At 51.7% G+C, this 69,545-nt stretch overlaps 3 protein-coding genes and 2 non-coding genes across 8 annotated transcripts; 2 read left to right on the plus strand and 3 right to left on the minus strand.

The window, feature by feature from the left end:
• Nucleotides 1–2,849: 2,849 nt before the first annotated feature.
• On the minus strand, nucleotides 2,850–21,078 carry GPR152 (G protein-coupled receptor 152). 3 transcript variants are annotated; one of them, XM_038408079.2, is made up of 2 exons: nucleotides 20,851–21,078; nucleotides 2,850–4,057 (listed from the first exon to the last, which is right to left on the minus strand). In XM_038408079.2, exon 2 carries the CDS (start codon nucleotides 4,008–4,010, stop codon nucleotides 3,054–3,056), a length of 957 nt encoding a protein of 318 aa, XP_038264007.1. In that variant the 5' UTR covers nucleotides 4,011–4,057; nucleotides 20,851–21,078; the 3' UTR covers nucleotides 2,850–3,053. The 3 variants fall into 3 exon arrangements, with proteins under 3 accessions (XP_038264007.1, XP_038264008.1, XP_038264006.1); XM_038408080.2 differs by lacking the exon at nucleotides 20,851–21,078 and adding an exon at nucleotides 12,563–12,699; XM_038408078.2 differs by lacking the exon at nucleotides 20,851–21,078 and adding an exon at nucleotides 10,172–10,312.
• Nucleotides 21,079–22,816: 1,738 nt separating this feature from the next.
• Nucleotides 22,817–32,457, plus strand: LOC119858108 (calcium-binding protein 2). Of its 2 annotated transcripts, XM_038408082.2 has the most exons (7): nucleotides 22,817–23,262; nucleotides 23,962–24,292; nucleotides 26,650–26,680; nucleotides 27,279–27,422; nucleotides 28,173–28,282; nucleotides 28,410–28,557; nucleotides 29,395–32,457. In XM_038408082.2, exons 2-7 carry the CDS (start codon nucleotides 24,047–24,049, stop codon nucleotides 29,421–29,423), a joined length of 708 nt encoding a protein of 235 aa, XP_038264010.1. In that variant the 5' UTR covers nucleotides 22,817–23,262; nucleotides 23,962–24,046; the 3' UTR covers nucleotides 29,424–32,457. The 2 variants fall into 2 exon arrangements, with proteins under 2 accessions (XP_038264010.1, XP_038264011.1); XM_038408083.2 differs by lacking the exon at nucleotides 22,817–23,262 and having other exon boundaries at nucleotides 23,916–24,292.
• A 9,972-nt stretch (nucleotides 32,458–42,429) lies between these two features.
• ACY3 (aminoacylase 3) lies at nucleotides 42,430–48,348 on the minus strand. Its single transcript, XM_038406874.2, is given in 8 exon segments — nucleotides 42,430–42,592; nucleotides 42,595–42,667; nucleotides 43,543–43,652; nucleotides 43,977–44,084; nucleotides 46,126–46,219; nucleotides 46,301–46,496; nucleotides 47,143–47,394; nucleotides 48,051–48,348. Coding segments are annotated over 7 exon segments (930 nt in total). The 5' UTR covers nucleotides 47,376–47,394; nucleotides 48,051–48,348; the 3' UTR covers nucleotides 42,430–42,476.
• A 12,268-nt stretch (nucleotides 48,349–60,616) lies between these two features.
• On the minus strand, nucleotides 60,617–60,699 carry TRNAL-UAA. The gene has a single exon. It is a non-coding gene; the product is annotated as a tRNA-Leu (tRNA).
• Nucleotides 60,700–64,196: 3,497 nt separating this feature from the next.
• TRNAL-UAA lies at nucleotides 64,197–64,279 on the plus strand. Its single transcript has one exon. It is a non-coding gene; the product is annotated as a tRNA-Leu (tRNA).
• Nucleotides 64,280–69,545: the final 5,266 nt, after the last annotated feature.

A 69,545-nucleotide genomic window follows, 5' to 3' on the forward strand; every position in this document is an offset into this window, starting at 1 on the left:
GAAACAATGGGTTTTATCATACACACTGTAAGGAGAGTGATCACTTAAGATAAGCCATCACCAGCAGCAGGGGGGGCGGAAAAGAGGAAAACCTTTCATGGTGACAAGCAAGGTAGGCTATTTCCAGCAGTTAACAAGAACATCTGAGGAACAGTGGGGGGTGGGGGAGAAATAACATGGGGAAATAGTTTTACTTTGTGTAATGACTCATCCATTCCCAGTCTCTATTCAAGCCTAAGTTAATTGTATCCAGTTTGCAAATTAATTCCAATTCAGCTGTCTCTCTTTGGAGTCGGTTTTTGAAGTTTTTTTGTTGAAGGATAGCCACCCTCAGGTCTGTAATCGAGTGACCGGAGAGATTGAAGTGTTCTCCAACTGGTTTTTGAATGTTATAATTCTTGATGTCTGGATTTGTGTCCATTTATTATTTTACGTAGAGACTGTCCAGTTTGACCAATGTACATGGCAGAGGGGCATTGCTGGCACATATCACATTGGTAGATGCGCAGGTGAACGAGCCTCTGATAGTGTGGCTGATGTGATTAGGCCCTATGATGGTGTCCCCTGAATAGATATGTGGACAGAGTTGGCAACGGCTTTGTTACAAGGTTAGGTTCCTGGGTTAGTAGTTCTGTTGTGTGGTTGCTGGTGAGTATTTGCTTCAGGTTGGGGGGCTGTCTGTAAGCAAGGACTGGCCTGTCTCCCAAGATCTGTGAGAGTGATGGGTCATCCTTCAGGATAGGTTGTAAATCCTTGATGATGCGTTGGAGAGGTTTTAGTTGGGGGCTGAAGGTGATGGCTAGTGGCGTTCTGTTATTTTCTTTCTTGGGCCTGTCCTGAAGTAGGTGACTTCTGGGTACTCTTCTGGCTCTGTCAGTCTGTTTCTTCACTTCAGCAGGTGGGTATTGTAGTTGTAGGAATGCATGATAGAGATCTTGTAGGTGTTTGTCTCTATCTGAGGGGTTGGAGCAAATGCGGTTATATCGTAGAGCTTGGCTGTAGACAATGGATCGTGTGGTATTACCTGGATGAAAGCTAGAGGCATGTAGGTAGGAATAGTGGTCAGTAGGTTTCCGATATAGGGTGGTGTTTATGTGACCATGGCTTATTAGCACTGTAGTGTCCAGGAAGTGGATCTCTTGTGTGGACTGGTCCAGGCAGAGGTTGATGGTGGGATGGAAATTGTTGAAATCATGGTGGAATTCCTCAAGGGCTTCTTTTCCATGGGTCCAGATGATGAAGATGTCATCAATGTAGCGCAAGTAGAGTAGGGGTATTAGGAGATGAGAGCTGAGGAAGCGTTGTTCTAAGTCAGCCATAAAAATGTTGGCCTACTGTGGGGCCATGCGGGTACCCATCGCAGTGCCGCTGATTTGAAGATATACATTCTCCCCAAATGTGAAATAGTTATGGGTGAGGACAAAGTCAAAGTTCAGCCATGACATTATTGGGGATACTGTTCCTGATGGCTTGTAGTCCATCTTTGTGTGGCATGCTGGTGTAGAGGGCTTCTACATCCATAGTGGCCAGGATGGTGTTTTTAGGAAGATCACCGATGGATTGTAGTTTCCTCAGGAAGTCAGTGGTGTCTTGAAGATAGCTGGGAGGGCTGGTAGCGTAGGGCCTGAGGAGGGAGTCTACATAGCCAGACAATCCTGCTGTCAGGGTGCCAATGCCTGAGATGATGGGGCATCCAGGATTTCCAGGTTTATGGATCTTGGGTAGCAGATAGAATACCCCAGGTCGGGGTTCTAGGGGTGTGTCTGTGCGGATTTGTTCTTGTGCTTTTTCAGGGAGTTTCTTGAACAAATGCTGTAGTTTCTTTTGGTAACTCTCAGTGGGATCAGAGGGTAATGGCTTGTAGAAAGGAGTGTTGGAGAGCTGCCTAGTAGCCTCTTGTTCATACTCCGACCTATTCATGATGATGACAGCACCTCCTTTGTCAGCCTTTATGATTATGATGTCAGGATGGTTTCTGAGGCGTGGATGGCATTGTGTTCTGCACGGCTGAGGTTATGGGGCAAGTGATGCTGCTTTTCCACAATTTCAGCTCATGCACGTCGGTGGAAGCACTCTATGTAGAAGTCCAGTCTGCTGTTTCGACCTTCAGGAGGAGTCCACCCAGAGTCCTTCTTTTTGTAATGTGTGGGGTGTGGCCCTCTATGGGGTGTCCTGCCCCCATGAAGCGGTAGGGGGGGAGCAGTACCTGCCCCCTGGTGGGTTTGGGAAGGTGGGGATCCCCAGGACAGCCCCATGGCCTTAATTCTGACCATTCAGGTGTGTGGTTCTGATTCCACCCCCCACATACACCTGGACTGCAGCTTCTGTGTCATAGTCATGTGTGCGAAGAGGAGACTGGGCCTGCTTTCTTCAGATCAGAATGGTCAGGCTGCCGGGGCCCAAGGGGAGAGAGTTAGGGGGGCACCTGTACCCTCAGTGCTAGGTACCTAGCTGTAGTGTGCAGAACAGCCACTGTATTAAAACACAGTGATCTGGGAGCCACACCTGAAGGCAAGATTGCCAGGCACAAACAGGCACAAAGGGGCAGAGTCCCCTTCCCCGCAGCGTCTCCTGGCATCTGTGGGTTGGCAGCTGCAGCCACGTCAGTGTTTACATTGCCTTGCCTAGGGCCTGGTGTTCTCAAGTCATTGATTTGTGCGTGGAGCTGGGCCTGGTTTTCATCTGCTGAGGATCTGTCCCCACTGGAGCTTGTCTAGGCTGGGAAAATATGGGGGCAAAGTGGGTCTTAGCACTGGTGTGACTTCCCCTGGTGGCTTCCTGGAGCTGGTTGTGCCTGACCAAGCCCCACCTTGTACCCATTTACACAAAAAGAAAAGGAGGACTTGTGGCACCTTAGAGACTAACAAATTTATTTGAGCATAAGCTTTCGTGAGCTACAGCTCACTTCATTGGATGCAGTAAACCTACAATTGTGCACAGAGCCCCCTCCTTGTGGCCAGGCCCTGTCAGGGGAGCCAGTGACCACTCAACTGATGACTGGAGCTGTGCCAGAGCAGGGGCTGGGCCATGGAGGGAGAGTCTTGCTGACAAGGCTAAGCTGAGAAGGACTTGCTGGGTGTGTCCCCAGCACTCTTCCCTTCCTCCTTGGTGAGGGTCGTGGCAAGGGAGGAGGCTGTGTGGCAGCTGCAGCCCATGCAGACGTTGGAGCCGAAGAAGATGTAGATGAGAGGGTTGATGCTGCTGTTGAGGTTGATCAGGTAGCTGAAGTAGACCATGAAGGGGAAGATGCGATTGTTGAACTCCTTGTGCTCCAAGGAGGCCAAGAAGAGCAGCTGGATGATCTGGAAAGGGAGGTTGAGCAGCACATAGGCTGACAGGGTGGCGGCCACGATGCGGTAGAACTGGCTGGGGGGCCGAGTGTGGCGCCGGAAGGTGCGGGCCAAGGTGGCAGCATGGGTGATCACCATGATGATGAAGGGGAAGAGTCCCTCTAGCAGCACCTCCAGCAGGCGCAGGGGCCACTCGTATTTGCCTCGGATGTTGGTGCAGATGAGCGTGCCGTCCGACCACAGGATGACGTCGGCAAAGATAAAGCCCTTGATGCTGAGCAGGGCGGCCACCAGCCAGGCACCAAGGCAGATGTAGCTGGAGAGACGCAGGGGGCGGTGGCAGCGGTACCAGAGGGGCAGCAGCACCAGCAGGCAGCGGTCCACACTGAGGGTGGCCAGCAGGAAGAGGCTGCAGTGGTAGCTCAAGTCATAGAGGAAGTGGCGCAGGCGGCACATGGGGGCGCCCAGCACCCAGCTGTCGTCCAGCAGGGTCTCCATGATCTGCATGACTGTGATGGAGAGGAAGAGGAAGTCAGAGGTGGCAAGGCTTAGGATGAAGACGGACAGGCCCTGGCGCTGCAGCCGCCACCCTGTCAGCCAGATGATGAAGGCGTTGGCTGGCAGCCCGATGCCCAGCGTGCCGATCAGGAAGGCTGCCCGCCATGATTCCGGTATAAAGAGTTCCGTCCCATTGGAGTGTGAGGTGTTAAACGGCTCCATCCACCTCTCCAAGCAGTCTCAGCATGGGCAGCACCAGGCGGGCCAGCCTGCCAATGGAAAGGACATGGAAGGAATCAGGGCAGGGCCTCCCACCCAGCCATTGCCCCTAGGACATGGGCACTGCCAGCTTCCTCTCCTGCAGGGGAAGCATGGTACAGTGGCTAGAGCACCAGGTGGAGATCTAGTTCTGCCACTGGTCTGGGCGACCTTAAGCAAGTAACTTCCCCCCGGTGCCTCAGTTTTCCCTTCATCACTCCGAGTCTATATACCTTGTCAGCTCTTTGCAGGAGGGCCTGTCTCTCACAGGCTCTCCAAGTGCTAGGAATAGTAATCACACTCTTGTCTCTGGGGGGAATTTTCCTCAACTCACTGTCTTGGAGAGGCTGGCACATGTCCTGAGAAGGGAGTGTTGGGGGTGGGGGAGGTCAGGACTCCTGGGTCCTATTCCTGGCTGCTTCATTGCTGCTAGCTGCTCCTGTCATGGATCCTGTATAGCTTTGGCACCACAGGGGTTTCTGTCCAACAGTGCCACTCTTGTTGCTCTGATGCCTGTGGGATTAGCCGGTTTTCCAGTCCCTTTGGGGTCCCTACAGAGTGGCAGTCGGGATTAGGAATGCTTGTCAATGGCATTGTGCTAGCACTCCAGCTGAGATCTGCACCCCACTGAACCAGGCACTGTGCAGATGGCCAGTCCCTGCCCTTAAAAACTCTCAATCTAAACAACGGAGATAGACACAGTTGGAGAGGGGAAACTGAGGCACAGAGAGGTGGGAAATGACTTACCCGAGATCACCCACTGATTTGGTGGCAGAGATGGGAATGGAGCCCTGCCCTCTTGAGTCCCAATCCACTGTGCTGCGTTGCCAACCCACAGCCCTCTCATTGTGGTACTCAAATAGCCATGTTGGCCCAAATTGCTCCCTGGCCAGCAGAGGTTGCCCTATCCTAGGGACGTTGCGGCCTGTCTTATTTTGGCTGGGGGCTGATGTGAAAAGGTTCCAGCTAGAGCATAGCTGCCTGGCTGTACAGCTGCACAGATAGCTGCAAATGCATCACCCATGGGATATGTCCCCCTGGGGATCTCAGGGAGATGCCCACACATACCGGCCATGCTCCCACAGGATGATGGCACTGTGAATGGGTCCTGTGGAACTCCCTGCCACTTGACATATGGAACCCTGGGCCTCACTGTGTGCAGAGCCTAGTTTGGAGACTCAGTTTCTCCTCAGTGCCTCCTTCCATGCATAGACAGACTCATGCCTGCCTGCCTGCCTGGCAGCTGATTGAGGCATTTCTCCCCAAGGCAGTAACTGTTCTGTCTAATCTGAACCCCTCGGAGGCCCTGTATCCCAGCAGTGGGGATAAATAAGAAGAAAACTAAGAAAGAAGAAGTGAGGCCGCTAAACACTGAGGATGGAGTGGAGGTTAAAGATAATCTAGGCATGGCCCAATATCTAAACAAATACTTTGCCTCAGTCTTTAATAAGGCTAAAGAGGATCTTAGGGATAATGGTAGCATGACAAATGGGAATGAGGATATGGAGGTAGATATTACCATATCTGAGGTAGAAGCGAAACTGAAACAGCTTAATGGGACTAAATCGGGGGGCCCAGATAATCTTCATCCAAGAATATTAAAGGAATTGGCACCTGAAATTGCAAGCCCATTAGCAAGAAGTTTTAATGAATCTGTAAACTCAGGGGTTGTACCGTATGACTGGATAATTGCTAATATAGTTCCTATTTTTAAGAAAGGGAAAAAAAGTGATCCGGGTAACTACAGGCCTGTTAGTTTGACATCTGTAGTATGCAAGGTCCTGGAGAAAATTTTGAAGGAGAAATTAGTTAAGGACATTGAAGTCAATGGTAAATGGGACAAAATACAACATGGTTTTACAAAAGGTAGATCGTGCCAAACCAATCTAATCTCCTTTTTTGAAAAAGTAACAGATTTTTTAGATAAAGGAAATGCAGTGGATCTAATTTACCTAGATTTCAGTAAGGCATTTGATACCGTGCCACATGGGGAATTATTAGTTAAATTGGAGAAGATGGGGATCAATATGAACATCAAAAGGTGGATAAGGAATTGGTTAAAGGGGAGACTGCAACGGGTCCTACTGTAAGGAGAACTGTCAGGTTGGAGGTTACCAGTGGAGTTCCTCAGGGATCCGTTTTGGGACCAATCTTATTTAATCTTTTTATTACTGACCTTGGCACAAAAAGTGGGAGTGTGCTAATAAAGTTTGCAGATGATACAAAGCTGGGAGGTATTGCCAATTCGGAGAAGGATCAGGATATTATACAGGAGGATCTGGATGACCTTGTAAACTGGAGTAATAATAATAGGATGAATTTAATAGTGAGAAGTGTAAGGTTATGCATTTAGGGATTAATAACAAGAATTTTAGTTATAAGTTGGGGACGCATCAATTAGAAGTAACGGAAGAGGAGAAGGACCTTGGAGTATTGGTTGATCATAGGATGACTATGAGCTGCCAATGTGATATGGCTGTGAAAAAAGCTAATGCGATTTTGGGATGCATCAGGAGAGGCATTTCCAGTAGGGATAAGGAGGTTTTAGTACCGTTATACAAGGCACTGGTGAGACCTCACCTAGAATACTGTGTGCAGTTCTGGTCTCCCATGTTTAAAAAGGATGAATTCAAACTGGAGCAGGTACAGAGAAGGGCTACTAGGATGATCCGAGGAATGGAAAACTTGTCTTATGAAAGGAGACTTAAGGAGCTTGGCTTGTTTAGCCTAACTAAAAGAAGGTTGAGGGGAGATGTGATTGCTCTCTATAAATATATCAGAGGGATAAATACAGGAGAGGGAGAGGAATTATTTCAGCTCAGCACCAATGTGGACACAAGAACAAATGGGTATAAACTGGCCACCAGGAAGTTTAGACTTGAAATTAGACAAAGGTTTCTAACCATCAGAGGAGTAAAGTTTTGGAATAGCCTTCCAAGGGAAGCAGTGGGGGCAAAAGACCTATCTGGCTTTAAGATTCTACTCGATAAGTTTATGGAGGAGATGGTATGATGGGATAATGTGATTTTGGTAAGTAATTGATCTTTAAATATTCAGGGTAAATAGGACTAATCCCCTGAGATGGGATATTAGATGGATGGGATCTGAGTTACCCAGGAAAGAATTTTCTGTAGTATCTGGCTGGTGAATCTTGCCCATATGTTCAGGGTTTAGCTGATTCCTTCCCGACCGCAAATATGGCAATTTTCCTCCAGGCAGATTGGAGAGGCCCTGGGGGTTTTTTGCCTTCCTCTGTAGCATGGGGCATGGGTGACTTGAGGGAGGCTTCTCTGCTCCTTGAAGTCTTTAAACCCTGATTTGAGGACTTCAATAGCTCAGACATAGGTGAAGTTTTTCGTAGGAATGGGTGGGTGAGATTCTGTGACCTGTGCTGTGCTGTGCAGGAGGTCGGACTAGATGATCAGAATGGTCCCTTCTGACCTTAGTATCTATGAATCTATGACCCCTCTGGATCTCTCTAGCTCGCGGTGGCGGCGGAAAGGGGTGCGATTGTACATGCTGGATTCTGGTTAAGGGTTGTAGAAATCATTTGTCCTTGTTTCTCTCCATGGTATGATAAAAGAGCTGATTTAGAGAGTCTTATTACAGGCTGCAGAGCTGAAATCACTGATACCTAGGTTTAAGTATTAGACCAGGGTTGGCCAGCCTCCATCGGGGTATGCCAGGTACAGTTCTGCTGCCCTCCGTTCACACAACAAGGATAACAACCCTTTATTACTCATGCCCAATAACAAGGAGACTGGGGATCCAACACTGGCCCCAAATGATCATTTGCACAAGCAATCCCATCATGCTGAGCACCTAGGCAGGGTGGGTGTGTCCATGCAAATGAGATCCACTTCTGAAGTCTTTTTTCACAGTTCACCACTAGATGTCAGGGGAGAGCTCATTCAGACTCTGCTTACATCTGCTTTGCTTGAACCTGTAAATAACTCCCTTTTTTCTCTTTCCTAGTTGATAAACCTTTAGATAGTTTATTACAGGGCATTGTCTTTGGTGTAAGACCTAGGGTACCAATTGATCTGGGGTAAGTGACCAGTCTCTTGGGACTGGGAGCAACCTGTGATTTTTGGTGTGATTTTTGGTGACCATTTATCAATCACCAAGTCCAGCTTGTCTGGGTGGCAAGATAGAGTGGAGCGTCTGAGGGACTGTCTGTGGCTCCGAGGTAAGACTGGTGTAGTGATCCATAAGATTATGTTTGGAACTTGGTTGGTGAAATCTAATGATAGACACTCCCCCAGTTTGGGGTGTCTGCCCTGTCTTTGACAGCCTGCCCTGAGGTTGGCACTCAAAGTCTCATGAGCCATTCCAGACAGCGTGATGGGGAAGCTGGGCTTGTAGCTGATACACTGGGACCCAGGAGATCTGGCTTCAATGTCTGCCTCTCCCACAGGCAACCACAGGGAATGATGAGCCATCCTTTGTCTAGTTAAGCCATGAACTCTTTGGGGCAGGGAGTGTCTCTCACCCTGTGCAGCCCCTGATCTGAGACCTGCCCTAGGTGTGCCAGGCTGTGGAGCCTCAGGGCTGCTCTAATTATCTCAAAGCTGGACAGTACAGAATGGTTCTGACCCCTCCCTCCCTCCTACTGGGGGGGCAGCATAGACCTACCCCAATCAGGGATTGGCCCAGTGTGAGGGTGCCCAGGGTATGGAGAACAGAGAGACCTTGCTACTAACAGTGAGCGAACAGTGGTGTTAGGAGTGGGGGGAGGGTGTGGTCAGGACTCTTGGGTCCTATCCCCAGCGCTGCTGCTTACGTGCTGGATGAGCACTGTGCATCAGTTTCCCCCTCTGGACAGCAGGGGCTGCCCTGCCCCCATGCTGAGTGAGGTCTCCTGTGCCCGCAGTGGGAGGTCTGCAGCAGCAGGAGGCACAAGCTTCTGGGTGGGGAGGGTGCCAAAGGGTGGCTTGCAGGGGTTCCTCATCTCAGGGCGGGGGCCACCTTCCTGAGCCAGAGCAGGAGGGATTGGGATGGGGATTCCCCTCCCACATCTCACCCTCTCCATCCAGCCACTGTCCCTTTCCCTCGTTCTGTGGCTGGGTCTGCTCTCCCCGCACTCACTCTCAGCCCATCCTGCTTCTCCCAGAGAGGGGGTGGGGCAGGTCTGATTGGCATTGCAGCTGCTGCTGAGGGCACCAGCCCCAGCTACCCAGTGCCCGCTCATTCCTCACTGCATCTGGGTGGAGGGCCCATCTGTGCCAGGCATGGGGACCGCTTCTTGCTATCTGCCCACCACCCCCAGCTCACAGAACATGGCCCTGGAGGCCTCACCCTACACCCCACCAGAGCCACCCCATGGAAGCTACTGGGGTTAATGACCCCTAGCACCTCCCCGATATCCCTGCAGGGGGGCAATCAGGAACCCAGACCCTACTGCTCCCCTCCTCTGGGAAAGGGGGCCAGCTCAGCAGAGGGTCTGCCCAGGAGGGTGGCTGCTATCCATCCCCACCAGTCATTGTCCCCCCCCGTGCTGCCTGCCTGCCCTATTCCAGGGTCACCCCGTTGGGAATCAGGCCCCATAACTGCCCCTGGGGAAACGGACAGGACTGGAGGGGGTAGGGATGTAGTGGCAGGGAGAGAGACTCTGCCTAGAGCCAGGGAAGGAAAGGATGGCTTCCTCTGACCGCCACAGCACACAGCCACAGCCTGGTGGGCATGGACATTGCCATGACATTGCAGCTCATGGCACTGGGGCTTGGGCTCTGCTCCCAGTGCCCCTCTTCCAGACTGGCACCAATGGGCTGAGACCCAGAAGAACTTGTCTCCTGGGTCAGGGCTCTCCCCAAGATCTGACTCTGAGGCTGGGAGAAGATATTTTCCCCCGTGATGCTGGCACAGAACCAAGTGCCCACTGATGCTAAGATGCACCGTCCAGCCTAGAGATGGAGACCATGGGCCAGGGCCACTTGGGCATCAGTCACACAGTCTCTGGTCATGGCCAGCCCATCAGAGCAGGACCAGGCTGCAGAGCCAGCCAGGCAGAGTATGGTGCCAGCTAATTAGTGCCATTCATGAAGCGTTAGTCTCAATGCCCCCCTGCAAGCTGCCACCAAAGGCTTGGAGGTCACACATGGGAAGGGGGGATAAAATAGACCTACCCGAATTGTCTGCAGCAAGAGTCAGGCAGGAGTTAGGATAGAGCAAGCCCCCACCTGGTGTCCAATCGCTGTCCTGTCTCTGGAGACAGATAAGAGCCAGCAGGAGCAGGAAGCTGATTTATACTGGTGGCAAGGGAGGAAGCAGCAGGGGAGGGGTGGAGGCACATGATGTGACCCAGTGGGGTGGGGAGGCAGATATCATTCAACTGGGGGCAATCCAGCTAGCGCTTGCTGCAGCCCACCTCCAGGCCCCACCCCCAAGCCTCAGACTCCTTGGGACCAGTTGGGTTGGGAAGAGCTGACATCTGGCCTGGGAGCCTGCCCACCTGCCCTCACCTGTCCAGCTAGCTTCACCCATGGCTGCAGACTCCATCAAGTGAAAGCCCAAGGATGACCCCTGTGGACCAGGACAGGCACCTGCCAGCCCGGGGTGGGGAATTCACGGGGTTAGGAGTGCATGTCAGCAGGGACAGGCTGTTGGGACCAAGTGCCTAGGCTGGGAGAGTTGGGGAACAACATGAGTTAAGAGGCAGTGTGGCCTAGTGGATAGAGCACTGGTCTGGGAGCCAGGAGACCTGCTCTGCCCATGGCCTATTGGGTATGACGCAGCAGGGAGGGGGGAGTGTTGACCTGGAAATGTGGCAGGGGAGTTTAACTAGGGATGGGATATCTGAGAGCCTGTAACCTGAGCCAGGAGGGGCAGGGGGAGGTAACACCTCTGCCCTGGGAACGTGGACAAAGGCTGCAGGAGAGAGCCGGCTGGGGGGGTTTGGTTTCAGTTTGGTGCTGGGTAGTAGAATGCAGGGAACCCAAGGGCTGGGGTCTAAGCTCCCTGCTCCCCCAGAAGGACTTGACTGAGGGTTGTACCCACAAGCTCTGTTTTAAACTGTGTTCCTATTGTCCAATAAACCTTCCATTTTACTGGCTGGCTGAGAGTCACTGTGAATCCCAGGAAGAGGGGTGCAGGCCCCGGACTCTCCCACACTCCATGACACTGGGTAACGATGATCAAGTCACTTCCCTGCCCTGCACCTCAGTTTCCTCTCCTGCCCTGTTTCTGTCTGGTCTGTTCAGACTATAAGCTCTTGGGACAGTGGCTGTCTCACAGGATGGCTGTACAGCACCCAGCACGGGGGTGAGGACTAATCTCAGATGGGTCCTGGAGGTGCTGCTGGTCTGCTACCCCCTCCTCTCCTCTCCTCTCCTCATCCTGAAGGAGGTGAGTTAAGATTTGCCACCTAGCTCTGTCTGTATCATGCAGCAGGCATGTGGTTAGACAAAACTGGTGACCAGCGAGAGTGGGGAAACCACAGCTGCAAATGCTGTCTGGCTACAAAGCCTAGGACAAAATCAGGGCAGAAGGTTTTTATCAGCTGCCAGGGGTTGACTCCAGGTGATCAGTGTGGGGTTAAACAAAGGAGCCGGCCCTGGCCCAGGGAGCACAGTGATCTGAACTGCGGGCTGAAAGCAGAGGGAGAAAAGGAGAAGAAAAAACGTGTTGCTCAGCAACTAGTGATGGAGAGAGGCCGGCCGAATTGAGGTGTTTTGGGAGGGGGGAATGTGGGTTTGGGTTAAAGGAAGAGGGAGCATTTCTGAGAATCAGATCCCGGTGGGAAGCAGGTGGGTTTGTTAACTGAGCAATCAAAGGGCAGCTCAGCCCACAGAACCCTCGATTAGTGCCTGTTAGAAACCGCAGCTGCAGGTGGGGGGACAGCAGTCCAACGAGACCAGGTTTGTCCCAGAGTTTGTTCCACCCCCCAGTATTTGGGGCCTTGTTGGGTTATTTCCAACTGCATTTCCGTGGTGCAGTCCTGTTTATCTACTGAATACTCCCATGCAATCCTGTGCCCCTGCACCAACAGGAACAATCAGCTGCTGACCGTTTCCTTGCTCAGAAATCCTGAAGCCTGCCTCTCTAGCCGGTCCTGTGCCCCAAGGAGCTCAGCCCTTCTAGGCTATGCTCACAACTCCTTGCAGGGCCATGAATGTAGGGCTGGGGCAGGAGGTTGGGGTGCGGGAGGGGGTGCAGGGTGTGAGAGGGGGTGTAGTGTGTAGGAAGGGGCTCAGGGCAAGGGGTTGGGGCAGACGAGGGGTGTGGAGTGTATGAGGGGGCTCAGGAAAGGATGCTGGGGTACAGGAGGGGCTGCACAGTGCGGGAGGGGGCTCAGGGCAGTGGTGCAGGGAGGGGTACAGAGTGTGGGAGGGGGCTCAGGGCAGGGGCTTGGGGTGCAGGAGGGATGCAGGGTGCGGCAGGGGGCTCAGGGCAGGAGGTTGGAGTGCAGGAGTGGTGTGGGGTGTGACTGGGGGTTGGGGTGCAGGTGGGGGGCTCAGGACAGGGGGTTGGGGTGCGGGGTGTAGGAGGGGTTCAGGCTCTGGCCTGGTGTCACTTACCTGGAGCGGCTCCAGGGTGGCAGTGGCGTGCACCGGGGCCAGGGCAGGCTCCCTGCCTGCGTGCCCTGTCCCCGGGCCTGTGCCACTCCGGGAAGCGGACAGCGCCACGTCCCTGCAGCCCCTGGGGGAAGGAGGACAGCAGGCTCTGCGTGCTGCCCTCGCCTGTGGGTACCTCCCCTGAAGCTCCCAATGGCCGCAGTTCCCCATTCCCGGCCAATGGGAGCTGTGCGGGGAGGTAACCACAGGCAAGGGCAGCGTTTGGAGTCCACTGCCCCCCTTCTCCCAGGGGCATTAGGGACATGGTGCCGGCCACTTCCGGGAGCAGTGCGAGGCCTGCGGTGCCACAGGAATGGCAATCCCGCGGACCAGATCCAAAGCCCTGAGTGGCCGGATCCAGCCCGCGGGCCATAGTTTGCCCACTCCTGCCCTAGCCCCTGCATTTGCTATCAATCCCAGCCAGGGAAACTCTTTCAACCACACAGCTTAACTCAGTTCAGGCTCTTTCTGGCAGCTGATTGCCTTGGGCGGTGGCTTCTATTGTCTCCAGCTATCATGACATAAAAGGGTAAGTGACAATCAGGGTCAAGAAACCCCAGCGGGGATCTAAACCTCAAAGAATAAGCAATTGAATCAACTGGTTGTCTACGATATTACTGTACTTATAAAAGTGTAGTGAGTAAGGTTTTTTAGGAAAGCCGGGGACACCCTGGTGACTAATATAACTGTGAGATGTCTGTGTGAGACTGTATGGAATATGGGTAACCATTTATAATATTATCAATACCAGTATCACAAAATTGCAATGAATCTTATCCCGGATAGGCGATGTAAGTGATCAGAGGAAAAGATACAATTTGTTAAATATGATAAGCTTGTTTATATGTATGTATCATCTTTGTATCGTGCCAGTTTCTCCTCACACAGGTTTTCCAGCCAGGGTCGTGTGTTAGTGAAGCTCAACCTGATCGCCTCTTCAATTTTCAGCATTGTTTGGTCACCTTTTTGATAGCTGCTGGTGCTGAAAATCCAGCTTCACAAAGACATGTTGTTGCACCAGGAAGGAGAACAGGCTAAGGATGCCCCACCCTGGTGAGAGATGGATGGCTGGTGAGGGAACCCTGTAATGGAGGGGGTGGATGGCTCCTAGCATGGACAGCGGAGATGGGAGGGGGGAAGAAGACAGGTCAGTGCGCTGGGGAAGGGGATACCTGACCCCCCCACACTGCAAAACATCACACCCACATCCTGACACTGGCAACCGAGATGGAGGAGACAGCTTGGTGCATGAGTAGGGGGATCTCCGATTCACCCCACTGCAAAATAGCCACTCCCCACTCCTGCTACCTGTCAGACAGATGATGAGGAAGGGAGGAGGAAACCTTCCAGCTGCACCTCTGCTGCTCCCCCGACCCCAGCTTCCCACACCGAAAAATCCCTTTCTTCCAGGCCGTCCCCCTCAAACTCCCCACACACATGGTCTCCAGGCAGCCTTTGTCAGGCAGGGCAGGTGGACGGAGCTGTGTGCCCTGGAGCTGCGCTGAAGGGCCAGGGTATTTGGAGGGGGGGAATGCCCCTACATGCCCCATCCCCCATCTCCACCCTTGCTGGCAGACCTCCCAGGACTGTGTCGCATCCCACAGAGTAGGAACCCTGATTTAACCCTCTGTTCTTTAACTTAATCTTTGTTTTCCCATAAACCATCTCAGGGCTATTGTACCAATGTAGATGTGAGTCATAGAATCACAGAAGATTAGGGTAGGAAGAGACCTCAGGAAGTCATCTAGTCCAATCCCCTGCTCAAAGCAGGACCAACCCCAACTAAATCATCCCAGCCAAGGCTTTGTCAAGCTGGGCCTTAAAAACCTCTAAGGATGGAGATTCCACCACCTCCCATTTCAGTGCTTCACCACCCTCCTAGTGAAATAGTGTTTCCTAATATCTAACCTAGACCTCCCCCACTGCAACTTGAGACCATTGCTCCTTGTTCTGTCATCTGCCACCACTGAGAACAGCCAAGCTCCATCCTCTTTGGAATCCCCCTTCAGGTAGTTGAAGGCTGCTATCAAATCGCCCCTCACTCTTCTCTTCTGCAGACTAAACAAGCCCAGTTCCCTCAGCCTCTCCTTGTAAGTCATGTGCCCCAGCCTCCTGATCATTTTTGTTGCCCTCCGCTGGACTATCTCCAATTTGTCCACATCCTTTCTGTAGTGGGGGGCCCAGAACTGGATGCAATACTCCAGATGTGGCCTCATCAGTGCTGAATAGAGGGGAATAATCCCTTCCCTCAATCTTCTGGCAATGCTCATACTAATGCAGCCCAATATGCCATTAGCCTTCTTGGCAACAAGGGCACACTGTTGACTCATATCCAGCTTCTCTTCCACTGTAATCCCCAGGTCCTTTTCTGAAGAACTGCTGTTTAGCCAGTCGGTCCGCATCCTGTAGCAGTGCATGTGATTCTTCCATCCTAAGTGCAGGACTCTGCACTTGTCCTTGTTGAACTTCATCAGATTTCTTTTGGCCCAATCTTCTAATTTGTCTAGGGCCCTCTGTATCCTATCCCTACCCTCCAGCATATCTACCTCTCCTCCCAGTTTAGTGTCATCCTCGAACTTACTGAGGGTGCAATTCATCCCATCATCCAGATCATTAATGAAGATGTTGAACAAAACTGGCCCCAGGACCGACCCTTGGGGCACTCGGTTTGATACTGGCTGCCAACTAAATATTGAGCGGTTGATCACTACCTGTTGAGCCTGACAATCTAGCCAGCTTTCTATCCACCTTATAGTCCATTCATCCAGTCCATACTTCTTTAACTTGCTGGCAAGTATACTGTGGGAGACCATATCAAAAGCTTTGCTAAAGTCAAGATATATCACATCCAACGCTTTCCCCATATCCACAGAGCCAGTTGTCTCATCATAGAAGGCAATCAGGTTGGTCAGGCATGACTTGCCCTTGGTTAATCCATGTTGACTGTTCCTGATCACCTTCCTCTCCTCCAAGTGCTTCAAAATGGTTTCTTTGAGGACCTGCTCCTTGATTTTATAGTCCCCAGCTAACCTATCCATGATTTTATAGTTTTATAGCTGTTGCACTGATTGTTACCAGCAAGGCAAGATTTGGACTGGCAGCCTCTCGACGAGTTTGCTGGTAGAGCAGACAGGCTGGGAGCTGACACATGGTCTCATTGCCAGCAAAGCTCACTGTTTCTGAGGAAGAGGGGTAACACAATGACTCTCAGTTCTGAGTGTATTTAAATACTCCTGCCATTAAGCCACTCGGCAGCAATAGAAAAATCTAACAGAATGTTAGGAACTATTAAAAAAGGATAATGAGACAGAACTAAGTCAAATATGATGGGGATTACTGAAAATCTTATTCGTCATATAAAAAAGTTGTATCGATCCCAAGGACTGAGATCCCAGTCCTGACTGGACCACCTTAAATATAAAAACTGGACTATAACCTATGGACTAATTCTTAAAGAACTCTTTGCAACTACAAAGCTCACCATCTCTGCTATGAATTGGAATCTCAAGAATTGTACTCATGTCTGTATGTATACTGATCTTTTAACCATACTCTCTCTCTCTTTTTCTTTTTTTAATAAATTTTAGTTTAGTTAATAAGATTTGGCTGTAGCATGTATTTGGGTAAGAGCTGGAATATACATTAACCTGGGAGGTAATGTGTCTGATCCTTTGGGATTGGTAAAACTTTTTTATATGATGAATAAGATTTTCAGAAATCCTCATCATATCTGACTTGGGTCTCTAGGTGGAGGCCTGAGACTGGGTTACTTTAAGGGAACTGTGTTGTTGGCTTCTGGGTAACCAGTGAGGTATTATAGAAGCTGTTTTGTGCTGGTTTGGTAAATCTAAGTATTGGAATATCCACAAGCTTTGGGAATTGTCTGCCCCATTCTTTGCAGTTCACCCTAATTCAGTTGGTTCCCCTGAGACTCTGGTCACAGCCCCTCTCCCTAGCCAGACCATCTGGCATCTCCTATCCCAGTCAAAAATTCAACTCAACAGAAAAAGCCAAGATCTGTTAAGGCCAGATCACCGGGGCTGTGAACAGCTTAGCAGCCACCTAGAACAAGTGCTAGCAGGGTTTATCAGATGTGCAAGAGGAAGGAGCCCCACAACACCCTGGCTTTATCTGTTACTGGTTTCCCCTTATTACTGTGGCTCGGAGGGGAATATGCTAAGCTCAGGAGAGAGGGTAGCTGCCACCCGAGATAGTAAGGCAGCAGCTCCTTATCGGGCATGTGCAGAGTAAGGGACCCCATGGGCACAGATCCAGAACCCTCTGGGGCCTCCAGCCAGGAAACCATGGGCATGATGAGAGCAGAGCAGACAGGAAGGTGAGGGAGGCTGGCTAGACCCCAACTGCAATATGCAGTGCTGGGCTGAGCCCTAACCTATTGGAAGGGCCAGGCTGATAGTAGTATCTAGTGCAGTGTTTCTCAACTCACACACAGCCACAGCCCATGTGACGTCCTCCGGGCCATACAGATAGTATATATGTTGTGTGGAAGTGGTCTACATAACATCTAGAGAGCTGTATATGCGGCCCACCATGGTAAATAGATTGAGAACCACTGATCTAGTGAGCTACTTGCCATACCGACAGCAGCCCTGGCTCCTCTTGTGCAGCTGGAGAACTGAGGCCTAGAAAGATACAGGGACCTACCCAAGGTCCCACAGGGAGTTTTTGGTTGAGCTGGGCTTGAACCCAGGCCTCTTGAAGACCAATCTACTGCCGTAACCCCCAGGGCACAGTTAGACCCCAGCTGAGAGGTTCTTGCAGGGTTGGCCGTATCACCCAGGGAGGTCTTTTGCTGAGGGGTGCGAGCTCTGGGCTGGGGCAGGGGGTTTGGGTGCAGGAGGGGTGAGGGGTTGAGATCTAGAAGGAAGTTTTGGTGCCGAGTGCAGGCTCTGGGCTGGGACAGGGGGTTGGGGTGCAGGAGCGGTGTAGGTGGGCAGTGCTTACCTCGGGCGGCATGGCTCCCAAAGTGACTGGCACACATTCCCCTCTGGCAGCGGCTCCTAGGTGTGGGCAGGGAGGGGCCAGGGGGGTCTCCGCATGCCGCTGCCTGCAGGCGCCATCCCTGCATCTCCCATTGGCCATAGTTCCCAGCCAATGGGAGCTGTGGAGTTGGCACTTGGGGCGGGGCAGCACATGAAGACACCCCCCAACCCCAGGGGCTGCAGGGACGTAGCAGCTGCTTCCGGGAGTGGTGCGGCATGGAGATAGAGCAGGCAGAGAGCTGCCTTAGCCCTGCTGCTGGCACATCTCTGCACACCCCTTGGGGGAGGGGGGTAGCGGGTCTCCGAGTGCTGCCCGGGGCATGCAGAGACATGCCAGGATCCAGTCGCTTCCAGGAGCGGCGTGGGGCCACCGGCCATGGCATGCAGACAGCCTGCCTGCCTGAGCTCTGCTGCACTGCCAGGGACAGGTTGTCAGATAAGATTTGTCCTGCATTTTGGGAGCCCCCCTGTTGTTGGGGGCCCCGTGCCACCGCATGGGTTGTTTCATGGTAAATCCACTCCTGCAGCTCATTAAACACAGTATGGGGAGGTGGGGCCTGAGAGAGATCCTGCCCCCTCCTTGCTCCAGGGCCCCACCCCCTGAACCCATAGTTGAAAATGCTGTGGGAAAGAGGATGTCCCCTTGGAGAGGATGTGCAGGAGGCCCTGGTTATACCCATTGCTGATGTCAGGGCACTGATTCAAAGCTGCACAACACAGAGGCACCCAGGATTACAGGGCAGATGGTGACAAAACCCCTTACTGATCTGGATTGAACCTCCAAGCGTCACACTGGTGTAGTCAAACAAGATTTACACACACAGCTTGCTATCTGACTGGGGTTTGCACTTCAAGCACTGGTAAAATCCCTGTGTGCCCACACCTTGAATACTGCGTGCAGGTCTGGTCACTCCATCCCAAAAACGATACGTTAGAATTGGGAAATGTACAGAGAAGGGCAACAAAACTGATGAGGGGTCTAGAACAGCTTCCGTATGAGGAGAGATGGAAAAGACCAGGACTGTGAAGCTTGGAAAAGAGACGACTAATAGGGGAGATGACAGAGGTCTATAAAATTATGACTGGTGTGGAGAAAGTCAATAAGAATGTGTTATTTATTCTTTCACATTACATACCAATGAATTTCAGCAATTTCCCCCTCTGAAATTACTAGGCTGCAATTTTAAAACAAACAAAAGGAAGTATTTCTTCACACAATGCACAATCAACCTGTGGAACTCATTGCCAGGGGATGTTGTGAAAGCCAAAACTATAATGGGGTTCAAAAAAGAATTAGAGAAGTTCATGGAGGATAGGTCCGTCAACGGCTATAAGACAGGATGGGCAGAAGTGCAACCCAATGCACTGATTTCAGAGTAGCAGCCGTGTTAGTCTGTATTCGTGCCACAAGTACTCCAATGCACTGAGTGTCCCTAGCCTCTGACTGCCAAAAGCTGGGACTGGATGACAGCGGATGGCTCACTGGATAATTGCCCTGTTCTGTTCATTCCCTCTGGGGCACCTGGCATTGGCCACTGTTGGCAGACAAGATACTGGTCTAGATGGACCTTTGGTCTGTTTGGCCATTTTTTTGTAAAATAGTGATGCCCAAGTACAAATCAAAGAACAGTTACAGTTTGATTATTTTCTGTTTATTTCGGGTGTGGAAATAGAACAAAGGAAGTTTCAAATGAGTGACAGTGAAACAACTGCAGAGTTAGAGCTGGCTAGTCTGGAGAGGAAGGAAGAAGCTCTGACGAGATGCTGAGAAGCAGCAGGAGGACATCAGAAGGGGAAGTTGGACAATGAGAAAGCAAGTGTGAATACCCAAAATGGGAAGTGGAGCGAAGAGCCAAAGAAGCACGTTGGTGGGCTCTGGTACTGGAAGCGGCTGCCCACCAATAAGCCATGGAGCTGAAAAAGAAGGAAAGGCGTGGACAGATCCCCCAACCCATAGGTACTCTCTCTCCCCAAGGGACATCCAGCAGGGATAAGCTGTGCCCTGCATACAAAGGAGTAGACCCTATTAAGGAATTCCTTACCACTTTCAAAACCTCTGTGAGGTTCATAAAGTTCCAGAGCAGAAGAACAACATAATGTTGATTACTAAGCTCTCGGGTAAAGCATTGGATGTATTTAATGAGATGCCAATTGACCAGGCTTTGAAATATGATAAATTTAAAAAGAGTGCATTGCAAAGGACGTGAATTACTCCTGAAGCATTTAGATGAAATGCTGAGGCCTCAGAATGAATGACAAGACGAGTTATAGGGAATGTGTGTATATATTGTGTGATTTTGATGAGAAAACGGGCCAAGAGGACAGGGGCAGAGAATTAGGACCAGTTGTTTGATCTCTTCACCCAGGAACAGTCCCTGAGCATGTTGTTCTGAAGAGATTAGGCAAGCCATTTGGGATAAACCTCTGGATTCTACCCAAAAAGCAGCCAATCTCACTGATGATTATGTGCAAGCTAGAGCATCTGGCGAGTGCAAACTGCAAAGGGTGGGGCAGAAGCCCAGTGTAAAGGTGGGAGCCTGGTTTACCTCTAGGAAAAAGAAGCCTGGTTGGGAGCCCAGGGACTCACGCTGGGAATCTCACTCGCAGACCCGCTGTATGAGGGAATGCATTACCTATGGGGCTGACTAAGTACATAAGACACACTTGCTCTAAGTGAAAAGAAACTAAGCCCTTTGTCATATATGTGGGTTTAACCCAGGCCAGCAAGAAGTTGTCACTGCCTGCCCTGTAACCCTGCTCTGCTTAAATGCTCTGCTGCCAGCATGCAGTTCCCTGAGTGTCTATGCTGTGCCACCCTGTTCAGCGCTCTGGCCCCAGCAGCCTGCATACAACACAACAGCCCCACCCGGCTCTCCACCAGTCTGGGTTACTACTTGCAGGGTGACCCCAACACCTCCCAGTCCCGAATTTCCCCCAAACCATCTGCCCTGAAATGTCCAGCCCTCTCCTGGAACACTCCAAGGTATAAGAAGGTCCATTGCTCCTTTAATGAGACAAAATCTCAGCTTAGTTCTTTAACTGGTGTTAGCAATCACTTCAATTCGAACACAGCTCAAGATTAGTTAAAATTACAAGTAAAGCAAGTTAACTAACAAAGAGATAGAGGGTTTCTATGAGTTAAGATACAAGGGATAAAGACAAAGTGGCTACAAGCAAATAAAAGTAAAATACACTTTCCAGTGGCTAAGACTTAACGAGCTACAGCCTTGGTTCATGGTGTATTCTTACCAATCTTTTTCTTTCCAGCCATGGCTGACTCTCTCTCTCTCTGTCAGGACCTTCCACAGAAGTACAAGAGGCTGGTGTCCCTTGTCTTCCTAGATGAAAGATCTTTGCCTAAGCAGGTTTCTCACCTATGTTCAATTCCCAGGGATATCAACCCCCTTGGCTGAAGGGGCCATCTTTCTCAGCTTGCAAGAGCTCTGGCCCCTTGTGTCCGTCCAGTGATGGATGCAATATTGGCTTCTTCTGTCTCCTTAGATCTTCCTAAACTCATTGTTTTCTCCCCAGGCTCAGGATGACCTCATGCTGTTCTTTTCTTTCTGTGGTTTTCCCATCCCCCCGCTGGCTCATATGTAAATTGGGCTTTAATTGCTTTTGGTCATATATTGCTTAATTTTCTTGGTGACAGGTAGCCAGTTGCCTTCCCCGCTGTCTGGGAGAAAACATGTTTCTTCCTTTATCAGGTCTCAGATTTTAAAGCATGATATCCATGAGCATCCATAATTCCCCATAGAGTGTTAATACCAACATCTCACAATGATATTAATCACCAGTGTGTCATTAGCTTTCATAAAAGACCTTTGTTGATACCTTTTGGTAATAAAGTAATATTGTAAACAATCAGTTGATTCATTTGAGGTCCGGACCCTCTGTCTTTACAGCTAAGATGCTATCTCCCCTACTCGCTAGGTTGATGGCTTTGTTTACCTTTTATGTAAAGGTGCCTTTGTTGACTCTGCCTGAGGATGAGGCTGGTTAGACAAACAAATACCCATTTCTTTGTCTAGGGCAGACTGGGCTTATGCATTGCTTGCCAAACACATTTTAAGAACATAATTCTGGCCTATATGTATAACTCTTTCTACAGACCCAGGCATACATCACCCAAGGATATTAATGACCAGTGAGCTGTTTCTTTTTCCAATGATATCGCACATGCCACCTTTTGGCGGTGTAGCGAGCATATCAGGTGTGCCAAGAGTCGCTGACACCGCATTTGAACCACAACCAGGTCTCTGTGTCACACTATGTCCTGTCCAGCCCTGGTTAGTACAGCTGTCATTAACAGAGGTGCTTGAGGGATGCCTGATTAATTTTGTGAGGTCTCCACCACTGGAATTTATGAAAGGTGAATGGTAAAGAATGCTGAGGGTGGAGACAGTGGGGCCCAGAATTCTCTGGTCAGAGAAAAGATGGTCAGGGACTATGACAAGCTGCAGGGAGGAAAGATAGATCTCCTGGCACTGGGACATAGAAAACTCCTGTGCCTTTTGCTAAAGTGCATTTGGAGTCCCGGGGGTCAGGAGGCTATGAACCCATCACTTGTTACCAGCCACAAGGGGGAGTGATGAGGAGTGGGAGGGGGCGGAGAGGAGCAAGTGGAGGCTGGAGGCTTGAGAAGATGGGGTGGCGCAAGGACAGGGCTTGGGGAGAAGGGGCAGTGCCCAGCAGGAGGGGGCAGGGCCACAGTTCGGGTACTCATGGTCCCTCTACTTTGAGGTAGTTTCTGCTCTTGTTTGGAGTTGCATCCGATGAAGTGAGCTGTCGCTCACGAAAGCTTATGCTCAAATAAATTTGTTAGTCTCTAAGGTGCCATAAGTACTCCTTTTCTTTCTTGTTTGGAGTGAGAAGGTTTGGTGGGTACCTTAAAAGCGGGGGTGCCGGATTGTGTTCCAAGGGAAGGGCCGGTGGGAAAGGATGGCTGAACACTGACAAAAGCTGGTAATGCAATAACCTGCTGCAAAAATGCAGTGTTCTGATCCCAGAAGGAAGTGGTAAAGACCAAGAAACCACCGGGCGGGGTGGGGAGGCCAGTGCCAGCTCAGCAGGAGGAAGGAGTGTACTTTCAGGTGTGGGAGAGGCCGACACCAACTCTAACTGCCATGTAGCAGAGGAAAGTAGCTTGGCCTCGGGGCTGGGCGTGGGAGTTAAACCCTGTAAACTGAAGACACTCTCCCAGCTAGCAGCTGCCAGCCTGCAGCAGAGAGTGGCCCCTACTCTAGAAAGCATTCGAGACCACCCCTCACGAACCCCAGGGAGGGGAAGCAGGGAAAGGGTTTCTGAAGAGGCAGGAAGGTTGTACAGGGAAGCTCCTGGGGAACAACAAAAGCCCTCTGAAACCTTACAAGCAGACTTGTGCCTGGCCAGCACTGGTTGGTGGGGGTGGTGGTTAATGGTTTCAGGCCCATGACTGACCTTTGGTTGGGCATGTAGGAGCACAGAGGACCTATGAGAGGTTAAAGAAGGATTTTTACTGGTCAGGGATGGAGAGTGCTGTGAGAGACTCCTGCAGACCTTTGGACAGATGCCAGCGGTGAGAGACCTGCAGGACCCCAGTGAGTTCCTCTGCACCCCTTGCCGCTGACACAAGATACATTTGAGCATTGGACACTGTGGGCCCTATGCCTACCCAAAGTGGTAAGAATATCTTGGTTGTAGTGGATTTGCCATTGAGTATCCAGAGGCAGTGGCTCTAACATAGGGGGCCCTCCCCAGCAGGGGGTGCTGTGACACCAGGGAGGGGGAGGAGCCTACACTGCCCAGCCCCGCCCTCCCCAGCAGTGGACCCCCAGTTTCTCCAGGCAGGACTGGGTAGTGGCCCAGGGACGTGTGGGGTTGGGTTGAGCTTCTCGGCCAGGCTGTGAAAACTGGGAAGAATGAGGGAGGAGAGGGGGCAGCAGAAGTGGTGGGGATGGGCACAAGAGGGGGAGTGTAGGGGGAAGGCAGTGCTGAAGGGAAGGTGAGCTGTGTGGAGGGGAGCCATGGAGGAGGGCAGTGGGCAGGAGACAGAGAGCTGGGCAGAGAGCAGAGTGGGAAGAGGACAGGGAGCTGTGGGGTGGTGCAATGGTGAGGGAGAGGAAGCAGGGGGAAGGGCGAGCCATGGGGGGGAGGACCCAGAGGGGGAGCCGTGGGGGGCAGTTGGGCGGGACAGGGAGCTGGGGGGTGCCAGGGGACACTGGTGGGGGGCAGCGATCCATATAGGTGGGGCTGGTGCTGGAGCGGCTGAGCTGCCAGTGTCCTGCCTGTAATCCCAGCTAATTGGCTTTGCCCCTCAGCCCTGGTGCTCCTGGGGTGGGGGGTGGGGAAATAAGAGGATTTCTCTGACTCCTTCTTAAGGCCCCGCTGTCCCGTCCCCTTGCTCCGTGCCCGACCTGGAGCTGCCTGTCCCAGAGCTGGCTGCCGCGCCCCGGTGCCCGGCCCCATGCCCCACAAGCGGCCAGACGAGGTCGAGTCGGAGACATGCAAAGAGGGACAGGACCTGAATAAGGGGGGCCAGGCACCCCCTAAGGAGGAAGAGGAGCCCAAAGCCAGCAAGAACCCCGTCTCCGAGTCGCGCCGCAGCTCACACTCCAGCCACGGGCGCAAGCATGGCAAGAAGCATCACGCCGATGTCCACGCCGACGCCACCAAGGCCTACTCGCCCTTCCTCAACACTGTCTTCGGCAGGGTGCGCTTGCCTGGGGCGGAGATGGGGGGGGCAGAGCAGGATGGGGGCACTAGGGAGACAGGGCATAGGGGTTCTGGGAGTGGGGCAGAACATGGGCCTCCAGAGTGGGGCATGGGAGTGCTGGGTATGGGGTGGGGCATGGAGCATTGAGGTGGGGCATTGGGCTCCGCGGGGGGGGGGGCATGGGGCGCTGGGTATAGGATAGGGCATGGGGCCTTGAGGCGGGGCATGGCGTTCGGGGGTGGGCATGTGGGCGCTGGTTGTAGGGTCAGGCATGGAGCTCCGGGGTGGAGCATGTGACTGCTGGGTATGGGGGTGGACATGGGGCACTGGGTTGGGGGCAGGGATGAGTACATGGGAGTGGGAGCAGTCATGGGACACAGCATGGGGATTTGAGCAGGGCAGGACGTGGGGGCAGAGTGGGATGAGGACATGGGGGTGGGATGGGGCAGGGCATGGAGGCATAGGGGGTGGGAGCAGAGATACAGGTGTGGTGGTGGGGTATGGGTGTGTGGGGGCAGGAGGAGTGGATGGATTGTTGCGGGGGCTGGGCTCTAGGGAGGAGGGTGGATCATGAGTACAAAGAGGGGGAAGGGTGGACAAAAAGGTGCCAGGCGAGTGTGGGCATGGAGAGGACAGGCTGTGGTGTGAGAAGGGCTGGGCATGTGGGGTGGGGGGTGCTGTGTGGGGGTGGGCTGGGAGAGGAGAAGCAGCTGCAGTAGGGAGGCAGTGGGGGCATGGCCAGTTGGATGGTGTTGTTTGGGGAGCACTTTGGGGTGAAGTGAGGCATGGCTAGCTGGATTGTGTGGGGGGGGTGGGCATGATCATGGTGGGGGCATGGTAGGGTGGGGTGGGGGCAGCAGGGCAGGGTGGCTGTGCAGCAAGTACAGCTTTCCGATGCCCAGAACGGTGCTGGGGGGCAGGCACCCTGCCCCCAGGCTCCTCCAGAGTGGGGAGGCGCTGGGCAGTCTCAGAGGGCCCAAGGGGTGCGGGAGAATGGGGCATTGAAGGCACCGGTGGCCCATGGGTCCCCACTCCCAGATGGGAAATGGGGCAGCCCCACTGGTGCGCATCATTCCCTGGGGCCAAGAGCCTGGAGGGATGGAGCCCAGTCCTCCAAGTCCTTCTCTGCTCCCGCAGGCAGCTCAGTGGGCTGCAGCATGGCATGGCGCCCTTGGGACTTAACGGCCCTGCTGCCTGCACCCTGTCACCCCGATTAGCTGGTATAAATAACCCCTTCTCAGCTCCCTGCTGGGAGCCCACCAATCCCATTATCCCTGGGCGTGGGGCGACCAGTGCCGGGGCCAGTCAGAGATGGGGGAGTAGGGGCTCTCAGATGATGGAGGCGGGAGCTGGGCCCTGCTGGGGGGAGTGGGGCAGGGGTTGAACGGGAACCGCTGGAGGGCTGGAGTGTGGGTGGGGTGGGGGGCACTGGGAGCTGGCCGTTGAGCCAGGCTGGGGCTGGAGATCACAGCCTTGCCCACAATCTCCTTAATCCCAGTTTCAGCAGGTTAATTTTGGCTGGGATTTCTCACCCACTTCTGTAGCTTCTAAATGAAGTTGACACCCTGACAGCACCTCCCGCGCCTCCCCTCCCCCACTGTACCCTTCACCTCACCCCTCTCTGCAATGAGGTATGCGCCCAAAGAGATGAGACCCCTCCCCACATTTCTCCAATAAAATATCACTGCCGAGCCCAAAATCCTCTAGGGGATGCTGGATCTGATCTGGCCCTGGAGTGGGGGGGACTGCCTGGCTCGGGGGCAGCGCATGGAGCACAGGGCCTTTCCTCTCTAGGGGACGCCAGCTCTGATCTGGCCCTGGGGCGGGGGCACTGGCTGGTTCAGGTGCTGGGGAGCCAGTTGGCTGAGGCAGGCTGGCGTGGGGTGCTGGCTGTGCTGTGGGGCTGGGGGTGTGTGGCTCTGCCCGCGCTGACCCTGCTGTTCAAGGCTGACACCCGAGTGGGGAAGATGATGGCGATCGAGTTACAAAGGGCAGCGGTTGGGGGCATTAGCACTGAGCTCCCAGCATCCTTGGGAGCCACGGAAACACCCTGGGCATAGAACCCCTCTCCTTCACCCCTGCTTGCTTTGGGGTGCTGCTCTACCCTCTGCCCTTCCCCCTTGCCTTGTTCAATCCCTGCTTGCTCTGGGATGGGCGCAGTTTTTCCCAGTTAGCCCTTTCCTGCTGTCTCCTGCCCTGGCTCCTGACCCTGCTTGCCATGCTGGCATGGCTCCTAGGGGTGGATTTTGTGGGGAGGGTTTCTCTGGCAACAGCTCCATACCGGGGCTGCCTATCTAAGGGGGTCCTCCCCACGTTCCTGGGGTCTAACTGTCTGCTCTTCTTTCTGCCCCCAGGAGAGGGATCTTTCTCCAGTAGAACTGGATGGTGAGTTGGCAGGAGTGGGGGGGGGGTGCCCCTGGAAAGGGGGCACTGGGGCGTAGGCATGTATGTTTGCCCTCTTAGAGGTGGGGTAATAGATTGTGCCCGTCTCTCAGCCATGCCCAGTCCCCTGTGGATCAATGGCCAGGGACACAAGAAAGGGCACAGTGCCTGCCACTCTGAGGGGGTGGGTCTGGATTTATTTGTAGACTCTCCCAGTTGTGACCCTGTCCTGTGCTAGAATATCTCTGGGCAAACCTAGGCACGCCCAGCCTGCAGCAGAGGATTCTGGGTGGCATATCCCACCTGGCATTGCCCACTTTACAATTAGAATGAGCATTAGGGGGCGTCCCAGCTGGAACCACTACTAGTGGTGGAACCCCTCACCGTGCATCCCTGGGGGTCCTGGCAGCAGGGTCTTGGGCGCTGGGTGGCATCAGTGCAGCGGCCAAAGAAGGGGTCACCCCCATGCACCGATGGCCAGTTCGGGTTGGTTCTGACCCAGTTCTCACCCCACTGTGGCTGGGTTCCCTGGAGCCCCCATGGGGACACCCGGGATAGGCATCCCAGCGCTGAGGGTGGCTCTGGCTCTTCCTCTTGGCAGAGCTGCTGGACGCCTTCAAGGAGTTCGACACGGACCAGGATGGCTTCGTGAGCTACAAGGACCTGGGCGCTTGCATGCGCACCATGGGCTACATGCCCACCGAGATGGAGCTCATTGAAATCTCCCAGCACATCAAGATGAGGAGTGAGTGGGGGGAATGGCTGTACCCTCAGGGGTCCCTCCCCGCACTGCATCTCACCCACCCATGAGACCCCTCCTCACTGCTCCCTCTGTGGGACCTGCCCCTGCCCCAGAGAGACCCCCCTCCCCTCAGACTTTCCCCCCCCCCCGTGGGACCTGCCCCTGCCCCAGAGAGACCCCCATCCCCTCTCACTGCTCCCCCACATAGGACCTGCCCCTGCCCCAGAGAGACCCCCATCCCCTCACACTGCTCCCCCCCGTGGGACCTGCCTCTACCCCAGAGAGATCCCCCTGCCTTCTCACTGCTCCCCCCATGGGACCTGCTCCTGTCCCAGATAGACCCCCCCTCCCCTCACACTGCTCCCCCTGTGGGATCCTACCCCAGCCCCAGAGAGACTCCTATTCCCTCATACTGCTCCCCCCCCTAGAACCTGCCCCTGCCCCAGAGAGACCCCCCTCCCCTCACACTGGTCCCCCTGTGGGACCCTGCACTGGTCCCAGAGCGACTCCCCCTCCTCACACTGCTCCCCCCTGTGGGACCTGCCCCTGTCTCAGAGAGACCCCCCTCCCCTCACACTGCTCCCCCCATGGGACCCTGCACTGGCCCCAGAGAGACCCTCATCCCCTCACACCACTTCCCTCTGTGAGACCTGCCCTGTCCTAGAGAGACCCCACTCCCCTGATGTGACTTTCCTCCGGTGGACCCCTCCCCATTGCAGATGCTGGGCACTGATTTTCTTGTCTCTCCCGCAGTGGGTGGGCGCGTGGACTTTGAGGACTTTGTGGAGATGATGGGGCCGAAGCTGCGGGAGGAGACAGCCCACATGGTGGGGGTGCGTGAGCTCAAAATCGCCTTCCGTGAGGTATGGGGGCGTAGGAAGAAGGGGAAACATGGGCACAGGGGGGAGGGGGAGCAGGTGGGGATGTGGCTGGCACCCATCCAGTCGGGCGGTCCCATGCTCACCCCGTTCTCTGTCCCCCTGCCCCCAGTTGGACAGGAATGGGGACGGGGAGATCAGCGGCACAGAGCTGAAAGACGCCCTCCTGGCCCTGCTGGGGGAGCAGGTCCCGCTGCCGGAGGTGGAGGAGATCCTGCATGACGTTGACCTCAATGGGGACGGCCATGTGGACTTTGACGGTGAGAGACCCTCTGCAGCCCCCACCCCACTGACCACCTCAGGAACCCACTGACCCCAGGGACTCCCCTCCCTCCACTGGCCTTTGGGAACCTGCCTCCCACCCCCTGGTGCCAGAGATACCCCCCCACCTCCCTTCACACTGAGCCCCTGGGGATACCTCCTCTGCCCCCCCAGCAAGGACTCATCCCTGCAGAGACCTCCCCCTTCTCTCCCTGCCAGTGTCTTCCTGTGACACCCTCCCACCCCCACAGTCCTTTCTGTGCTCTCCCCCTTGTGTTTAGTTGTGTGCTGGGCCCTTAACCTAGAACTATAGGGTCTAGGTCCCTGGGCTAAAGAGCCACCCTCCACCCCCTCCAGAACAGGGTGAGGCTCAGCCCCACTTTCTAGAGCCCCAGGAGGGCTGTTTTTTCACAGGGTGCCTGGGGGCAGAGCTGCCTCCTATGGGATTGGATGGAGGAGGGGAGGGAGCCAAAGCTAGGACTGGGGAGGGGCAAATGAGAGGAGTGGCAGTGATGGCTGCGGGGTGGAGGGGACAATCTACCCTTAGCATCCTGTCTCCCGGGGGGCATGATTCCTGCCCTCACCCTGCCCTTCACAGCCCCCCTGCAGCCCTGCACCCCCTCCTGCAGAAGCTCCACATGCACTGCTTGGGATGGGCAGCAGCATCCTGAAGCCTGGTAGGGGGAGCTGTGGCAGGGGTTACAGTCTAGGGGATGCAGGAGTGGGATGCAGTGTGGGGTAGCACAGGACAGTGCAGTCAGGCTGTGTTGTGCAGGATGTGCAGCGGGAGGTGCTGGTATTTGCTCACTCCAGTTCCCACGTTGTGTCTCTCTCAGAGTTTGTGATGATGTTGTCTTCCCGCTAACAAGGCCTCAGGGAGGGGGGCCCTCACCCGCCATTGCCGTTCCAGCCTCCAGGGGGACCTGAGCAGCTCCAAGTGGATCCCCACTTCTTGACAACTGGTGACCCCCTTCTTCGCCAGCAGGAACCGGGACGAGGCCCCTTTCAAATACTATGCACGCCTCACATTCCATTCCCCAAAGTGAGGCTAAGAGGGAGAAAAAGTAAACACAGACAGACATGCCCTGATGAATGCAAGGTGCTGCAATGAGCCTTTGATGATGATGCACATTAAAAAAAAGACATAAAATTTAGGCTTGAATTGTATTTACTTTTGACTTAGGGTAAAAGCTGGAATGAGCCGGACCTGGAACAGCATTATAATTAATTATATCACATTTAAAAACAGCGGAGAAAGTGACACGTACTTGGGAAGACTATTTTGGAAATGACCAGAAATGATTAATTATTAATTGCTTGTCATCCCAAAATATTATTCTCAAGGGTGCGTCGCTGTCTCCACTGAGCATACTTATGTCCAGAATTCTTATATTTAGCTTTAATGTTAGTTTCCACTGTCTGAAAATGTTAATTCTGGCACAAATGACAGATCGCGATCTAACGCTAGCCACCATGTTTGTTTGGATTTTAACCCTACTAGCCTCGTTATGGGTTGGTTCCTGAATATTCAAGATTCAAAATTAAGAGTGACCTATGATAGACGCAACGTTACACTACAGTCATATGAACTTGACGTTACGGGAGTCACATGATGGTATCAAGGTGTTCTATGGCAGAGAAAAACATTGGGAACCACTGCTTTGGAGGACTCTGCTCAGTGGACCAGGCCCCCAAGGAGGTCCCACTCTTCTTCCAGGGCCAGCCACACCCTCACTTGCCTCTGGGCTCCAGCCCTCCTGCCTCATGCGGTGAGCTCTGCCCAGCAAGGCCAACTGAGCCAGAAGTCCGCTTAGGGATGTGTAACTGTCCAGGGCCTGATGCACTCTAGTGGGTATTTGTAGTGACATGGGGCAGCTTTTCCAACCAGGGCCGGGTCGGTTAGTCCCCTGGCACATGGCTTTCCAAGTCCTGAGGGTAGCTCAAAGAAAGGAAGGTTAAAGCACAATCCCTCTGGCCAAGCCCGAGCAAACCACCTGCCTTGCTGTAGCAGATTCCGTCTCAGGCACTGTGTCTCTCTGGCGTTCTTAGTCGGGGCCAGGTTCTTCCAGAAGCTCACTCTTGGTCCTCCACTGGTCACCTCCCAATCCTTCGGCTCCAGGCAAGGCCATGCAGAATTCACAGCCGTGCCTGCTGTCCAGTCCTTAGGGCTTCCCATTGTCTCTCAGGACCCTCTCTTGAGCTAGGTCAGTTTTAACCAGTTTCCTGATGAACCTATTCATTGCGGCCCAGACAGCTAGGTCTCTCACATACACACACCCCTCTTGCCCCACACAGCCCCCCAAGAACTGATTTAACTCTCCACTCCCAAACTGGCTAGCAACGCAGAGTACAGAGGGAAACTGAGGCACACAAGATTCATAAAAATATTACAGAAGATTTCCACTTCAGCACAGCTCTCCTCCTTTGGGGCCGAACTGAGCAAGACTGCTTTACCCTCTGACCTGGGAGGTTCAAGCCCACCATGGTTATTAGGAGACGCCCCAGCACAATGCCCATTTCCGTGGTAGCAGTTCTACCTGGTGCTTGTGAGATGCGTACAGCACAGTTTCTAACCAAGCGTACAGGTTTCACAGCATAGGGCAGAGCTGTTTCACATCCTCCCTTTGGTCAGGTCTGTTCGACGACATGAGCAGGGTGCACATGGGAAATTTCCATGCGGTCCCCAGCCCTTTGGCCACCACAGAACTTTTGGGTTTGAAACTGAGTCCCGCCACTACCTCCTCCCTGTCTTCTTCCAGGGAAAGATGAGGGGAGGGAACCCACATTCCTCCACGGGTCAGCCATCCTGGCTGCAGCCTAGGGTGTTCTGACCCCTAGGTTGGCTAGGAAGTGACCCCATGAGCGTCTGGTGGGGTCAACCTGTTGCCCTCACCCTCAGGACAGAGTCCTGTTTTATGGTCCCCGGCCCCGATGGGCTGTGATTCAGACTGTCTTGGGTGGGAGAACCCATCAGGTCCATGGCCATGCCCTGACAAGTTATGTCCAAGTCCAGTAGTTGCTGTCCAGCTGCTTTACCCTTCCCTGGGGCTTCTTCCCGCTGAGCAGGGCAAACATGTCTGGCAGTTGTCCTGCCCTGCCCACGTCCTCCCACGCTCAGGTAGGGCCTCAGCCACCACCAGACCCAGCTTGGCCTCTACTTCCTCAGGCTGGCTCCCTTGGTCACAGCAGCAGGTCTCAGGGAAGTTGTACCTGAGCCCATATGACTCACATCTGCTGTGTGGAGATGGCTGGGTCCATTCCTCTGCCCCACTTGGATACAGCTGTCTGCTTTCGGGTCTCCCGACCTTAACCTTTCCTCCTTCTCCCTATATGCACTGTCACTAACACCTCCAGTCTGCTTGGTTCAGACTCTGGGCTGGTCCAGGAGGAGGGGCTGAATTTTATCTTAAAGTGACACATTCATTCCCAAAAAGGACGTCAAAGCTGATGTCCTGGAGACCAGCCACCCTGATCCTTCCTGTGTCTGCCCAGGGATCTCAGACATAGGTAGGGCCAATGGCTTCCCATTTGGAACCTTACTTCAGGTTGTCCTGCCTTTCAGGATTTGTTGGGGTTTCACCAGCAAGGATTCTCTCTGTCCCACAGTCCCTCCAGCCCATGAATGTCTTCCCATTAACCTTCTGCTCCCACTACAAAGCCTTAGGCTTTCTGTCTGCTAACCATGTTTTAAGCTTGTGGGGACATATCTTATAAAGTTGTTCCCCAAATCCTCCAGTGTAGTGACACCTACATTTTGCCCCATCATCATTCTTCCATCAGGGTGGTGGCTTCCATATGTGTCACAACCTTGATCTTTTGCCTACACTCCAAACCTTTTCCTGTAAGCTCAGGTGTCATTTCAGATTTAAGCAGTGGAGTCTTTTCAAATTGTTCATGGTCCCCACTATCAATTCCGTCCGTTTGGCTGTATACCTGTATTGCTTTTGAACCGAGTGAGACAGACTGTACCCCTGTATGCACACCCTATTGTACAAGGCATGCCGTGGGAGGTATCTGTGAAAAAACTCATAATTTGCTGATCAATAATATCATGGCAAAATATACGTAGCCACGTTCTATGGGAAGTTCTAAACATAAGCAGAGATCATGACTAGAAGTAGGTTTTCCAGAGACTTCTGGGGAGTGGCCAAACCAGTTCCTCAGAGAGGAAGGACAAACAGATGCCTCAGCCTGGTGTCAACAAGCAGGGCCATTACCTGCTAAATGGCCATTCTTTGGCAGGAAAGGGGGCAGGGGCAAAAAAATCCCAAACCAAAAAACCTACATCTTAGCAAAGAACCAGCCTGGGGTTCCACTCCACAAAGGCTGCCTGTCGCCTTTTCCCAGCTGGAAATGCATCTCAAAGTGGGGACAGGATTATAAAAAAAGGGGGCAGACACCCCAAGGGACTCCTCCTTCCTTTCACTCTGTCCATCGATTTGCTGCACCAGAAGGAACAAAGGAAGCAGCCATTACACAGAAGAAGGGGGCTAGCCTAGGAAGTTTGGCCTCTAAAACTGTTGAGAGCATGTGATGAGAGAAATTTTGCTGTGAATTTAACGTCATTCGTTCAGGGAGGCTTTAGTTCTGTTTTATCTTCACTTTTCTTGTAACCCTTTCTGATTTTTATCTCTCATTATGTATTCACTTCAAAGCTCTCTCCCTCTGTAGCTAATAAACTTGCTTTATTTAATCCAGTGTGTTTAAACAGAAGTGTTTGGGAACCTCCATATAGGACAGCAGGTGGGTGCATATCATTTCTATGAATAAAATGATGGACTTTATGTGAACATGTGTTGGCCAGGAAAGGGCTGGGCAGCACAGGATGTACGTTTCTGGGGAAAATCTAGGACTGGGGGTATGCTAGTGTCACCCTGAAATATAGTCAAGGATGGTGAAAGCCAGAGCATCATCCATGTGTGGCTGGCTGGCTGCAGCCCACACACAGACACAGCTGGGAGTGACTTGTTGTTCGTGAGCTGTCCAGACTGGAGTCTACAGTAGCAAAGTTGTGTAAAGGGCACCCCAGGTTAGAGGGCAGGGGTGACAAAGCTACTCACATGTCTGGATTATACCCTGGGTACTGAGTTAGTGGGTAAGACATTGGAGCTGGTCAGCAGGGTCATCCTGGTTCAAATCACAAGGCTTCTCAAAGGCAGTGATTTTGGCATCTATATCATCCCCTTAAACTGGGGCAACTGTTTGGTATCTAGGCTTCCTGAGGATTGGCATCCCGAGGTCTTTCCCCACTTCCATTTCTCCATCTCCAGTTCATGCTTATGTGTTCTTTTTCATGTTTTTGCAGCTTCTCCTGGTCAGCTCCCTCCCTTGTACAGTCCTCCAGTCTCTGCCACTCTACTTGAAGATCCTTAGCTCCCAGCTCCAATTCTCACTACTTCAAGTCTATTGATGGGGAACCAGGTCATGAAGGTTCCCTGCTGGAAGGGGAATCAGGTCTTGAGGCCGCCCTGCTGCAGCTGTGGCTGTGGTTTTTCTTGATCTTGGACCTCCTTGGAACTTCAACTGGGTCTGGAATCTGGTTCTTGGTCCAATCATCCTTCTCCCGCCATGCACTCAGTTGCTTCTCACTGAGCTTCCCAATGCTTAACTCTCTCTCCCCACACAGGTCCTTCTTAGAGAGATAGTTATATGCCATTTTCTTGCTTTTTCCATTGTCTAACCTTGTTTTTACTTCAGCAAGTCAGTATTGCAAAACACTACTTATGCATTCAGTATCCTACTACTGACACCACATGCCACAGGATTGGTGATACACTGCACCTTTTAAACAGTTTCTTGGAGGAACCCCTTTAGTGTGTTAGACCTTCAAGGGGTCTCACTCTTCCTCCAGGGTAGGCCCTGTAGCCTCATTGACTCCGTGATTGCATGTCTAGGCTTCAGCCCTCTTCCTTCATGCCACTAGCACTGACCAGTGAGTCCAACTGAGCTAGACTCCTGGTAGAGACTTGTCCACCCGTCAGGGACTGATTCACCTGAAGGAGTGGGGCTGGATGGGACCTGGCCAGAGGGATGAGGCGTGGGAAGGTGCCACTCCAGCCTAAGAGTGACTATAGCCAGGGATACTGGAGCTGAAGAGGGATACAGGGCTACAGGGGTACCTGGGATCCCTGGTGGGGTGGAGATTGGAGGAACCTGATATTGGAGAAAATGGGAATGGATGGGTGCACACAGACCCTGGCATGGGGAGGTGGGGGGGGGAGATGGGTGGCCCTGATATAGGGGAGGGCAGTGGGGGGCACAGGGAGTCCCTAGCATGAGAGAATGGGGGCACACAGGGACAGGGATGCATGGAGCCCATAGGGTGCAGTGCACTCAGTTGACACAAGCTACCACCTGTGCACCCCTTAGTGTATTGACCCTTGCAGCTCCCCATGAGGCAGGGCAGTGCTGTGATCCCCATTGTACAGATGGGGCAACTGAGGCCCAGAGAGGCTACATGATTTGCCCAAGGTTACCCAGGGAGCACATGGGAAAACTGGAACTTGAATTCAGGCCCCTCAAAGCCAGTGTCCTAACCACTGGGCCAGCCTTCCATCTCAACTGCCCCCCATTGCTCCAGCACTTCCCCATGGTCCACAAAAAGAGTTAGTCTGAGATCTCAGGGGGATCTCAGTGCTGGAGACAGACCAGGCTCAAGGCCTGGGGCAAGTCCCCTAGCTCCCAGCCCCCTAGAGAGAATCAGCTCTTGGGTCCCTCAAAGCTGCTCCTCATGAGTTAGGTCCCACGGGCCAATCCTGAGGCCCATGGTTGCCATGCTGCCCTCTAGCTGGCTGTTGCACTACAGAGTATCACCTGGCTGTGGCCCCCAAGGCCTTTCCCGGTGTCCCTGCCCTTCAGCGGGGGTAGAACTGAGAGCCTTCTGCCCGGGCTGCTGAGCTAAAGGAGAATCCCCACCAGCATGTAGATGAGCAGTTTGATCCCAGCCAGCAGAAGGCATGGTGAGTGCGTATTACAGGTGCTCATCCAGAGAAGTTATGGGTCTGTTCCAGATCTCTAGCTCCAGCTGTAGTGGCTCTGTGCTTTTAGCTCTGATGGACCCCACTTCAATTCTCAGTGTGTCGGCTGTCACACACCCCACTGGGTCCCAGCCCCAAGGAAGATCTCCATGCTTGTAGTCTCATTCCTTTCCCTGCCCATGGCAAAACAGCTGGAGGCGCGGGGGTCTGAGAGCCCCAGCCAGGGGTGGGGCTGGGGCAGAAGGGCTCCTGAGAGTGGATTCTCCCATTGCAACCCCTGCACTGATCTGGATTTGCTCCCTTGGTGTGTGCATCAGCATTTCCCCAGAAGGGGAGTGGGATTGGGGTGGGGGATGCAGTGGGTGGCATCAGTTCCTCCAGACTCAGCGTATTTCTGCTCTGAGACCTCAGAACTCGTGTCAACCCCATGTGCTCCCCTTTGCCCTATGGGGTACATACCCCTTGCTGCTTCTAGTACAGCCCTTTCCCCACTGGGCTGCCATTGCGGGGACCTTGCATAGTTCAGAGATCGTGTCTTTCCCCCCCAGTTCTAACCCCAGCAATGAGCTAATCTCCAGCGCGCAGCATCCTCCATTGCTGATGCTGCAGTCATCCGGCTCTGCCGATCTCAGCAGAGCATCCGCTGTTCTCCAGGCCCCTGGGGTAGAAGCCTCCTGTCTGTGTGTGACATCATCCTTATCAGACCACCATCACTGTAGTAACAGAGTACCGCCCAATCTTTGATGTATGAACCATCACGCTCCCTCCCCGGGAGGCAGGGCAGTGCTGTGATCCCCATTGCACAGATTGGGAAACTGAGGCACATAGCTGCTAAGGGACTTGCCCAGGTCACGCAGGGAGTCTGTAGCAAAGCAGGAAATTGAACCAAGTCCCAGGCTAGTGCTTTAACCACTAGACCATCCATCCCCTCCCATTTAGCAATATGGGGGGGGCAGGGCAGGTATGACTCCCCCCACCTCCAGTTGAGACCCCCTGTCCTACTTATCCCAGCCCCTTCATCAAGAAAATAATGAGCCTGAGCCATCATCCTCACCCAGGGCTCAAGAGTCCTCGTGTTCCCTTGTGGCAGAGCTGTGCCTTCCCCTTCCTGCAGGAGTGGCAGGGAGACCCAAGCCTCCCACTTCCTTCCAGCCCAGGAACCCTGGAGTAAGCAGCTCCATCCATCCCATTCACTGCTACTTCCCACAGCCACTTCCTACCTTCAGGCTGATGCCAAGTCTGCTCAGGTTGCCTGGCCGCGCAGCCCCTTGCAGGCTGGGCCCATTCCAGCTCCCTGGGAGGGCCTTTGCTCAGATGCTGTTCTGGCCAGGGTCTAAGCTGCTTTCTCTCTAGGAGGCTTCTCCTTCCAGGAGCAGCCTGTGAGCTCAGCTGTTGCTAGTCAGCAACTTCCTCACAGAGCTTATGCCCATTAACCCCTTTGCGGCTGCTACTGTGTGTGCCCCTCCCATGCTAGGGGATCTGTGTGTACCATACCAGGGTACCTCAATTCCTTCCTCCCCAGCCAGGGGTTCTGTGTATCCCAATTCCCCTCTTCCACCCATGCCAGAATCCCTCATTTCCTCTCCCCACGCCCCATGCCAGGGGCTACCTGCATCCCACCCATTCCCTCTGGCCCTCCCCACCATTATTAGTGGGCACTCAGTCATCCAGGATGTCAACATGTTAAACTCTAGTGGGAGGCTATGCTGAGCTGAGATGGGGGTATTGTTATGCGGGTATTAAAGGCCCGGTCAACCAGCTGTATGAACTACAGACAAGTGGAGAGGTGCTTGATGCTGTGGCTGTGCTAATCAGATGCCGGGGCTCTGTGGAGCCCCCATTTCAGATTTCAGATCCCCACCCCCGCATTTTAATAGGTGTCTGCCCATCACTGTCTAGAAATTCCCTGGGAGTTTGGAATGGATGGGGTGTGTGATTCCAAGACAGACAGACACTGGAGATGCCATCAAGCTGAGTGACAGAGTAAATGGGGAAATTATCTTTTATTGGACCAACTTCTGTTGGAGAAAGAGATGACCTTTCAAGCTCCACAGAACTCTGCTTCAGGTCTTCCCTGAATATGCTCGAAAGCCTGTCTCTTTCACCAACAGAAGCTGGCCTCATAAAAGTGATTACCTCACCCACTTTGTGTCTCTTGTATCCTGGGGCCAACGCAGCTGCCACAATACTGCGTATAACCTGCTCAGCCAATTACAGACTGGATGGCGCTCAGACACTATGGAGGGGGCATAAGTACCTTAGCTAGAAAAGAGCAGTTCTTTGTTTCATGAGTTTGCCCCATATCCCAGTTGGGCTGCAGCAGCAGGGAGTCACCCCTGCGAGCAGCATCTCTGAGACAGTAGCCTTGTATCCAGGTTCAATCTCCCAGCTGGATGAGGCCCCCCCACCCAGGCTAGTAAGTGGCTTTCTTTAAAATTGTTCTTTTCTGATCCTATTGGAAACTTATCTACCCAGGGAAACTGACCCGCCGTGTAACAGTGGAATAAACAATTCTGCTACAGGTCTGCCAGAATAAGTCCCCATGTGGCTGCTCTATTCCACAATAAAAGTGACTTCCAAAGCAGAGTAAATATTCTGGATTAAAGTTAGTTTTGTTCTGGAATAGGGTCTCCACAGGGGGAGATATTCTGGAATGGTTTATTCCACTATCCCGGTCAGTTTCCGCAGGAAGATAAGCCTCAGGGTATGTCTGGTTTAGTTTTTAGAAAGTAAAGGGATTTTTCCATCTCAGACTCTACAGTTCTGGGCTTTGGCAAACCCCAATTCATCTTTGAGAGAGGAAATACACTAATGGTGCAATCCAGAGTGCATGGAGGTTGATGAAGATGATCCCAATGGGGTCTGGCTCAGTGCACAGTGAGTATCCTGTACTGGTGGCGATAATGGATTGTGTGTTGGCCTTTCAGAGCTTGGAAGATATTGAAAGACGGTGGGTTTGACACACATTGCTGATTCTTACCCACGGAGAGAGCAGTTTCTGTATGGAGTGCAGATAAATGATTTCCTCTGCAGCAAGATATTCTAGCCTGTGTTATGCACGTGACCAGATGATCATGACGATCCCTTCTGGCTTCTAAATCTATTATTCTTACTATTTGTATTTATGGCAGTTCCCAGAGGTTCTGGCTGAGATCAGGGCTCTATTGTGCAGAGCGCAACACAGACAGTCATGGAGATCAGGGCCTGTTCTGCCAGACTCTGCATGGACACAGTAAACGAGGTTGGGGCCCATTGTCCCAGGCAAAGAGTGATAGGCCGTCCCTGTCTGAAATGCTTGCAATCTAGATAGATGAAATAACCAAAGCTGCATCATTATCCTGATTTTGCAAGTGAAGTCTGAAGAGGTGAAATGACTTAACCAAGGTCACACAGTGAATCTGTGGCAGAGCAGGGAATTGACCTTGGGCCTCCTGCATCCCAGCACTGATCCTTAACCAAATTCTTTAGGGGATAGGATTGTGTTAGCCTTGGGGAAACTGAGGCACAACTCAGCATTGCTTTGCCCAACATCTATGCTGAAAGAGGGGAAATTGAGGCACAACTCTTCATTGCTTTGGTCAAGACCCCAGCCGAAAATGGGGAAACCGAGGCAGCTGAGGAATACTGCATAATATGCGATTCCTATGCAAGATTTGAAAAAGCCCCTGATAGGTGTGCAGTAGCCAGGAGGCCGCTGCCTACGATAGAGGCCCCTTTTCAGAGGGTGGCCATAGATACCGGGGGACAGCTCAGTCAAGGGGCTCAACAGCAGTGATGGATGAATTAGGCTCAAGCTTGTGAAGACCAGCTGTTTTTCAGTGTGGTGAAATATTTGCTGACAGTTTGCATCCAAACTTCAGCATAATAGAATAAATAGAAATAAATCTATTTCCCACCAGATTCTCCACATACTGGGGTGGTTCTAGAAGGGAGGTATTCCCACAAGCTTGTTGTTTGTCTCCTGCTTCTAGGAAGCAAGGTCAGATTCCTGGGAAGGCAAAGATGGGATTTTTTTCATAGGGGGATGGAATGTTTTTCTGTCTCAATTTGCTATATCCCTGTAACCCCTGCAGCACCCCTTTTTGGCTGGGGGGAGGAGTCCACATGACTCACCTTCTTTGATGTTTAGTAGAAGGTGACATTTCGTTCCTATGAATAAAGCAGCTAGGAGAGGTGGGAGGGAGAGGTGAATGTGTCTGGGAACGCAGAGTGCTGACTGTTAAACTCATGCATGTGGTGCTAGCCATAGTCCGAGACAGGATACTGGACTAGCTGCACTGGCTCTGATCCAGTCTCGCTGTTCCTGTGTTCTGGTGCAGCCCCAGAGAGAAGGGGGCTGGCTGGCTGGGCGGTGGGAAATGGAATTACAGTGTCTCTCTCCTCTTGTGACAGGTTTCAGAGCAATTTGTTAGTCTCTAAGGTGCCACAAGTACTCCTTTTCTTCTCTCCTCTTGTGGGTGCTGGATCCAATGTGGCCCCCAGGGGCTGGGACTAGCTGGCTCAGGGGAGCAGGGAATGGGTCTTTCTCCTCCAGGTCCCCAGCTCCCATCCAGCCCCAGGAAGATAAAGCAATGATGGGGATGAGTTTACCATCCTCCAGGTTACCGCTGTGCTGGTCTGTGTCTCCCTCCAGTGGCTGCTCCGCAATGAGGTTTGTGTGTCCAACAGTGTTTCCAGCAGGGGCAGCGGACTTGCTGAAGCTATAGTCACTGCAAAATTTGCATATCCCCCCCTGCAGCCACCCTGTAGCAGCTGCCGCTCTGGCTGCCCAGCTCTGAAGGCAGAGCAGAGAGAGCAGCTCCAGCAGCAGTGCAGGAGTAAGTCTGGGTGTGGGAGCTGGTGTGCCCAAGGGCAGCCCCTGGCCCCGCCTGCTGGGGTACACTGCCCAGGGCAGGTGGAGGGTTCGGGGCTCCCCACAGCAGCCCGGACTAACCCACTCTGGCCTGGGCCCCACGCCTCGTGGTTGCTGCTCCTCGAGGGCTCTGCTGGCCCCAGAGCTGAGTTGCCCTGCCCAGGCAGCTCCTACTGGCTGCGAGTAGCCAGTGCTCGAAACTGCCTGGCTCTGGCTTCCAGCCTCTAACCTGGCCAGGGGGTGGGACTTCGGGGGGGGGGGGAAGGAGGAGGTGAGACCTTTTGAGAAGTAGCAGGGGGTGGGGCCACAGAGAGGAGCAGGGCCTCATGGTGAGGGAGCACAGCCCCCCCTCTTCTGTCTACCCCACCTCAGCCCCCCACCTGGAAGAGGTTGGTGGCGCCCCTGGTCTCCAGCTGGCAGACACCACCTCTGAAGCACTCCAGGGGAGCCAGCAGGCAGCCCTGGCAGCCCCAAGCCAGAGCAGACTGCAGGGCTAACGTTTAACCCTGGCCTTTAGCTGATGCCACCTGTGGCTTCTCTGCCTCCGGCAGGGCTGGTTAAAGCTAAACCCCAGGGCTGGATGTGAAACAGTTGAGCTCAAAATGGGGCCTATTCCCTGCTCTCACCCCAGCTGCACCTGCTCCCGGCAGGGGGCGAAACCCTGAGTCCAAAGGGGGCTCTACCGCTCAGGCTCGGGGCTGTGCAGGAAGCCAGGCTATGCCCGGGGTGGCAGAGCCATGCTGAGCAATCCCCTGTGAAGGCAGGGGCAGCCACTGGAGCTGGCCCACTGGTGGCAGCAGGGGGCACTTGGGATCAAGGCCATCATTTCGGGGGCGTGGGGGGGGTGTTAACGATCCTGATTATTGCCCTGGCCTCACACGAGAAGAAAACAGTGGACTGGGGGTGTGTGTGTGTGTGTGTGTGTGTGTGTGTGTGTGTGTGTGTGTGTGTGTGTGTGTGTGTGTGTGTGTGTGTGTGTGTGTGTGTGTGTGTCCTCCTGCTTGTGACAGACCCATCCCATGCTACCCCCACCCTCTTCTTCCCCTCAGTAGGTTGGAATGGCCTCTATGATCACCCAGTTCTGAGCCAGGCCACGGCATGCCTGAGGGGACCTGCCACACCTCCCACCCCCACCGTTAGCCCTGTTTCACCACCCCATCACTTCCCTGGCTCCAGCCCCCATCCCGCTTCATTGGTTCCTGCCCATCCTCCTCCCCCAAGACAGCCCCTACCTCTTCACTCTCCCACCCTACACCTGTCCTTACTCCTGCATTGCTCCTGCTACTGCAGTTGACTCAGGTTGCACCTCCCCCACACCACCCGAGGGGGTCACTGATTGCACAGGAGAGACAGGTGCCCCACTCTGTGTGCTGGCGCCTGGCACCACAGCAGACAGAAGTAACAATTGCAGGGAAAATCTGGCTCAGCCCCTGCAGCCCCAGGCTGGAGCATGCTCAGTCACCCTGTGGGGCAGGCCCATGGGCACTCTAGTCCATTCTAGGAGCTGGGAGGGGTTGGAGAATGCTCAGTGGGGACAGAAACTTCAGGGAATTAAAAAGGCCCTACCGAGCGTGTGCAAACTCATTCTCCAAAGGCTTATAACTTGGCCAAATTTGGGTGGATTTTGATGGGGACGGCAAAAGGCACTTCCCTTCCTCCAAGACCATCCTGCTGCTTGGGGGCGCTAGAACATTGCAAAGAAACGGTTGTAGAAATTAACCTGGCGAAACAACACCTTTGCCCTAGTCTTGTTCTTGGGAAAAGGCTGAATGACTGAAATGTTCCAAAAAAATTTCTGCCTGAGGCAGACACCAGGCCTGCCTGGAAAGTTTCAGCCTAAATGGTCAGTTTTTCAAAGTGGTAAGAAAGAAAAAAAAAAAAAAAAAAAAAAAGACTTGCACTGGCAAGTGTCGGGGAACCTGAATAATAGGTGGTGCTCCCAGATGGTGCACTCAACACCCAGCCCAGCCCCTCCATCACAACACAAGGGTGTTGTCCAGCTGGTAACACCCATCCCATCCCTCATGGCACACACCATCATATCCATTCAGTCTCTGTTTATTCCCTCTTAGCCCATGGCCCACCTGGCTCATTCTGTCTGCAGACTAGGGATGGAGAACCTGTGCTTCTCCATCTTGGCAAAGGCCACCTTCTTCTCATAGTAGGCAACCTCGTTGATGAAGGCTGGGTAGATGGTGGTGTCACTTTGTACAGGATCTCCTCCCCACTGAAGGTCTGGAAGATTGGGTCCCCGGGATTCAAGGGGAGGAAATCCTTATCCTAAGGGTGGAACAGGTTGGTGATAGGCTGGGGCTGGAGTAGCCAGGAACTCCTCCCCCACAGCCAGTGCTTTTGCCCTGCTCCCTACAGCACCCCCTGCTGGTTGAGGCCAGGATCCCCACTGTCCTGGCAGTACTCTCTGGTAACCAAACATTTTATTAGATATGTGGCAAGACACCATGCAGGTCACAGTGCCTTGTGAACTAAGCCCACCCCAACTCATCTCTTGGCTGTCCAGTGTCACCCAGCCTGATGCTGTATTGCTACAGTCTACAGCTCCCTTGAGCCTGAGGGCTGCATAACCAAGATCATGGAATCAACTTCCCTTGCCCCGTGCCCCGAAGTAAACCCAGCTTCACCCCTCTGAGCTTGGGGCTAACTCTAGCACTGCCTTGCCATGGCGGAGCCTTTGGGGTACAGGCCTCAGTTGCACTAAGGCCCCTTTGTGCCACTCAGTAGTAGAAACAGGAGCAGAGACACCAGCTCTAGAGCAGCTGGGATATAAGAGCCCTGCTCCCAGCCCCCACTATGGGGTAGACTGGGTGGGGATGCATTATGCTCTGGATATTCTCTTCCACCCTGGGACCATGGAGAGCAGAGGGTAGCTCACAGCAGCCCTTTGGCTGCTTTAACCCACACCAAGGGCCAGGTGCACAACCCACAATGCAGGGAGCATAGAGGTGGTTTAAAGCCACGCCCCCCTGCTCTGCCCAGAGCTCAGAGAAGGGCTGAGAGAGAATCCGGCTAGTGAGTCAGGCCTTGTCGTTGCCAGGCTGGCTTTGCACGCACGCTGGAGCTACAGCTGTGATCTCTCTCCCCCAGAGACGACAACAATGCAGGGTGCTGGGACCACCCTATTCCAAGCTCACACCCACCTGCAGCTTGGGATGCACCATGGCCGAGATCTCCCCGTCAGGGTAGCGGGGATAGTCCATGCGCCCAGTGATCTTGTAGGCTTCGATCTCAAAGGCAGGGAACACTGTGCCTATGGGGCAAAGGGGGCAACAGAGGGCTCAGAATGGGGGGGGTCACTGCATAGGAACGCTGCCCTTCCCCCCCACTCCCAGTGAATCACAGGCTCCCAACGCTGTGGCTGGAGAGGAAGGTGACCTCCTCAAAGTACTGATATGGGAGGAGGGCCTCACCTAGGGTGACCAGATGTCCTAGTTTTATAGGGCCAGTCCTGATATTTGAGGCTTTTTCTCACCCACCCCTAGGGCACTGCAGAGCAATGCATGATGGGATAGCTCAATTCATTTCCAGGGTGATGCCAGGTGGGATAGCTCATGCCCCCTCTGGGATAACTCACCCTTGTTAAAGAGTTCGATGAAGTCCAGTGCGCAGGCCATGAGGGCTCTCATCTGAGCAAACAGGTCAGCTCTCACCACCCCCTGGGGCTGTGGCCCCAGCTCCAGCGCTGCAGGGAGACCACAGAGACCCAGTTACAGCTTGGCTACTGCGCCCTCCCCAGAGCATGCTGCAAGGAGTCCCCAAACATGCCCCAATACCCATCGCTACCCCTGGGGCCCTGCCCTAGAGGAGAGCATCACCCACTACCTCCCTCAATCACAGCTATGACCCAAGTGCCTGCTGAAATACCACCCGTGTCCTTTCATCCCACTCACCCCCAACCCCGACCTCACACACACACCTGGCTCTCACTGCTCTCAAGACCCCGCCACGTGTGAGACAGCAGAAAAGGCTGCCACCAACCTCAGGCATGACCTCAAACCCATCCCTCTCTGAAGGCCTGGCACTCTAAGCCTGGCTCAATTCCAGGTTTTGGAAAAACTTTAACCACCTCGGGGGGCAAACACCAGGGAGGGGGATGAGCTAGCGAAGCTAAAGGGGAAGCGTCAGCACAAGAACTAAGGGGGATCACCCAGCCATGCATAAACGCAGGCTAGAAATTAAATGTGGGTTCTACCCATCAGATCAGCAAGGGTCTGGATGAGCTTCCTTGTGGGGTAGGGGGGTTGTGTAGGGTAATTCCCTGAAATATCCTGCACAAACCTTCATTCAAGGAAGTTTAACTTAATTTGATATGTTTAAGCACCTTAGGCATTGGTTGTATTGGAAATGCAGATGTTTGTGTATTATTGGGGGATGGCATAGAATGTCTCTCAGCGGAGCAGGACTAATGTAAATCCTGGGGCAAGTTAGGAGCTTCAAAGGAGTACTTGGAGCAATGGGCCAGGCAAGACTGGGCATTTCAAGTGAAGTGATTCCCCAGGAAATCTTGAGGGGGAGGAGGATGCAAACATAACTCGTCTGCTATGCAAGAAGCTTCGCCCTGAGAATGGGAACTTTGTCTGCTGATCACTGGTTACATGAGGACAAGAGCAGAGGGCCAAAGTGTAGGAAAGAGGAACACATTAATTCATGGGGGTGCTTGTTCTGAGTCCCCCGGTGTGATGAACTAGTGACCAAAGAAACATCCATGGGTGGGGTCTGAAGGACTGATCACTGGGCAGAGCTGTGGCAGGAGTCGGGGTGATTGCTGAGAAGCTTATTAGCAGTGGTGTAGATTTTGTTTTAGCAGGTTTTCTCTGTCATGCTTTCACCTTAGGAATAAATGTGCTTGCTTAGAAAAGCAGTGTGATAACTAATTAGGGTTAAGATGGAGCTTAGTAAATTTGTGAGCATCAGCAGGGATGTGGATTCAATGAACCAAGAATGACTGGAGAAAGGATGGCTACTATCTGCTGACAGAGCACTAATGCAATAATCCTCAGCATGGGGGATTGAACCCTTGGCCTCTATAATCACAGCCAGAAGCCACTACGGTGTGAACTACCGGAGGCAGCAGCCTCAGAAACCTGTCTTTGTGATCTGGACACTAGAGGGCGATAGAGCCCCACACAGCATTACTGCACTCTGTCGAGCCACCCCAATTCACCCCATTTGCCAAGGGAGCCCCGAAGGAGCCAGTCTCAGAGCTGGGGCAGGCAGCGCCCTATGAGGGAGGAGATCAGGGTGGGGCTTATCTGGGAGCAGCAGTGGGAGGAGGTGTGTCTCCCAGGAGAAGGAGATGGGAAGCCATGGAAATGAGGGGAAGAGAGGGCACTGGGAATGGGAGGAGAGAAGCCTTGGGGATAAGTGACTAAGGTACAGGGCTTGAGGGCTGGGGAGAAAAGAGCAAGGGTTAGGAGTGGGGGCGGAACTTGGGGGGCAGAGCTTGGGAGTAGGGGGATGGACTTGGGGATGGGGAGGTGGGGCTTGAAGGTGCAGTGGGCACTGGACATGGGGCACAGGGGTGTGAAGCTGCTGGAATGGTGATGGGGTGGGGAGGAGGTGACATAACCAAGGACATGGTGGGGGGCAGCAGTGCTTGGTGCTAGAGGGGCATGGGACAGTGGGCTCTAGGGGGGTAGCTGAGCAATGCCATTCCCTGCCCTGGGACAGACTTGCTCACTCCACAGGGCTCTCTCTGCCCCCTGGCAGTATCTGCTCCCTACCTAGCCCGGCTTTGGCCACCGAGTCGATAGAGTAAGTCTCCTCGCCTGGCAACTTGTACAGGTAGATGGGACAGGGGCTCCGTGTGTAGTGCGTCTGGGGGAGAGAGGAGAGGGGTTAGGATGGGGGACCCTGGCCTAATGCAGGGCGAGTGGAGAGATCGGGGGCTGGCCCTACCTGGATGTAGTGGCACATGTGCATGGGCAGCAGGCTCTCCTCTGAGTCCACGATGAGGCAGGCACCCATGTTGGCCGTGGTGTTGTGCAGGTCAAACATGAAGTCAAAGGCCTGGGCTGAGCCCTTGGGGCCGTAGGTCTGGTTGATCTTGCGGGCCCAGACCACCTCGTAGGGCTCATCCTCTGCCTCTGCGGAGCTGGGATAGGGAGAGACGAATCACATGGAGCCACCAGGACCCTGGGAGCCAAGGGATGCCTCCAAGTAGGGCTCACCCTCCCCCCAGCCGCTGGGAACCTGCTCCACTTCAGTTCACATTGGCGGCCCCAATCATGGCGTGGGAAAGGTTCCGGGGAGTCAGTGTGAGGGGTGGAGGATCCCTCTGACGCAGGATCCTGGGGGGGAATAGTGTGAGGGAAGAGGGGTCCCATGGGGGTTGCAGTGTGAGGGAAACCCTATCCACTGTTGCGGGGCATGTCATCAGTCACCCCACACGGTGCTCTCATGGGCTATGAAGCCCCAGCTCATGGAAGATCCCTGGGCTTCCCCACCACCCCCTGGGATAGCAGTGCAGAGTGTTGAATGCTAGGATAATGCATCCCAACCCTGGAAACTGTTGCAGAATGATGCATCATGGGATACCTTATCAGTCACTGGAAGCCTCTCCACAGTGATGCATCATGGGATAAGTTTCCCATCCACTCCCCGAAAACCAGTGCAGAGCAGTGCATGCTGGACAGCTCTCCCCACCGCCCCAGGGACCAGTGCAGAGCGGTGCATGCTGGCACAGCTCTCCCTACCGCCCCGGGGACCCGTGCAGAGCGGTGCATGCTGGCACAGCTCACCTGAGGAACTCTGTGGTGAAGGTGCGGTTCAGATCCCGCCCCACATACCGCACACACTTCTCAATGGCACGCGGGTTGCCCAGGAAGGGCGTGGCAGCAAAGCTGCCACGCCGCAGCTCCATGGGGTCCCGCAGCCAGTGCTTGGCCAGGTAGACGCCCGACATCTCGTTGCCATGGGTGCCCCCACTCACCGCCACACGGCTCAAGGGTTTGAGACGGCAAGAGGCTGCCATTCCTGCAGCTGCTCTGCTCCTGTGGGAGGGGGAAGAACAGAGGATGCTGCCCAGGTGAGAGTCCACATGGGATCTTCCCCATCCAGCGGCTATTCTGATATCATCTCCACTGGCCTGGCCTGTGTGTGTGGGAGGGGTGGCTGCCCTCCTCCCCGGGGCAACTGTAGGGGACTGATGCCCAGAAGCCAGCTGGGATGCCCCCTGCTACAGTCACCCTCCAGCTGGAGGCCCTGCCGGTATTTTCCCCCCCCATCAGTATCTACTGGGGCTTCAATCCCCCTGACAGCGACATGTTCCTCAGCCAGAGGAGCGTGGAACCCACCCATCCGTACGCCTCTGGGAACAGCTTCCTTTCAGCGGTGTAGGCGTTATATAGGCTTCCCCTTACTCAGCCCACAGACAGTGCCCTGCTCCTCTTGGGAATCTGCTGTGGCAGTGCCCATGCCAGGCTTCACACTGCATGGCAGGGGTGCTGGGGCTAGCCTCCCTGGCTTTCAGCAGGTGCACTGGCCACAGCAGGTTCTCCAAAGGCTGGAACCTATGACACAGGACAACTGGCTCTTTCAGAGGGAGTGGAGTTTAGGAGTACCTGCAATGGCTTCTCTGATGCCCAGGGGGATCCCTGCCCCTCTTAAAGGGCCAGTCACCCCGTGATACCCAGGCAGCCACACTTACCCACAGGCTGGTGTGGAAGAGCCTCAGGGCGGTCCAGATGGGGACAGAATCCTCAGCAGGATGCCGGGGCCAAGGGGTTATAAGAGGAACATGAAAGCCACTGGCAGGAAGCCAAATCTGCCAAGGTCACCAAAAAGAAAAACCCACAAGGATGGGGAGGAGTTTCCAGGCACTGAGACCGAGAGAGCACAGAGATTGGCCCTCCACTATTCCCTCCTGTGCCTCCTTCCCTTGGGAGCATAGGACTGAGGAACCACCAGACGATCCAACCCATGCCTCATCTAGCCCAGCTTCCTGGTTCCTAGAGTAGCCAGCCCCAGCTGCTTCACATGAAAGAAATGCTGCAGTTGCAGGATCACCTGCCCCGCAGAGAAAAGTCACTCTAGCCCCCAGTCATTAGAGACTGCAGGATTGTGCCCCGAAGCATGAGGGTTTAAAGTCCTTATATAGCCCTAGTTTATTCCTTGAACATGTATCCTAACTCTCCATGGTCTTGTTTTCCATCAAAATGACTGCCTCTTTTAGAAATCCTGCTAAGTACCAACAATACCTTGTGGCAATGAGTTCCGCAGGCCGATTGGGTGTGGGGTACAAAGGTGTTTCCTCTGATCAGTTTGGCTCCATTCCACGGCATGTTCCCTTTTTGCTGGGGGCGAGGGGACAGTGAATGAAACAGGCCCAGAAATGGTTCAGCCAAAGGCGTATCCTGGAGTGCTGACCACTCACCTCTCAGGCAGTCGATAAAGGTCCCAGCCCACCTGCTCGTTGGGGGTGTATGTCAAGACAGACCCCCCCCCCAGCTTCGATCCTGTCCACTACCAGTCAAGGGCCCTCAATAACAATCTCTCCTCGGGCCTCCCACATGTGAGAAGCTGCTCCAGGTCCAAGCCGTGGAGCCCCTCTGTGTTTAATATTTACCTCCCACTGTTGGAACTTGGGTGAATTATACCCCAGGGCTGGCAGCGACCTCTTCACTGAGGCTTCCCTCATGGCCTCCAGCCAGGAGACCTGCTGCACATGGTGACCCTAACCCAGATCACAGGTGTCTCAAGGGGCCATATGCTGGATGTACAGTCCCCAGGAAATGAAGGTGAACTCCAGGCCTTGGAAAGGGTGGGGGGAACCCCGAGAGGTTTGAGGAGCAGTGACTGGATTCCTCTGGCTCCATATCCCAGCACCCAAGGGACAGGGCCCCAGCAGGTGTACACTGGTGTTGCTCCATTGGAGTCGGCTCATTTACACTCGTTAAGCATCAGGCCCCACATGCTTATCTAAAGCCTGACCAGATCTCTCAGCGCCCCCCTGCATCCCGCATGCTCTCCCAGCCTGCCTCACACAGGGAGATCAAGTGGTGGGGGGAGGGAATGAGCAGCAGCTGGTGGTGGGAGCTGGTAGAATAGACAGGAAATCCCTGCAAGCTTGATTTCAGCCCCCTGCTGTTCTTGCCCTAGCACCTCCTGCCCTGCCTCTTCACTGTCCACAGGCCCCCTTGCTGGTCCGCTCTTGTCCCTCACTACTCCAGGTGGAGCGCCACAGCCAGGTCTTCTAATGCAGCTTAGGCCCGCCCCACAGCCACCCCGTTATCCAAACCCTGCCCCTGCAACTGTGCCAATGCCCTTCAATCCTGACTCACGGCCCCCCTGTTACTCTAGCCTTGGGCTCCCCTGCTCTGCTGAAGCCCCTCCATCCTGACCCACAGTCTCTCTCCCTCAATCTCTTTGCAAGGTGGGAGTGGCACTAACCTGGTTGTGAGGAGCAGAGCGTGTTCCCTTCCACCCTGGTATGGGGACAAGCCAGCCAGGATGCTTGGGGAATCCCTCCCCCTAGGCCCACTCTCTTTTAACTGCGCTCTGGTAGCTTTGCAGGCCCAGCTGCTCCTCGCTCAATGAGCTGCCAACCAGCCACCTAGATGGTTAATCACTACAGGTGGGCTGAGTTGGGCTCGTTCTCTCTAAAGAAGCCAGCCTTGGGTAGACTGGGCCCTGTCTCCCCTTGAAGGAACCTGTTCCCTTGTACTAAGACCCTGGTGGTGTCCAGCTCTTCTTTGAGCAGCCCCTCACTCTATTCCAGCCCCTGGTGTCGTGTTGTTTATATTCAAGTAATCCACTAGTCTTAACAGTAAGTCACTGCTAGTAACTTAATGCCCTTCGGTGTGAGCTACATAGTTAACACATAGACAAGAACACCACAGGCGACCGGCTGAGAGGGACACAGTGGTCAGCGCCTACAGTCCCTTCTCCCCCTCCCGCTGATGGTGCCCATGATCCCTAGGAAGATGAGGGACAGTCACCCACTTTGGCGGCTGCACTGTGACCGTCTTCCTCCCCACGTGGGGAGTGAGCTCGCCCAGGCTGCAGTGTCTCAAAACAGCCACTATCCTTGGTGCTAAGGTGGCAGAGAGACTTAAAGGATCAGATCCTCAACTGGCTCCAATGATGCTACGGCTGATCGACACCAGCTGTGGATCTGGCCTTATGGTTGGGATAGAGACTGTATTTCCTTCATGTGCCTGTAGGGGGCGTTTCTCCATGGCAGAGGTCAGACATTTGATGGGGAGGTGGGCGAGTGGGAGGGGCAGTGTGTGGTGTGGTGGGGTGGGGGCAAACTAGTGGGCCGGGTAGCCAGGCAGAGGCTGTCAGTCTCCAGGGATCTCCAAGCAACCTCCTCACTGGAGCTTCCCTCATAAAGAAAGCGGGGTCGCTGCTGCGCTCTCCCTTCCCGCTAGGGGCTGTGGGGATCCTTTGGGCCAGTGAATTGGTGTCATCTTCCCATTCTGGGCTCCTTCACCAGAGGCCATTGCTCAGTTCCTGCCATGCACAGCCCCTGAACCAGTCACCTTCCCACCCTGCGCTTCCCGTACCCCAGCGCCCCCGCCCCGCACTAAATGTGCTACGGGGAACCTCTTCCATTCTCTTCCAGCTTCCCGGCCCTGTGACTCCGGGCCCCATAGCCACTGAGGGCTACTGCAGGGCCTGCCTTTCCTTGCCACCTGGGCTTCCTCACTCTCATCTCAGTCTCTCTGGCCCTGTTTCACCCGTAATGAGAACACCCAGGATGCTGCAAAATTGGAGAGGGTGCCGGGAAGAGCTGGAGAAAGGCTTTGAGGGTGGGAGAAAATGCCTGACAATGAGAGACAGAAGGAGCTCCATGTGTTTAGCTTATAGAGGAGAAGATCAAGCAGGGTGGGGTTTGGTGACAGCGTATCAGTACCTCCCTGGGGGAAAACGCCAGCTGCTCTCTGAGCAGAGAATAGGCATAACAACCAAAGGTTTGGCGCTGAAGGCAGACACTTTCTGACTAGAAACAAGACACGGCTTTAACAGCGAGGGTGGTTAACCATCAGAACAGACTGCTGGTGGATTCTCTTTCTCTTGGTGGCATCAAAACCAGCCTGGAGGCCTTCCCGGAAGATGCTTTAGCCAAACGTAAGTGATGGGACTCAGTGCAGGGGTAAATGGGCCATATTCTCTGGCATGTGCTATGCAGGAGGTCACGCTGGATGGTCCGATGACCCTCAGCTCGCTGGCTCTATAGCAAGCTGCGTGACAGGCTCAAAGCACGAGATGGGCTATTTTTTAAAATCAGCAGATTTAGTTTTGTGAAGGCAGCAGTATTCCCCACCTGCACCTTCCCCCCATCCTCTCCCAGCAGTAGAGATTTCTCGGTTCCCCATTTATTGTTGTAGCGGATGGAAGTCAGGAAGCTGCAGCGTGGAAGTGAAAGTCCTGAGCTCAGGACTCAGGCCAATGCCAGCCCGTGCCATGCCCCCCCATCCCCCAGGGCCTCAGTCCAAGCTGGGAGGAGTCCTTGCTTTGAGTGTGCCCCGGGTCTGTCACTCTATAGCCACAGGCTCAGCTCACACAGCCATAGGCTGGGGGGGATTCTGGGGAGGTGATGCAGTGACATACATTCGTACTCACTCTGGGGAGCTCTGCACACAGTTAACTGGCCCCTGTAGGCCTGCAGCCTCACAATTATTAATGTATTTATACCCATTGCACCCCTGGGAGATAAGGCAGTGCCATTATCCCCATTGTACAGAGGGGAAACTGAGGCACGGGCACACGTCACACAGGGAGTTTGTGGCAGAGCTGGGAGTCAAATCAACATCTCCAGAGTCCCGACCTTAACCAGTGGGCCACCCCACCTTGCTGCTGTGTGGGTGGGAAACACCCATTAAGGCCAGGGTGGGTGTCTGAGCACAAACCCTGCCCAAGGCCAGTATCCTCTCAGCATTCCCTCAGATGCCACCTGAGAGGTGGGACCTAGAATTCAGGCCACTCACCCCAAATTTCCCCTTCACCCAGTCTCCTCTGCCTATGCACCTGATCTGGAGGCAGCGTGGCCTAGTGGATGGAGACCTGGGTTCTATTCCCGGCTCGGCTGCTGGATGACGTGGGCAAGTCACCGCACCACTCTGTGCCTCAGTTTCCGCATTGGTAAAAGGGGGATAATAATATTACCCCTCCTTTGAAAAGCACTTTGAGATCTATGGCAGAGAAGAACTAGGGATGAGTATTATTAGCACAGGAGGCTCAGGCCTGGCTGCCCCGCACACCGTGCCTTAGGTGCTCGGTCTTAGCTGGCATGTAAAGGAGAGAGTGGTGCTATAGCGAGGCAGCAAGGAGATGAGTCGAGCACTGCTCTGCCTCCTTTGTTGTCAGGGGAGTCTCTGTGCACTAACATGGGGCTGTCTAGGTGCCTGTATGTCCCTCACCCTGTGGCACATCACAGCCAGGCACTAATCAGCGCAGTCCTATGGCCTGGGTTATCCAGGGGGAGCGGCCAGACATTCCAATGAACCCCTCTGGCCTTAAAAATCAACAAATCAGTCATAGATTTTGTCCTCACAATCCCTGCCCTGTCCCTGTCCCTTGAGGTAGGGCAGCAGTGTCTCCTTTTTAAACTGAGGCACGGGGCAGCGAAGCGACTTGCCCAATTTCATACCGGCAGTCTGGGGAGAGCGAGGAATGAAACCCCAGTCTCCTGAGTCCCCCACCATGAGGCCTTACCCATTAGTCTTCCTGTCAGAATTGGGTCCCTGGTCTCCCATGGTGAGACAGCCTGGAAAACATTATAATGCTAAACTCCTGGAGCTCAATCTATTTAGCTGAATAAAGGGAAGGCTAAGGGTGACTTGATCACAGTCTGTAAGTACCTACATGGGGAACAAATGTTTAACAATGGGCTCTTCAGTCTAGCAGACAAAGGTCTACCACCACGCAATAGCTTGACGTTGAAGCTAGACAAATCCAGAGGGTGTATATTTTTAAGGGTGAGAGCAGTTAACCACTGGAATGATTTACCAAGGAGTGTGGTGGATTCTCTGTCACTGGCAATGTTTAACTTGGGATGGGATGTTTGACTAACAGCTCTGCTCTAGCAATGATTTGGGGGAAGTTCTATGATCACAATGGTCTCTTTTGGCCTGGGACTCCAGGAACCAGTGAAAAACACAGGGTGAGAGCCACGGTACTGTCTCCAGTACACTGCTGATTCTCCTAATAGTAGGGCAGACACGGATTTTATTTGGATAATTGGGAGTTCAGATGATCAAGAGGGCAGGAGTCCTTCGGCAGCAGGATGGCCTCCCCCACGGCTCAGAGCTCCTCTTCCTTACAATCCTGGCTGGTCTCTGCTCCATTATCCAAATCCTCTCCTTGTCCCCCACCAGAAGCTACATGCAGCAGAGGGCATTATCTCATGTAACTCATGCTAGGGGCCTAGGAAGGGCTTCAGATAATGCAGAGGTTCAGCTAATAGAGTTTGGCTCCATGGGAGTATACTGTATCTGCTTCTATGCTCCCACCCCTATAGTGTGTTTCACTGGGTCAGCCCTGTAACAGGGACAGGGGGCTGGGAGCAGCTACAAGTGGAGCCGCCTGGAGGCCAGCGCTCTGGTCACTTAGATCACCCAGGACACCAGGTGTGGTTAGAGTAGGAGGGAGTTGGGTGGCTTGATTGGGTGTAGCAGGGTAGAAGATCACTTAGAACTGTAGGGAGCCTGATGAGCTAAGGATGTAATTAGCTCACCAGCTGGAGGACCCATATGAAAGGCTGACCCAGAGAATACCGACGTGCACTGCAAATGGGGAAGGAAGGGAAAGGGGAAGGGGGGGAGGCAGGGGCTATGTAACGGTAGACAGTTTCTCTCTTTTGCATGGTTTCACTGTTTGCACTTGTTCATGCACCTTTTCTTTTGGCAAGGTTGAGTTGTTTCTGGTGGTTTGGTGTGCTAATGACAGCAGGCCTGTCTGGCAAGGGGTTTATAGACATCTCCAACAGGATTTCACAACGCCAAAAGCACATTCAACAATCATTCTGCACCGGCTGAGAGTGTAATCTGCCAGGGCTTCTGATATCAGGATTCATAAGGCAAAACGGGTTATACTGGTCCCCCAGAATAACAGCAGGGCCAGTAATTCCATTTAAAACAAAGTCCATTGGTGGGAATAATGTCCCAGCCTATCTCTGAATATAGATAGCCGCTCAGCGAAAAATCCCGGCATCATGAACTTTTCCAATGCACGTTTCAGAGTAGCAGCTGTGTTAGTCTGTATCCGCAAAAAGAAAAGGAGTACTTGTGGCACCTTAGAGACTAACAAATTTATTTGAGCATAAGCTTTCGTGAGCTACAGCTCACTTCATTGGATGCATGCAGTGGAAAATACAGTGGGGAGATTTTATATACACAGAGAACATGAAACAATGGATGTTACCATACACACTGTAATGAGAGTGATCAGGTAAGGTGTGCTATTACCAGCAGGAAAGAAAAAAACAACAACCTTTTGTAGTGATAATCAAGGTGGGCCATTTCCAGCAGTTGACAAGAACATGTGAGGAATGGTAGTGCGGGAAATAAACATGGGAAATAGTTTTACTTTGTATAATGACACATCCACTCCCAGTCTTTATTCAAGCCTAATGTAATCGTGTCCACTTTGCAAATTAATTCCAATTCAGCAGTCTCTCGTTGGAGTCTGTTTTTGAAGTTTTTTTGTTGAAGAATTGCAACTTTTAGGTCTGACCAGGTTTTAGGAGTGACCAGAGAGATTGAAGTGTTCTCCGACTGGTTTTTGAATGTTATAATTCCTGATGTCTGATTTGTGTCCATTTATTCTTTTATATAGAGACTGTCCAGTTTGGCCAATGTACATGGCAGAGGGGCATTGCTGGCACATGATGGCATATATCACATTGGTAGATGTGCAGGTGAACAAGACTCTGATAGTGTGGCTGATGTGATTAGGCCCTATGATGGTGTCCCCTGAATAGATATGTGGACACAGTTGGCAACGGGCTTTATTGCAAGGTTAGGTTCCTGGGTTAGTGTTTTTGTTGTGTGGTGTGTGATTGCTGGTGAGTATTTGCTTCAGGTTGGGGTATTGTCTGTAACCAAGGACTGGCCTGCCTCCCAAGATCTGTGAGAGTGATGGGTCATCCTTCAGGATAGGTTGTAGATCCTTGATGATGTGCTGGAGAGGTTTTAGTTGGGGGCTGAAGATGATGGCTAGTGGCATTCTGTTATTTTCTTTGTTGGGCCTGTCCTGTAGTAGGTAACTTCTAGGTACTCTTCTGGCTCTGTCAATCTGTTTCTTCACTTCAGCAGGTGGGTATTGTAGTTGTAAGGACGCTTGATAGAGATCTTGTAGGTGTTTGTCTCTATATGAGGGGTTGGAGCAAATGTGGTTGTACCGTTGAGCTTGGCTGTAGACAATGGATTGTGTGGTGTGGTCTGGATGAAAGATGGAGGCATGTAGGTAACTATAGCGGTCAGTAGGTTTCCGGTATAGGGTGGTATTTATGTGAGCATCACTTACTAGCACTGTAGTGTCTGGGAAGTGGATCTCTTGTGTGGACTGGTCCAGGCTGAGGTTGATGGTGGGATGGAAATTGTTGAAATCATGGTGGAATTCCTCAAGGGCTTCTTTTCCATGGGTCCAGATGATGAAGATGTCATCAATGTAGCGCAAGTGGAGTAGGGGCATTAGGAGACGAGAGCTAAGGAAGTGTTGTTCTAAGTCAGCCATAAAAATGTTGGCATACTGTGGGGCCATGCGGGTACCCATCGTAGTGCCGCTGATTTGAAGGTATACATTGTCCCCAGTGTGAAATAGTTATGGGTGAGGACAAAGTCACAAAGTTCAGCCACCAGGTTTCCAATGCAGCCCATGCTGACATTCATGAATTCCCTCTGTGGTTCATGAGGGCCAGCAAAGAATCATAGAAGATTAGGGTTGGAAGAGACCAACCCTAAGGAGTTGGGGTCATCTAGTCCAACCCCCTGCTCAAAGCAGGACCAACCCCAGCTAAATCATCCTGGGCCTTAAAAACCTCTAAGGATGGAGATTCTACCACCTCCCTAGGTAACCCATTCCAGTGCTTCACCACCCTCCTAGTGAAATAGTGTTTCCTAATATCCAACCTAGACCTCCCCCACTGCAACTTGAGACCATTGCTCCTTGTTCTGCCATCTGCCACCACTGAGAACAGCCTAGCTCCATCCTCTTTGGAACCGCCCTTCAGGTAGTTGAAGGCTGCTATCAAATCCCCCTCACTCTTCTCTTCTGCAGACTAAATAAGTCCAGTTCCCTCAGCCTCGCCTCATAAGTCATGTGCCCCAGCCCCCTAATCATTTTTATTGCCCTCTGCTGGACTCTCTCCAGTTTGTCCACATCATTTCTGTATTTGGGGGGGGGGGGCAAAACTGGACACAATACTCCAGATGTGGCCTCACCAGCACTGAATAATCACTTCCCTCGATCTGCTGGCAATGCTCCTACTAATGCAGTCCAATATGCTGTTAGCTTTCTTGGCAACAAGGGCACACTTTTGACTCATATCCAACTTCTCATCCATTGTAATCCCCAGATCCTTTTCTGCAGAACTGCTCCTTAGCCAGTTGGTCCCCAGCCTGTAGCACTGCATGGGATTCTTCCATCCTAAGTGAAGAACTCTGCACTTATCCTTGTTGAACTTCATCAGATTTCTTTTGGCCCAATCCTCCAATTTGTCTAGGTCACTCTGGACCCTATCCCTACCCTCCAGCATATCTACCTCTCCCCCAGCTTAGTGTCATCTGTGAACTTGCTGAGGATGCAATCCATCCCATCATCTAGATCATTAATGAAGTTGTTGAACAAAACCGGCCCCAGGACTGACCCCTGGGGCACTCCGCTTGGTACCAGCTGCCAGCTAGATATCGGGCAATCACTACATGTTGAGCCTAACGATCTAGCCAGCTTTCTATCCACCTTATAGTCCATTCATCCAATCCATACTTCTTTAACTTGATGGCAAGAATACTGTGGGAGACTGTATCAAAAACTTTGCCAAAGTCAAGGTATATCACATCCACCACTTTTCCCATATACACAGAGCCAGTTATCTCATCAGAGAAGGCAATTAGGTTGGTCAAACCACATGCCTGACAGCCTCAGAGACCTCTGCCATCACTTTACCCACCATCTACTTTCCAACACCAGTGCTTCACCACCCTCCTAGTGAAATAGTGTTTCCTAATGTCCAACCTAGACCTCCCCCACTGCAACTTGAGACCATTGCTCCTTGTTCTGCCATCTGTCACCACTGAGAACAGCCAAGCTCCAACCTCTTTGGAACCTCCATTCAGGTAGCTGAAGACTGCTATCAGATCCCCCCTCAATCTTCTCCTCTGCAGACTAAATAAGACAAGTTTCTCAGCCTCTCCTTGTAAGTTATTTGCTCCAGCCCCCTAATCAATTTTGTTGCCCTCTGCTGGACTCTCTCCAATTTGTGCACATCCCTTCTGTATTGGGGGGCCAAAACTGGACGCAATACTCCAGTTATAGCAACCCATTCCATGAACCTGTTCCTCAACCGGAATGGGGATCATCCTTATGCTGAAGGGTCGGGGCAAGCTGCTCACAAAGCTCCAGCAATGTAGCTTTCTTCATGGCAAAGTTCTGGCCCCACTGCTGGTCACCCCAGGTCTGTGTGATGATGTAATGCCACCAGTTTGGGCTTGTGGCCTTGTTCCAGGTCTACAGAGGGGGCATCAGCAGCTGTCACGAGCAGCATCAGCCAATTTGAATTTGCCATCTCTGTGTCCTTCTCCTGCTCCATTGTAAGCTCTGTCAGGTGCCTTCAGTGGGTCAGAAAAAGCCAACGAAATGTCTAGCAGCCTCTCGAGGAAGCTCTGTCCATCTTCTGACAGGAATGACAGTGCAGGCAAGAGAAATTCTTGAACAGGTGGCTCCTCCATGTTGCTGGTTCGGGTTGCTGGGACCACACAGTCCAAAAGGACATCAGCAGGATGTGTTGGCAGTTCAAACTTCCTGCAACGCATAGAGAGGACAGTCAAATTTTCCCACACTGCACCATGGTCAAAGGGCCAGAGCAGCCACATTTGGGGAAGGTGCTAAGGAGTCTGGGGCATGGTTGGTTTGACTCAGGTTTGCATGTTGCAGCACGGACATCAGAGCCCTACAGGTTAGAAAATCCTTAACTGAATGCGGACAACCAGTGTAGATGCTCAAAGCCTGGGTCCCCAACCCAGGGTCTGCTGACTCAGTTCCCACTAACGCTGGGCTTTCATTACAGTGGAGAGACACTTCTCACAGTCCTGTTATACGCTGGACTTCTAGAGCTAGGAGGGATGTGCAAAGGTTGTGGGTTCAAGATGCACTTTGTTTTTCCTTTCCTATGTTCACAGGAAGTCCCTGCTCAGAATGTAGCACACGGGCTAAGGGAGTGCTCTCCTTAGGAAAAAAGAGTTGTGTCCACCCAGCTGTGGGGTGCAAGCTGCCCAGTAATTGCTTCTAGTTTGATGACCATGAGGGACTCAACTGGCAGCCTCCTGAGCTAAAATCATGGGTCCCTACAGCTTGAGCTAAAGAGCTAGCCTGAAGAAGGAAAAGGGGCTGGAATGACCTGTAGAGTCCTGGCTAGGAGCAATAGACCAATGCACAGAGGACATCAGTTATAGCTTCCCCTAAGCTGCAGGTTCCATAGTGTAGTGGTTATCACATCTGCTTTATAGATAGAAGGTCCTGGATTCACGTCTCAGTGGAGCTGAGTTTTAGTGACACTGTGTAATATCAAGCCCCATTCCAGAGCCTAGCAGCTGCACCGCCTAGTCAGAGCTATCCCGCCACCCCTGGGGAAGGTTGCTGTTAACTCTGCCATTCCCGGAATGGACAGCTAACTGTGACCAGACCTCATCATCACCAATGAGGACTGGAAGAAGATCATCATGGTGGATGTCACAGTTCCCTTTGAAAACACGACCTGCACCTTTCGCGACGCCCAATCCTGAAAGCTGGAGAAATATGCCCCTCTGGCTGACACCTTGAGAGCTAGGGGCTATGAGGTTCAAACTCACACGCTGATCATCGGGGCGCATGGGATCCCAGTAACAAATGAGTGTTGTGAGAATGCACAATTAGTCAATGCTATGCTTGGCTGATGCGGCAACTCATGGTGTTGGACTCCATCAGGTGGTCGAGGGACATCCATCTAGAACACATCATGGGACATCAGCAATACCAGGAAAGATTAACTGGAGCCCCGATGGGAAGCAAAGTTGGGAAAGTATTGGACATATTTCCCTAATGGGTTGTATTTTCTAAGGGATAGCTGCAGGAATCAATTAATTTAGAACAAGACTTAACTCAAGCCTACAACCTTTGAATCACTGCGCTGTCTAGAAGGCCAATATGCTATCCAGTCTGCCGCAGAGCCACCTAGAACATGCTGCTTTAACCCTTCACTTAGGGAAAATACACATCCCCAGGCAATAACTGAGTAATTCCAGGGCTTCTTTGACATTAGAGGGACTCAAGCCATAACTTGGCTGTCAGCATGAATAGGAGAGGGAAGATGGGATAGGATGGGTCCCTCACAGAGAGCATGGGAATCCAGGAGCTGGGCTGTGAACGGGTTACAGGGGTTAGTGGTGTTAAATGTTCACAATGGGGCAGGTGAAAGGGGCTGACAGGAGACAAGGTGAGATTTGCAGCGGCTGGTTTCAACTTTCATCCAAGTAACTCAAATCTCAGCTTTCCCAGCCAGCCCCTGGAATTCACCACCGGGAGCTAGTCTGAGGGAAGAGATAGAGAAAAGCTAAGGCAGACCCAGTAAGTCAATAAGGGGCCGAAGTTAATCACTTACCTCTGTGCTGTTCAGATGAAGACTGAAAATGAGGCGGATCATTAGCTAATCTATTACATTAAGAACTGGGGAACAGGAAAATGATTTCAATGAATCATTCCAAAGATTCGCCCAGGGGCCTGGCAGGCACAGACAGTCCTGCATCCATGGATACATCTATGCTGCAATTAAAAACTCACAGCTGGCCTAAGGGGCTGTTTACTTGCTGTGTAGGCTCAGGCTGCAGCCCAAACTCTGGGACCCTCCCACCTTGCTGGGTCCTAGATCCTAGGCTCTAGCCCAAGCCTGAAGGGCTATGTACAGCAATTAAACAGCCCCTTAGCCCCTGCCTCAGGACAGCTGTGGGTCTTTAATTGCAGGATATGGTCAAATAGAGGCTACACTGGGCTTTCAAAAGGAGAAAAGAACATTGCTACCAGAAGTGGGGTTCGAACCCACGCAGACACATGTCCATTGGATCTTAAGTCCAACGCCTTAACCACTCGGCCATTCTGGTGAACACATGACAAAATTTCCATTGCACCATAGAGATTATTACTAAAGCCTGACTCCACACCACATTCGAGACATTGCCATTATCCAGCAGCCCTTGGGATTAACTGGGTAATTACATGGCTTTTGAAGTTCAAGGAACTCAAGCCCTAGCTTGTCTATCAGCACAAATAGGACATGAAAGGTGTGAGGGGGTGGGTCCTGCACAAAGAGCATGGCGGGGGGGGGGGCAGGAGCTGGCCTAAAAAGGGCTACATTATGGTGAGTTGCATTAAAACTGTACTGTGAGGCAGGTGGAGGGAGCTGATTGGTCCCAGCCTATAGGGGGTGGGGTGAATGTGCTATAAAGTAGGCAGCAGGTTTAAAACAAACAAAGGGAAGTGCTTCACAAAACACAGTCAAACCTGTGGAACTCATTGCCAGGGGATGTTGTGATGGCCAAAAGTATAACTGGGTTCAAAAAAGAATTAGATAAGTTCATGGAGGATAGGTCTGTCAATAGCTATTAGCCAGGATGGTCAGGGATGTGACCTCATGCTCTGGGTGTCCCTAAGCCTCTGGCTGCCTAATGTTGGGACTGGATGACATATCACTTTGATTATTTCCCTGTTCTGTTCATTCTGTTTGAAGCATCTGGCATTAGCCACTGTCAGAAGACAGGCTACTGGGCTAGGCAGACCATTGGTCTGGCAAGGTATGGCCATTCCTATGTTTTTAAAGTCTGCTCTATGGACCTAGCAGTCATTCCAGTCTGCTAGCTCAGCCTAGCCAATGGTGCTTCCAGGCTGAAGTCTTGGCTGTGTTCACGTTTTGTACTGGCATACCTATTTCAATGAGGGGTGTTGATTCCTTTCATGAAATAATTACACCAGTACAATCCCTAGTCCCTCTAAGCTAGTCTCGATCAAGTGTGAAATTTACAGATTTTAAGACTGGACAGGGCCATTAAATCAACATTATTAGCTTGATATCCACAGGGCAGAAAAACTGACTCACTCAGCTCTGTATTGAAGCCAATTACTTGTGTTTGACTAATGCTGATCATAAAAGGGCATCCAGGTGGGATGGGAAGACATCAAGAGATATAGGAAGCACTGACCTGCAGGTCTCCTAGCTCCTCTCCCTCTACCAAGGCTCATGCTGCTGGCTTTCCCACTCATCAAATTTCCCTCTAGGTAGACCGACCTCTTCTGCAGTGGGGCCTATTCCTGATCCTAAGGGGACAGTACCTTGCAGATTGTCTCTGCTCTAGTTATGGAGGGTCCCCAGTCAGGATCGAGATGAGGTGGAAGCAGCACGGGGAGAGGAGGGGAAGGGAGTTCTGTCGTGGACCAACACTCACACCCACTTTTCCTCAGGGGGAGATGAAAGAACCACATGGAAATAGGAATTGCCATAGATCAGAACAAGCATGAAGGTGTGGGGCTGCCCAGCCTGGCCTAGAGCTGGAGGAAACCTAGGAAATAAATCTCACAAAAAGAAAAAAAAATCCTTGATTAAAAATAAAAGTAAAGGTTTTTTGTTTCACTTGATGTTTTTCAGAGCATTTTTCATTTTTCAACTCAAAATTTCATGTCAGTGGGACCTCCAGGCACTTTCTCTTATTTTTCATTCCCTGCCTCTAAAAAGGGGGATGTGGAGGGTTAAACCTTCTCATCCCCACCCTCTTTTTTTCACATTTTTTGGGTGAAAAGTTGTTGGGTTTTTAAAAGGGTGAGAGAGGGGAGTTTCCCCTCCATCTCCAAACAAAAAATGTCCAACATTTTTGTTAAACATTCTAATTTCAAAAGTTCACAGGAAGAGGAAAAATGTTGATGACACAGTGTTGGCAGAAATGGGTCGAATTGGGTATAATTTGAAATTGTATGGTACCAAAGATGACAAACCTAGAACAATTATAGAATTGTAGAACTGGAAGAGACCTCGAGAGGTTATCTAGTCCAGTCCCCTGAAATCAAGGCAGGACTAAGTATTATCTAGACCATCCCTGACAGATGTTTGTCCAACCTGCTCTTAAAAATCCCCAATGATGGAGATAACACAAACTCCCGAGGCAATTTATTCCAGTGATTAACCACATTGACAGTGAGGAAGTTTTTCCTAATGTCCAACCTAAACCGCCCTTGCTGCAATTTAAGCCCATTGCTTCTTGTCCTAAATTCAGAGGTTAAGAAGAACAATTTTTCTCCCTCCTCCTTGTAACAACCTTTTATGTATTTGAAAACTGTTATCATGTCCCCTCTCAGTCTTCTCTTCTCCAGACTAAACAAACCCAATTATTTCAATCTTCCTTCATAGGTCATATTTTCTAGACCTTTAATCATTTCTGTTGCTCTTCTCTGGACTTTCTCCAGTTTGTCCACATCTTTCTTGAAATGTGGCACTCAGAACTGGACACAATGCTCCAGTTGAGGCCTAATTAGCACGGAGTAGAGCGGAAGAATTATTTCTCATGTCTTGCTTACAGTACTCCTGCTAATACATCCCAGAATGATGTTTGCTTTTTTTGCAACAGCGTTACACTGTTGACTCATATTTAGCTTGTGATCCACTATGACCCCCAGATTACTTTCTGCAAAACTCCTTCCTTATACAGATAAGCATTTGAGAAAATGGTTAAAAGTCAATTTAAAAAAAAAATGATACATTAACACAGACATGTCAACCATGCATCCCTCAGAAAGTTAAAGGATGGCCCTTGACTGACAGTACTGCGTTATCAGTTAATGCTGATACCTAATTAATTTTTTTATGTTACAGATGACTATAAATGGAAGGAAGGCTTCAAGTTGATTGCCGTCATTGGCAAAAAAGAAGCGGTTCAGTGGTATTAATTATCCGCTTTGTTTATTATGCCAAAAGGGTTGTGATGTCAGCATCCAGCCAGAAATTATCAGAGTCCATCAGCAAGCAGTATGAACAGAGTTACATAACATAATTAATTACAATCCCAAAGTAATTTAGTACATAAATCCTTGATTTTACTTTGGTCTTGATGATTTTTACTCATTAGTGGGGAGACAAAGAGTATCACCTAGTAGCTGAATCTTTGGGGACTACCACTATGGAGGACCTAGTCAAACACAATGCTTGGTGGCACCTACCATGCTTTAAGAAGTGCACCCAGAAACTGAATTTGGCAAGGTTGGACAGGAAATACATCAAGCATCAGGAAAAAGTTGAAGATGCTGGGACAAGTGTCAGCTGTGGCTACGATTCACCTTATACTAGGTTCCAAGGCAGGTGTTGCAAGAAGAACACCTGCTTCTTTCATAGCAAGCTGGAAGCCTGAAGGCATTTGTTAAGCACAGTTTCATTAGTGAGCCATGTGAGAAACTGTATGAAGCAACCACTCTTAGGAAACAAAAGGGAGAGATGAGGCAATCCTCAACCTCACAGCTTCCCCCCTGGAGATGTTAAAGAGCCATGGAAACCAGCAGTAGGTAAAGCTATGCTCTGAGGATCAAAGCTCACTTTAGCAAGCAGCACTATCTGGCAATCACCAGAATGGCCGAGTGGTTAAGGCGTTGGACTTAAGATCCAATGGACATGTGTCTGCGTGGGTTCGACCCCCACTTCTGGTAGAAAAGACTTTCTTGCTTCTCAAGCACCCAATATTTAACACCATAAATAAAACCATTTTCCTTCCCACAGTTTTTCATTTAGTGGATAAAGATGAATTCTCTTGATTATCAATCAACCAACACAAAAGTAAATTCCCAATTTAGCTCCTTTCTAACTCATTTAGTCTGGTTCAGCTTTTTCAATAGCACTCATTGTAACATATAATCCTTCTGGCAGATGTTGGCAGCAGGCAAAAGGGACAGGCTCAATTTTCTAGGGGTTCCTACCAAAAACTCCAGCAACATTGTCTCCACCTCCCCATCTAGAAATCTGGGAAACTATATATACCACCCTGGGAACACTCAATGGGCAACACTTCCCCAAGTAGTCTGACAGGGCAACAAGCCTTATGGATAGGGGGGAAGTGGTAGATGTGGTATATCTTGACTTTAGTAAGGCTTTTGATGCTGTCTCGCATGAACTTCTCATAAACAAACTAGAGAAATACAACCTAAATGGAGCTACTACAAGGTGGGTGCATATCTGGTTGGAAAATTGTTCCCAGAGAGTAGTTATCAGTGGTTCATAGTCATGATACAGAAGGACCTAGACAAATTGGAAGATTGGGCCAAAAGAAATCTAATGAGGTTCAATAAGGATAAGTGCAGGGTCCTGCACTTAGGATGGAAGAATCCAATGCACCGCTACAGACTAGGGACCGAATGGCTCGGCAGCAGTTCTGCGGAAAAGGACCTAGGGGTGACAGTGGACGAGAAGCTGGATATGAGTCAGCAGTGTGCCCTTGTTGCCAAGAAGGCCAATGGCATTTTGGGATGTATAAGTAGGAGCATAGCGAGCAGATCGAGGGACGTGATCGTTCCCCTCTATTCGACACTGGTGAGGCCTCATCTGGAGTACTGTGTCCAGTTTTGGGCCCCACACTACAAGAAGGATGTGGATAAATTGGAAAGAGTACAGCGAAGGGCAACAAAAATGATTAGGGGTCTAGAGCACATGACTTATGAGGAGAGGCTGAGGGAGCTGGGATTGTTTAGTCTGCAGAAGAGAAGAATGAGGGGGGATTTGATAGCTGCTTTCAACTACCTGAAAGGGGGTTTCAAAGAGGATGGCTCTAGACTGTTCTCAATGGTAGCAGATGACAGAACAAGGAGTAATGGTCTCAAGTTGCAATGGGGGAGGTTTAGATTGGATATTAGGAAAAACTTTTTCACTAAGAGGGTGGTGAAACACTGGAATGCGTTACCTAGGGAGGTGGTAGAATCTCCTTCCTTAGAGGTTTTTAAGGTCAGGCTTGACAAAGCCCTGGCTAGGATGATTTAACTGGGACTTGGTCCTGCTTTGAGCAGGGGGTTGGACTAGATGACCTTCTGGGGTCCCTTCCAACCCTGATATTCTATGATTCTATGATTCTATGCTGGAAGGGCATAATGAGTGGGGTCCTGCAGGGATCGGTTCTGGGTCCGGTTCTGTTCAATATCTTCGTCAATGATTTAGATAATGGCATGGGGGTACACTTATAAAGTTTGCAGATGATACCAAGATGGGAGGGGTTGCAACTGCTTTGGAGGATAGGATTAAAATTCAAAATGATCTGGACAAACTGGAGAAATGGTCTGAAGTAAATAGGATGAAATTCAATAAGGACAAATGCTAAGTACTCCACTTGGGAAGGAACAATCAGTTGCACACATACAAAATGGGAAATGACTGCTTAGGAAGGAGTTCTGCAGAAAGTAATCTGGGGGTCATAGTGGATCACAAGCTAAATATGAGTCAACAGTGTAACGCTGTTGCAAAAAAAGCAAACATCATTCTGGGATGTATTAGCAGGAGTACTGTAAGCAAGACACGAGAAATAATTCTTCCGCTTTACTCCGTGCTAATTAGGCCTCAACTGGAGCATTGTGTCCAGTTCTGGGTGCCACATTTCAAGAAAGATGTGGACAAACTGGAGAAAGTCCAGAGAAGAGCAACAGAAATGATTAAAGGTCTAGAAAACATGACCTATGAGGGAAGATTGAAATAATTGGGTTTGTTTAGTCTGGAGAAGAGAAGACTGAGAGGGGACATGATAACACTTTTCAAATACATAAAAGGTTGTTACAAGGAGGAGGGAGAAAAATTGTTCTTCTTAACCTCTGAATTTAGGACAAGAAGCAATGGGCTTAAATTGCAGCAAGGGCGGTTTAGGTTGGACATTAGGAAAAACTTCCTCACTGTCAATGTGGTTAATCACTGGAATAAATTGCCTCGGGAGTTTGTGTTATCTCCATCATTGGGGATTTTTAAGAGCAGGTTGGACAAACATCTGTCAGGGATGGTCTAGATAATACTTAGTCCTGCCTTGAGTTCAGGGGACTGGATTAGATGACCTCTCAAGGTCCCTTCCAGGCCTATGATTCTATGATGAACAAGCACTGAGTTCTGAGGTTTAAAACAAAGACCTTTACGGTGGGGAAGGGGAAAAAACAGAGTAAACTTGGGAAAGCCAGCAATTCATCAATTAATAATATTTATGAGCTAAGACTTCTTCCCAATCAAGGGTGTCTTAACAATAGTCCCAACCTCAGTCTTTCTCTTCCAGTTGTGAGTGGCTGATGCATTCTAGCTACCTCATAAGAAACATAAGAATGGCCATACTGGGTCAGACCTAGGGTCCTTCTAGCTCAGTATCTAGTCTTCTGATAGTGGCCAGTGCCAGATGCTTCAGAGGGAATGAACAGAACAGGGCAATTATTGAGTGACTTATCCCCTGTCATCCAGTCCCAGCCTCTGGCAGTCAAAGGTGTAGCCATCTTGTCTAATAGCCATTGATGGACCTATCTCCTCCATGAACTTATTTAATTAATTCCCTCTTTCCTGGCTCTCTCACTCAGTTTATTGTGCATGACGGGTGAAGTCCAAGAATTCTGACAGCTCTGTCTCAAGCCTTAAGGGAAATGTTGTATTGGCTGCTCTACAGGCTCTACCACCTCAGGTGATTAGAACTGTGATTGTTGGATGGAGAAACCATAGCTGAGTCCTTCAGGAGGGCTGCTGTTTACTGCAGCTTCTGCTCAATCCATAGCCTCAAAGCTGCCCCAATTTAGCACCATTCACTTCCTCAAAGCTGTCTTAACTCAGTGCTATATAGTGCCTCAAAACCACATCAACTCAGCTCCACAGAGTACCTCAAGCCCAATCACCTACTTGAAACTACCTGTGTGCTAGCTCTCCGGAGAAGAATAAGTGGCATAAAGAACTCATAACAAATGTATTTTTTTCTCACTAACACATTCTGGCAATAGATTAAAAAACCTGTCTCATTTCAAAGCCATCTCCAGGCTCGACTGTTCCTGAACTTTTTGCAGTCATGGTGACCCCACTCAGCTGTTCCAGAACTTATTTCAGTCATGATGACCCCTCACCCCAGCACATTTAGTGCAGTTTTCTTGTCCTTTCATTGCCCAACAGGGTCAGTGCCATTTTATTACCCCCAAACTCAAAGCTTAACTATATTTTAACCAAATGTCCCAAGCAGTCACAGAACTGAAACGCAAATGAGACATGGAACATCCAGTCATTTCCCCATGCTCACCAACAGATGGCAGCAGAGAACTCAGTCCCTCATGGAGCCCTTGCCCATCTGGAATTCCTAAGCAGATTTGGGCTGTTCTTCTCCTTGTTCACCGACAGGAGTCAGTAGTGAGTGTCCCATTCTGTAAAGCTTCAGGTCATGGGGCTTACAAGAGAACACTGAACTCTTGGGGTTGGCAGTACTGAGTGCTCAGCAATAGAAGACTGTACACACATGTATCTATGGGTGCAGAGAAACTGCATGAGATTCTGCTGTATTGCCTGGAGAATAGAGGGCACTTTGCAATTATAGACAGTATCTTTTTAAGCCACTGCAATATCCTGTTATGCATAGATCAATCAGAAACAATGTTATTAGCAAAGAGAAATGTAATGTTTGGGTCACCAACCGAAACTTGTAAACTTGTGTTATTTTTCTATAGAATTAAAATACTCCCCAGTGATGTGCTGGGGCATGTTAATGCTTAATATTTTTGTATGATCTCAAGCCACTATAATTGCTTTAGTTTTTAGGATACCTAAGGCAATAGGAATATAAGTTTTGAGTTTACAATGATGAAAACCTAGCAGGTGGTTTAATACCATACGCAGTCAGTCTCAGAAAAACTTCAGTAGAGAAAATGCATCACAGAAGAAGATCCCTTCTCTTCTTTGGTGTGTTGCTGTTTTCTAGGCTGAAGTGCATTGACCTACATTCCACAGTATGTACATTGCAATCCAATAAACTGCACTGTGGGTAGCTTATTGGGTAGAGTCTCAGGCATTTAATTTGAGGATGCAGAGTCCAAGGCCTGGGTTTGTTCTCAAAAAGCAAGGCTTGGACTCTTTAGAAACACAACTGTTTCCATCCCCATCCATCCTGGTCAATACCTGCAGCCCTCCAACTGCAAGGAAAAGAGGCTGCCAAGTTTCAAATGTTCATAGTTGATTTAATACCCTCCAAGCTGGTTTCAATCAAGTGAAGTCCATAGATTTAGAGTTCAAGGCCAGAAGGTACCATTAGATCAGATTCTAGGCTGACCTCCTATATAATACAGGGCAGAGTATGTCACTCAGTTACCTCTGTGTTGAGCCCACTAACTTATGTTTGGCTAAAGCATCTTCCAGACAGACTCCAGACTGGATTTGAAGACATCAAGACATAAATGAAGTATTGACCTTCAGGTCTCCCAGCTCCCCTCCCTCTCACAAGTGTCACGGTCTTTCCCTCTTGTACCATATGGCCCTCTGAAGTGGTCTGTTCAGACAGACCATAAGCTTACAGAAATTTTTTAATGTTAAGAATAACTGAAATGTACCTAAGAATAACTGGAATATACTTCCTATACTGAGCTCCTGAAGGCTTCTTTGGGGGTCATCTTTTATTTTCTACTGGGAGAGAATAGATAGTATTAGGGAGAGCAAAAGTCTATGTTTCGCTAGGGTGACCAGATAGCAAGTGTGAAAAATCGGGACGGGGTGGGAGGTAATAGGTGCCTATATAAGAAAAAGCCCCAAATATCGGAACTGTCCCTATAAAATTGGGACATCTGGTCACCCTAATGTTCTGAAGTCTTAGAAAGTCATCAAACATTATGTGTTAAACATGGCAAAAGAAATAACAGTATTTCTTTTATATTGTTGCACAGATGGGAGTTCATAGATATCTTTGGCATTTCATTAAATATGTCCTTTATTAGTAGCTACTTA

This window comes from Dermochelys coriacea, chromosome 6 (genome assembly GCF_009764565.3).
Source record: "Dermochelys coriacea isolate rDerCor1 chromosome 6, rDerCor1.pri.v4, whole genome shotgun sequence".
NCBI classification, from domain to species: domain Eukaryota; kingdom Metazoa; phylum Chordata; order Testudines; family Dermochelyidae; genus Dermochelys; species Dermochelys coriacea.

Bases quoted from the DNA above. Each gene is read 5' to 3' on its own strand.
- GPR152 (XM_038408079.2), bottom strand. From the start codon at position 4,010: ATGGAGCCGTTTAACACCTCACACTCCAATGGGACGGAACTCTTTATA.
- LOC119858108 (XM_038408082.2), top strand. From the start codon at position 24,047: ATGCCCCACAAGCGGCCAGACGAGGTCGAGTCGGAGACATGCAAAGAG. The intron at 24,293-26,649 runs GTGCGCTTGCCT...TTCTGCCCCCAG, and splicing joins TCAACACTGTCTTCGGCAGG to GAGAGGGATCTTTCTCCAGT. The intron at 27,423-28,172 runs GTGAGTGGGGGG...TCTCTCCCGCAG, and splicing joins CCAGCACATCAAGATGAGGA to TGGGTGGGCGCGTGGACTTT.